This window comes from Vanellus vanellus (genome assembly GCF_965231255.1).
Source record: "Vanellus vanellus genome assembly, chromosome: 4".
NCBI classification, from domain to species: Eukaryota; Metazoa; Chordata; class Aves; order Charadriiformes; family Charadriidae; genus Vanellus; species Vanellus vanellus.
In genome coordinates this window covers 50,678,690-50,750,778 of record NC_138909.1, presented here as the reverse complement: position 1 = coordinate 50,750,778, position 72,089 = coordinate 50,678,690, and the positions used below count along the sequence as shown (strand labels likewise).

The window sequence follows — 72,089 nt, the reverse complement described above, 5'->3', positions numbered from 1 at the left end:
CTGTTGTTATGATGATCTTTTCATGAATAATTTTTTGGCGAGGTTACTGTAAATCTGGATGCTGTTCATGAACTGTTAGTATTGCAAGGTGCAGAGGAAAAATCACTGATTCTGTGAGTAGAGCAAATGGCAATGTGCTGTCCAGGGTAGGTTCTCATCTGCAGGACAAATATTTTGATGAGCTGCACAGCCAGATATCTTGCAAGTCAAGAGCAGCAGAAGGCTATTAAGGAAAACACTGTGTTGAATTTCTGTTCCATGTAGTCCATTATAGATAACTGTGGTGAGAAGACAATTCACACATGTAATATAATAGCTACGCTCTCTTTGGTTTTGGGAACTGAGTCCCTAGAAGCATATCAGTGTAGCTCTGTGTCCAGTCAAACTAAAGCCAAACAGCTATGTCAGGAATTGGAAGTAGTATGGCATTAGGATACTCCTAACCATAGTCTTGCCAGTCTATAGCTTTCTTGAACAAATATGTCTAAAATGGGATGTAGTATACCCACTGAGGCCTTTTCAGAGAGTGGTGAGGCATAGGTTAAATAACATTTTACGTCTATGTGTTCTAACATGATGTTTATTATTCTTTTACAATTCTACATTATTGACTCCAGTATGATTTGTAGTCTGCAATAACTCCTCAGCTTTATTTCTGAAGAGCTGGTACCTAACCAGTTCTTCTCCCTCTTGCATTTCCACAGATTCCTTTTTTGCTTTTTGCTGAATGAAGTACTGTGCTCATATCCTTATTACTTTTTGCAAGCAGAAGTTTCTTCTATTCCCAGTGCTGAAGTTTCTCTCTTCCAATTCTATGTATTAAGACAATTTTTTCCCCATGTGAAAAAAAGTATCTCGAAGAGTGTCAGGCACTCAGTCACTCTTACATGGTAACGTGCAGAATAATGTACCTGGCAGCTCGAGATTTTCAGAGGTTTTGGATCCTTTTTCTTTTGATATGAATTTAAGCAAACTGCACTATTTTCCTCTCTTCTGTGTTGATGTTTCCGAAAAAGAATCTTAAGCAGAATGAGACCTGGAATGTTTCCACTCTTTTTGCTATGCTAAGGATGCATTCAGTTATGCACCAGATGATTCATGAGGTTTCTGGTAGTGGGCACTACCTACCCTCCCCACCTTTTTTAGGGGAATTTGTAAGTATCTGTTTTGGGAGACTACACGGTGTCCAAAATCTAGAATATTTTGGGTTAAATACCATATACTCCATAAAGTTTTGTGTTTCTAGGAAAATCTTCTTTCCATCACCTGTGAGAAGCTTGGGTCTGCTGGCAGTTGCAGGAAGATCCTCCTCTTCCCCTTAGTCTTCAAGGCTACAGTCTCTGAGTTTCCGGAATCTCTCCCTACCTTCATTCTAAAATATTCGCCAGGATCAGTGTGGTCATTTGTTTTCAGGGAAGTAGAAATCTGCTTCTCCTTCCTGGCAGTGCTTTCTGATCCAGTGTGTATAGGCAGGATAAGACAAACAGGTGGTCTCCCTTCCTACTCAGCCACATGGTCTTTAATACTGCATACAATATATTGCACACATAGCAAACTATGGTCAAAGAAACAAATCAGCAGCATTTCTGCCTCAGAGGCTGGTAAAGTACGTGTCTTTAACATGATATTTTGGTGACTCAGAAGTCGGTGGGTTATTTCTCATCCAATCAATAAATTTTGCTTAGAGAGCACTGGTAGCAAGGAAGCAGATACTCTCTATCTGATCTATCTGGATCAAACACCACCTCAAACAACTACTCTACTCTCCAGAGGTTTGCCATCTTTAGGCTCTGTTTTTTATGTTGTCAGGGCTGCCTGACAGGCATGATGAATCAGAAAATGTTTAGGTCATCAGTCCCACCACACTGCAGACACAAGGCAGGTGCAGAGACATTTCAGCTCTCTCGAACTGTGAGCACTTCAGAACAAGGCTGGCAGCTGCAATTCTATTAAAAATCAGAGATGTCTAGGGAATGTCACTGCTCCTAGGGAAAAAAAAAAGACTTAAAAAAGAAGCTGCTAGATGCCCCCATTGACCTTCTGTATATTCTGCTATAGCTTGAAAAAGGTACCTGAGTCAGATCACCTGTCTTACAGCGGTGGGATTTGCAAGTTTCCTAACCTAAATGATTCCTTTTACTAGGTTCTTCCTTCCAGTTACAATTAGGCCAGCTAGCACAGTTATGAAAGTACTAAATTGCATGTGCAATAGCTGCTAAGAAGTGTTTCAATTAATTTTCTGACACTTGAACAAACCCTGATTTTTTTACTTTGTGTTGCAAGGATCTCAGTGATGATGTTATAGCCTATGCAGAAGAGGAACATTCATTGTAATTTCTTTTTTTTCTCTAGAAGCATTTAAGAGTTAATTACGTATGCACAAACTTTGTATTGAGGTGAGCGAACTGTGAATGCAGCTCTTCTCCTGGGGAATAAGTTAAGACTTTAAAATTATGTTGTCATTCAAATGACTTCCCTCCAAATATAAGTAAAAACCTTAATCTTTTAAAACTCTATGTCCAATATTGAGCATATGAATCAAAGTTTTCTGGTGTATTTGATGTTGCTTGTAAAATAAAACTTTAAGGTTAATATCATCCCTCACAGTAATATGTATGGGTTGTGTATTAGGTGCAGTCATTGAAGATGTGAAGTATTTTTAGAATGTATGTATTTTTATGTTTGTTCTTCAGGGCTGATACAGGGTACTGTAAAATGTTTTAGAGTGATGTGCATTACAGAGAAATATCAATTGTCATGAAAAGTGTGTAGGTCGGTGCTTGAAGGCAAAGCTGTGAGGAAAATGTATTTTTCAGGTCACTGGATGCAGTCAATGGCACTGAGTCTCATTTCAAGTGGCTGAGATATTACTTTTAAATCCTGGAGCAGCAGGTATCAGTCTGTTCAATATAAATAAGTTCATTAATGGACTATATCAATGTTTGAGTACACAGAGAATAGAAGGCTTTATTTTGACAGATTTGTGCAGCCAATGATACTTTTGGTGCTCAGCTCAAAGTTTTGGCTCATAGTCTTCTGTTTAGAGCTTACATTTTTAACTCGGGTTAGGAAAAAGAATAGGAAGTGTTTTCAAGGACAAATAAAAGTTTCTATTTGGGTGACTTCCAACACTTAAAGCCTTCCTCTTGCTAACAGCATTTTGCTCTTTCCATTCTTCTATTGCATTATTCCTTTTGAAAAATTGATCTACATCGCCAGGACCTTGAGGACATCAGTCAGGTGTCAATGGCCCTGAGCAACCTCATCTGGGCCCTCCACACATGTCCCATCTATGGACCCAGGACCCCAATTCAACTCAACCCAGGGCCATCAGTCCCTGCCCCAGGGATGCTGAGGAGGCCGGTTCCAAGCTCTGCCAAAGCCCTGCCCTCACCACCTTGGGTCCCACTAAGCTGGGCTGGACCTGTTGGCTGGTGCCCCAGCCTGGTCTTCGCCTGTCCCTGTACTCAGGGAGTTGCCCGATGTATTGGCCTTGGGGATGTCCCCAGCTGCCCCCCAGCCTGCCCTGATCCCTGGCAGTGGGATGACCCCTGCCCTGTGTGCTCCAGTGGGGACTCTCCGCTGCTCTCTGTGCTCAGCCCAAGGGATCTGCTGGCCCGGCTGCAGCCTGGCATCCATTATTTATATTTCATAACTAAAATCTGAGGCAGAGATGTTAATTTTAGCTGTAGACCAAACAAATATTCACCCATCCGTTACACAGTTATGTCCTGCTATGAATCTTAATGTCTGTCTCTGTAAGGAAGGCTTTTGTAAGCTGAATGTTTTAAGATATAAACTATGGAGTAGATTGATAAGAAAAATGTAGCTTTGAAATTGCTTAGCAGTTGGAAAGTAATACTTGAGTAAATAAGTGCTTTACTGTTCTTATATTCAAATGATTTCTACGAGACATTAGCCTGACAATTTTCTAAGAGATTTTGAAAGTAAATCTTATTGTGTATTTGTGATTCAAACAAAAAACATCTCTTTTTTGGCTAGGTGAAAATTTTCCAGTTTATAAAGCCTTTCTGAATATTTACACATGTTTAACTGAATCATCCGGAGCCAACCTTTTTCACAGTAAGATACAGTAAAGTGAATTTCTATTAAACTTATAAAAATCTGTCATTGCTTTCAGAAACCATTTGTGGTATATTTCTGTATTATTGTCACTTTTTAGAGGGTTGTTTCTCTTTAGAGAAAACAACAGATCATTTTATTTACAGTTGCTTCCCAGCCTGGACCTAAATGAAACCCTACCTTTTCAAAAGTCATTGAAAGGGTCCTGAGCACTCCACAATTAATAGCCCTGGCACAAGGAACCCCCCAGGGAGACCAAACATAAGAGGAGGGAATTTCCATTTCCATCCTTCAGAACCTGTCTGTATTTGGATTTATTTCTAGATACCTTCGGAAAGTAGGAATACATAGGATGCTATGGTTTTAGGGGAGGAATATTTAACAGGTAAAGAAATAGCTTTGGTTTTATGCCCATTGACAGCATCAGTATTTCTAGCATTAAGGACTGGTACTAATGCTTTCATTGTTCATTCTGAAGCTATTTTTTGATTGTAAGTCCACCCTTCCAGAGGTGATCGTTGGAGAGTGTGAATCCTGGCATTCAGCATGTACCTATATATAGAATTACCTTCAAGGAAATGAACTCTAATGTTTGGAGCCCAGGATCCAAAATGATCATTGAATCTTCTTAACTGAAAATGAGCAAGTGATATTTGACAAACATCCAACATGATCTTTGATCTAGAAAGATTTTCTTAAGAAGGAAGAAAATATATTTGATGAGACTATTAAAGAAACACTAGGTCTCATTTTGGTATTGATAGCATACAAAGAATTTTTGTAGGTGTTAAAATATTGGTGAATGTTAAAACAGCTACCACTGCCGCTTATTGTCTGCCATGCAGCTTGAACTCCTCAGTTTATTGCACAATTACTACTTGAAAATGTTACTTGAATTTAGTCTGCAGAAGCATATGTCATGCCAGAGTACATATTTGTACGTATATATTTTATCTAAAGGAGGACTACATAACAATATCCAACAGTTGGTAGCTGAGGTCAGTGAAGTTCAAATTTAGGGTGGAAGATACTGTTTTCCAGGTAAGCACGGAACACATAGACATTACCATGCAGAAAGTCAGAGCTCTGTGTGTGCAAATGAGATGAGTAGATGAGTATGACAGTTTCCTGGTAGAGTGGAATAGTTTGCATTGGACTTCACGCCATAATAAAATGGCTCATTAAAGCTAGTATTTAGATATACTGCAAGGAAGATGTATAATGCAATAACATTTTAAAAACAGTTAGGGTGGAATTACTTTCACAGAACTTCAGAATCCAACTGTTAGATGTTTAAGTTTCAGCTAGTTACCTGAAGCTCCCTTTGTAGTCAATAGGGAGAAACAGAGCTGGAGTGTGAGCGAGACTTGCTCTTATATGCCCTACTTAGAATAAAATGAAACAACTTCAGCTTCTCTAAAGAATCAGGGTGGAAGGGATGCTTTTGATGACTAGCTAGGAGTTATGATGCTTACTCTAAAATGATTACATCAGGATGTATGACTAGATCTGTGACTCTCTTGCTTTTTATACACTTTCAAAAATTAGTTCTTATCATTATCTTATTAAAATAGTTTATGCATAGCAAGAAGTGACTTGAAATTTTATTTATAACAATCTTAAACTGCCTTTTTTCTTAGTTCATCAAGTTCTGGTGTTTGGGGTTTGTGTTTGCTCCTTTCTACACAAAAATTAAAAGTCCATACTACATATAAAATTTTACAAATGATTTCTCTTACTGTAGTACCAAATGTCATCACCCATGTCTTACACTTCAGTAATTGGCTGGATATTTGAAAAAAAAAAAAGGTAGAATGTATCTACTAATATTTATAAAATACACTTTATAAATTAGACAGAAGCTATGGGGAATATTAGACATTCGTGTTTTTGTAGCAGGCTTGAGAAGATAGGTATTTGGCAAGCCTTGGAGTGATTTGAGAGGAGGAAATCATACACAGTTATCTTGTTCCTTCCCTTTTCTGGTTTTATACAATCCAGGAGATGAGGCTCCTTTTACAATTGAAACTACAATTACTTGAAATTTAGTCAGTGTTTTGTTATAAAACAAACTTTTAGCTTTGTGGTATAGATTTTTATTTCATTTTCCCCATTCCGTGCTAGTAATATTTGTGTGTGAGCTTCTAAACTGAGCATATTAATTTACACGGTCATTTTGGAAAGCAGAATACCTTGTTTACATCAAATAAAACACATTCATGTATGACTAGAAAATTATACATTGCGCAGCAGGTCTTCATCGGTAACCTAGTTCTAAAATATCTCAATCAGAAATGGGCTTTGGATATGGGATATTTCTCTAGCACTATATAGTTGTGGAAAAAGTACTTATCTGGTGCTGGGAGCAGACCAGAGTTTGGGACTCTTCTGTCCTAAACTTCTGTTTCCTCCTTCCTCCAGGCATGTATGACAGAAAATGATTAATGCTTGATACAATAAATTTGCATCACCCATTAAATTTAAATGACTCATTAAAATAATTCTCTAACCACTAAATAGAGAACCATACTTGCCTTAGCCCCAGTGAATCTTGCATTGAGATTGAGTATCTTTCAACAAGAAAGCCAGAGAATACTAAACTAGCCAGGAGTTTGTGATTATGGCCCTCAGTTAGGAGGTGTGAGTTATGGTTTTGCTTTTCCTTAGGCTTGCAGGGAGATGTGAACTTGTCGCCCCAGCACCATCCCTAATCAATTATTGTAACATTTTATCGCAATTAAATATTTATAGGATTTACACGATGCTGCAGTCACTGTTATCTTACAGCTGCTAGTCCACAACGAGACATGAACGCTACATTTCCATATGAGAAGTTATATACATACATACACAAATATATTTGTATGAATATATGTATATGTGTGGTGTAGATTTATGCAATATGAGTGTCATAATAAATTTTGTATTATTTTCTACATCATTGTGTTTGTAAGTATATGTTTACTCACCATTTTTTGAACGACTGGTAAGTATTAAACAAAAATTGTTGGTACACTGATCACAATAGCACAAGGATCTTCTTCCTGGAATAAAAAATAACATAGACATGGAAAAGGTATATGAAAACTCAAAAGATTTATTTCACTTGATGTCAGTTTGACTATATCAGCAGTTAATTTTCTCTGAAAGAAACTTAACGCTTTCTATATTCTATGTCCCTTTAAAGTCCCTCACGTTACCGTTAGCTTTGATTAACCCAAATTGTTGCACCCCATGTGTGCTTTTTGCCTCCCTGCCTCTCATTCCTCTCCCCTATGATAGATAATTAACATAAAATTAATTCTATTACAGACTGAAAACATTAATAGCCTTTCTGGGCTTTTGCATTAAAAAGAAAAAGCTTTAAAATAAGTTTTTAACACAGAGAACAATACAATAATGAATTCCAATATGCATCATTTGCTTATTCAAAATACTTCTAAGACGTTACTTATAAAATTGTCTTTGTTGTTGTAATGTGAAGCAGTAATCTGCTATGTTGATAAACAGTTAAAAGTCAGTGCACACTACGAAATCCGGGGATAAAATTATATACAGAGGGTCCTTTTTGTTTCTGCATGTGAATATCCTTTCTGTCTAGGAACACTGGGAAGTCTGAAAGGGACATAAATCATAATTCAAGTCTTTGTTGCTTTTCCCATTTTTTCCTCGAAAATCTTATATTCAAATGCTCATCCATTTCACTTCTCTTAGTGAAGCCTTAAGATTGTAAACTTTTCCTAAAGGTCCAATACCTTTCCATCTACTCCATAAATTACAACTCCCTTGTAATGAGTTAGTGTTATAATGAAGACTCGCTGGCAATGCCGTGTATTTTAATAGACAAATTACTCTAAATTAAGCTCTAACCATCTGTTCCATTTTCATTTATGACTCTAAAAAGAACATACTTTAAAATTATATCATTTAAAAATAATGGAAATGATTGAAGTCTGCAGTAAGGCTTCTGCATATTTGTTCATTCAGTGTAGCATACTTATGGTAATAGTGATGTGTCTTCCTTGCTCCAGGCATGTATGAAGGAGAAAGTGGTTAATGCTTGATACAATAAATTTGCAGTTATTATGACGCATTAAGTATGTCAAAAAAGATATTTTACTCCTAGAGAGTTACTCTGAATGTAAATCTCTGTATTGGAGCATCCTGATGGGATACCTGGAGGCAAAGCTTTAGCTAATTCTACAACTTGTAGGGGGTTAAGGATATCAGAGACATTAAATGCTGACAACTGTAGTTTTAATATGCTGGGGAAATGGAGCTATTCCATATCACTTTCTGTATTTGTTAACAGTTATGCCACCACCAGGGATCTCACTAGGATTTATGGAGAAAGAACATGCTGATAGCTATTTAGAGGGAAAACAGTAATTTTTTTTTCTCCTGCAGACTCATTCAGTAGTAAATTGTGGTACAGATTGATAGAGCAGCAAGAAAGAGAATAGAAAAGACATGGTATTCTTAAAGGATGCAACTGAAAGTCCAAGTAAATCTCTTTCCCTCCCACTGCCTCTCTGCTCCGCCTGTGTCCTCCGTCTTTTAAAAATACTTTATTAAATACTTATATTGATTTCATAAGTGAGATAACTTTATTACTGTTGATTTTGACTTCAGAATAAGCATCAGCAGTCTAAAAATGTTTATGACTTCATGTAAAAGACTTGCGTGTTGTAATGACTGTTGCATTTGATTGGGAAGCCACCTGTGGAAGTGACAAGCATTACTTACCATGCAGAGACACCTTTTCTCCCGCAAGATTGGGAGGGTTTCTGATCTCACTGAAACATAAAACAGGATCAGCTGAAACTAAGAACTGAATCTGACCTCCAGTTTGTCACCATATTCAGCTAAAAGATGGCATCAGTCTCACCAATTAGCAGTTTAAAAGGTAGGAATTTCACCTGGGCTAAATAATCAGGCTGCCTATAGCGACAGTGAGGCAGGGTTGTTTGTTCTGTGTGTTTTAAAACAGGGTGAATTTCCTCTTGGAAGCGTTACTGTCTATGGAGACAGCCTGTTTAACTGAGGCAGGCCAGATGCTACGCTGTTAGCTGAAGTTAGACAAGAAGAACGCCAAAGTTAGCATTTACTCATAGCACTCCATTTAATGTCTCCTTTTCAATCATTTATAGAATGACATCAATGATTATAAAGGGAACATCTGCTGATGGCTTTAGGAGGTATTAAGTTTGGAATGACTAATTTAGTCATATAATTAACAGAAATATGGTTTGTTTGGCAGAATAGGAAAAACACACTGCAGAGATACTGATGATAATTGTGAAGGCCAGTAATAGAAATCAAAATGTATCACTTTGGTACATTACATGTCTGAGTCTGTCATTCCAAAGTAAGTGCCTCTTAAAACCAGATGCTCCCTCTGCAATATTTGATGTGTATTTATAATGGATGGACAAAGCAGATATTACATCTTTTGTTATCACTAAGCACCAAGGTCGAATTTGGTAAGTAAGTGACGGTTTCAGAGTTTTAATTATATACAAAATAATTCTGTTTAATGCCTGCAGAAATGTGTCTGCCTTTTGGGGATTTTCTAGAAGGCAGCATTTTAAAATTGGCCATCTTTTTCATGTGTAAGCAGATATAAATTTAAGGTACGTTTTATTTTTAATCTTGTAAATATGAGGAATATAATTCAGATCTCTGGTTTGGCTGAGGGTGTACTGGAAGGATAATAATAGGATGTATCTGGCTAGTTTTCACACTGTAGCATAATGAAACTTTAACAAAGATGTTCCTTCCCTAGAATATTAATCACTGGAATTACAATATATATTAATACAGGACAAAAAGTGACTTTCTTCTATCTAAATAAAACTTATCGACCTTTTGTTATTTAAATTATTAAAAATTTTGTTTCCAGAGTCTTCAGAATTTATTATTTTCCAATTGCTCATTTATTATTTCATATATGGTTTCATTCCATTCCGTTCAAATTTATAAACTAACCTTGTAACACTGAGTGCTTTCCAGTATACAGTTAAGAGCTGTGATTAAGGCTGTTTATCTGTGGTTCATTCTTTTCCATTTCCCCCTCCGTGTTTGTAGTATTTTGTTTTGCCAGGCATTTAAAATTTATTTTATTTCGTGTGATTTATTTAGGAAAAAATGCAAAGAAATGAATCTTGCGTTTAGGAAAAGAAAGGCAGAAACCTTCCCTCCCCTTATTTTTCAGAACTTCCCTATAGATTTTTTTTTTTTTTTTTGCCAGTTATTTTCACTTTGCAAACAACTTTTTGTTCAGTGTCATAGAACTCCCGCTTTTGGCGGCTTTCTGACTGGTACTGTTTCGCTCGTCCCAGGGGGAATGGATTCATGAGCAGAGCAAAGGTGAGGTGTTGAAAGTTCATGATAAACGAATGTTCTTAAATTATTCTGTAATTTATACTGTGAATATTACTGCTATCTAGATGGTATCTTTTGGTATACAAGTGTACATATTGAAAAGAATTACACAGTGGATGTTTTCCTCCATGTGAGCTGAACTTCTGCTCATACAGTTCTTTACCATACAGGCTTTCCTGGTGACAAGGAGACTAATCGGAAAAGCGCATTACAAAGGGAGAAAAAAGAACTCGGACATTTTCAAAATTACTGAAAAGATACTATTTTCTTTTCTAGAATTTGGTTCACTAGCAATGGTTTAACTATATAATTTAATATGTATTTTTTCTTTTGTGAAAGTTTTTTACTAGAAGAGAAACCAAGCATAATTTTTTTCTCTGTATAAATTTTCCATTTGAATTTAGAAGGTGGTAAGTTTGGGGCCACAGTGGCTATTACTGTTCCTTTCTGTGCCCTTTGAGAGCTCAAACTATGAAATGAAGCCAAACTTGCAGCTGCAGCAGAAAATATCCACTTTTTAAAATGAGAAACATGTTGCTGTATTCCCCTTCCCCACAGTAAAATTTTGCATAAGATGAAAAATAACACATCATGTTACAAGTAGGCTCCAGTCTATTAACATTAAATTTTGTAGTGATAAAATAAAGCATGGGTATAACAGATTTTTTCATAGGTTTTGTTTTTGCACATATTATTGAACATGTACCACTGTATGTAGTACTATGCACTTAGAAGGAAAAATTACCTTATTCTGTCTATTTTGTAAGTTAAGTTCTTATTCTTCCATTTTATATGAATATTTTCAATTGATTACAATTTTAGACACAAGTGTCATCCTGGCATAAAATTTTGGTACTATTTCACGTAATACTTTTATATAAACAAAGCTTAGATTCAGTGTGCTATCGTGTCAGCTTCATGTGTTTCTTCAGTTATATTAATTCTAACATTCATCCGTTGAAGTGGTAATGATTTATTGTGTATGGAAATTCCATAATACCCTATTTTACTTTGACAGCTGTATTTATTCCAGTGAGTTAATTAATGGGAATTCCAGTTGTTAAGATGATTTTCTGATGTGTCGACAAAACCCAAAGAAATAGCTCACAACTACACACTCTGGTTTCAGTAAAAAAAATAATGGTTTCTTTCCTTTTGTTCCCCTGCTCCTCAGGTATAGAATACAGGGATTTTCCATTGGAAAGAAGAATCAATCTAGTCAAATCTTTCAGTTTCACTTTAAAATAAATTTTTGTAATAGTTCCTTTTTAAGATTTGTCTATAATATGGCTAAATAAGGCCCACAAACAGTTGAAGCTAAAATAATTCTATTATTTTCTTAGCTGAGTTACATCCCACAGTGAATTAAGCGATGTGATCAAAGTGATGAATTTTCTTTCATAGTCTCCTGTATACAGCAATCTATGATCTGAATTGTAGGAATCTTTAATCTAGCAGTTAAAGGCATAACAAGATATAACTACGGCTAAAAGCAGAAGTCAGAAACATTTAAACTGGCAATTAAATGTAACTTTTAAAAACAGGATGAATCTGACCTTATTTTCAGGCATCTCACTACATTGAGGGCAATTAATAATTTACTTTCCTTGTCATGGAAAGCGACAAATTCATCATCATTTCGAATCTTGAAATCAAAATTAGATGCCTTTGAAAAAATGTTCTGTAGCCCAGACCAAAATTGAGACTGATAATGTTAATTTACAATAAAAAGAAAAAATAATAATTTCCCGATATGAAATAACAAGAAATTCTTTGGCATATGTTATTTAGAAGTTGGATAATAAGATTATAGTGGATTCTTCTGGTCTTAACAGTCTCTAGATATACAAAAGCTGTTCAAATAATATATGATATGAGTACAAGCAGGCGATAGAACATTTTGAAATGAAGGATGACATTAGGGAGGCAGCCTGGTTTAGCAATTAGTGCATGGATTCACTAGTCAGAAATTCTACATTCTATTCCCATATCTGACATTGATTAGCAAGTCACATTAGGACTTATTATCAAAAGTCAGATATGCAGCTGATCATCTAATTAAGACTTCATGCTATTAGCATAACTGCATTTGCAAATCATGCATGCAGAGCTTTAGCCTTTGTTTAACCTTGATCTGTGATATGAAAGCAGACTTCTTATTCCATGATTTGAGCAGCTCACAATTTTTAATGTATTTATCCTCATCAGATTCTATCAAACTGGGTATTATTATTTATCCTCATTTTAAGAAAGTGGAACTGCAGCACAGAGATATAAGGTTCTGATTTCCAAAGATATTTAGGCATTTAAAGATGCAGATAACCAATTAATTAAATTTTTTGTAAGTCCCAAAGAATATCACATCCTTGAGTTCTATATATATTTTAATGACATTTTAAGTGCCTAAATCATTTTACAATTCTGTTCTGCGTCTTGTCTATGAAGTCTAAGTCCAAATAGAAGCTCTGTCCACATTAGCAAGTAGCACAGACCAAAATAAGCAGATTAATAAGATGAAACAGTTTTTACTAAGGATCTGGCATTTGCACATTCAGGGGCTTTAATATTGGGCTAGTTTCAGATATGCTGTGGACCGAATGCTTGTCAAAGCTTACCTCCTATTCACTTTCATTCAAAAATCCAGTTTGTGTGGGGCTCCAAGACCAATTCATAATATGGATGAAAGCATGGTAAATGGCAATGATCAGGAAATTTTCTTAAAAAGATCACATCTGAACTAAAAAGTTGATATAGACTTACTCTGTGAATCTTACAACCAGGCCAATAAGTGTCTATGTAATTGGATTCCCCTCTTCAGAAGTGGAGAATATAGATGTCCTTGCTTGAAAAGTTAATATTAGTCAACCCCCTATACTCGGCACTAGTGAGGACCCACCTCGAGTAGTGTGTTCAGTTTTGAGCCCCTCACTACAAGAAAGGCATTGAGGTGCTGAAGCGTGTCCAGAGAAGGGCAACGAAGCTGGTGAGGGGTCTAGAGGACAAGCCTTATGAGGAGCGGATGAGGGAACTAGGGTTGTTTAGCCTGGAGAAAAAGAGACTGAGGGGAGACCTTCTCGCTGTCTACAACTACCTGAAAGGAGGTTTTATAGAGGTGGGGGTCAACCTCGTCTCGCTAGTAACAGGTGATAGGACAAGAGGAAATAGCCTCAAGTTAGGCCAGGTAAGGTTTAGATTGGATATTAGGAAAAATTTCTTCACAGAAAAGGTTGTCAAGCATTGGAACAGGCTGCCCAGGGAAGCGGTTGAGTCACCATCCCTGGGGGTATTTAAAAGATGAGTAGACGCAGTGCTTGGGGAGATAGTTTAGTGGTGGTTTGGCAGTGTTAGGTTGATGGTTGGACTCAATGACCTGAAAGGTCCATTCCAACCCAGACAATTCTATGATTCTAAACAGATTTTGTCATCTGAAAAGTATGGTAAGATTGTTTTGTAGTAGCTCACTGAAAAGCTGGATAGAAACAGTTAAAAATACTTGATTTATGGAAGGTTAGCCAACTTAACAAAACAAAATACTTAACACCTGTCCAACTTTGAAAATATTGCTGTATTTTGGGATTATTTTAGTAAATATTCCAAAACTCTCTTGGCCAAGTTTATGAGAGAAAGCAATATTTTTCCATCCACTGCATTGCTTTCCACATTTTCATGAATTTTCCATATGATGAGAGAGTGAAGGAAGAAATGCCTCATTTCAATGTTACTAAGTATACGAGTAAAATGAAAAACATTTATGAAACTAAATACACTTCCATACAATACAGTGAAAGAGAGATTAAAATTTCAAAGAACAAATACGATTGAGAGTTTCAGACCAGTAAATATTTCAAAGGTCTCCTGAAATTACTAAATCCACTAACTGCTGTGTCATTCTTTTGAATGAATTAATTTTGTCACTCTTATATTTTCCAGAGCTATATCATGGAAAGATAAGAGCTGCTCTGTGAACTGATATTTCTAACCTAAATATTTTAATTTTTCCAAAATATGAAATGAACTTTCATCACTGCACATATGAAAAAAACCCCAATGCAAACCAGTCCATGTGACAACTGCAGATGCACAAGATTTTCAGCTATCTAGATTTCTTCCCTTTTTTTCTTGTGCTTTGGTAATGCTGACATACTTAAGTAATAAATACACATGAGCATTACTCAAGAGAGATCAGCAAAAAAATGCTGGAGAAAAAATAAAAAGTTTGTTGTTACCCTAATAGCCTTTTCATGCCCTGAAATATTACATCAGAATTAAAAATACAGGATATAAACAACAGATATTGAAAACACCCAAATGAATTGAATAAGGTCAGAGGTTAGTAATGCAAGATGAAAAATCTATATGGATGTTAGATCAAAAAATCTGGATCTGGATTTTATGGTGGATTTGTTGTTTTTGTTTTGTTTTGGTGATTTTTTTTTTGTTTTGGTGATTTTTTTTTTTTTTTTTTTTTTTTTAGGACACCAGTAAAGTAGTAGTAGTAAGTTTCTAGTATTTTCTTGCCGTGTTCCCAAGTCAAAAGATGTCTTAATCCACATCCTTTCCCTATGTTTGTCTCTGAGTGAAAACTTAGAGCCTTGATGACTTGTATCAAATACTGTGGATGACTCAAGAGAGTCTTTTCACTCTAGAAAATTAATATACTTCTAGAGATTTTCCAGATGTTACTGCTAAAAGGATGTGTGATATCCTTGTCCCTTCAGAGTCTGCTAGTCTGATGGATAAATTGAAGGAGGTGGGCTTAGGAAAGCATACTACTTTTCTCCTAGTACTCTATAGGCGGAAAACCTCTACTGCCCTTTTAATATAAGTACTACCATGCGTATAACATATTTCCGTTTACATTATTAGTATAGCTTGGCAGGTAACTTACAAGGTCCAAACCTAATACTCCACATTACCCTGTGTAAGAAAATATTTTTAGCTAAAATATATGTACTTTTCCTGGATGATTGGTAAGAATACAGTTTACTTCTGTTAATTTTACATTATTTCCTAGAAATTATTTTCATGGTGTCTCTTCTTCTCCAGTTTTAAATTTTTGAAGGTTTCCAGATTTGGGGGCAAGATTAATTTTTTTTTTTTTTTTTTTTGAATCACTGTATTTCTATTTGTTAGCCATATTGGCTCTTCTGCTATGTAGATGTGTAGGTCTCTCAACACCTGGGAAACAGAAGGCTACTTATCAACAACAAGGTCTCCTACACTACTTATTTATATACCTGTTATCTTGGATGTAATTAAAAAATTTTAAATTTAAAAGAGCACATATAATTTTTGTGTTCTTCTGCCACAAACTTCCGTTTGCTGTCTCCCTTTTCTTAATACGGAACAGTTGGGTATAAAAGGTGGGACATTTTCTATGTTTTCCACTCTGATCTCTGAAACTTCTGTCTTGGATTTCCCTTGAGAAATGGAAAGACTGGGAAGTGAAATGAAGATGTCTACAGATCTTACAAGCATCTGTTTACGGGGATTTATTTTACTTTTTATTAAATAGTCTTTATCTATTCAGAAACATAGGGACCTGTTGAATGGCTGTTACGATGTAAAACTTGGAGCTGGAAATCTGTCTCATTAAAGGCTGATACAACCTGACATATATCCTAAATACTATCAATGGCTTCATCATGGCAGTACCATAGTGGGTTTTAATGAAAAATCACTATCAATGGCATATGGAAAGTCTCTACAGAAAAATACGGTCATCTTTTACATTCTGGGCATGAACATGAATGACTTAGTGTCTGCCAAGGTATTTGCTACCATGGATAAAAAATAGTAGAGTGGAATGGATTTTCAAGGGAGCTTCAGAAAGAATTTACAGAGTATCTGAAGGAAATATGAGCAAGGAAAAAGCCTTTCTATGAGAAAATGCTGTGAATACATGATGAATCTAATTTGCCTGTTGAGTTTATAGACAATAAGAAACATATGGCAAGATGAAGTAGTAAGCAGTAGGGTATGGACTAAGATACACACAGGCCACGGTGAACGCCAGGAGTGGCAGTGTCTTTCATAATTAAGCAAAAATGAAGCTGTTAAACTGCAGAAAAGAGGGGTTTGAATTCCTCAGTTTTGTGTAGATTATCCTACCAGTGAGAGTTTCTGAAATCTGACAGTCAATGAATGCTGCTGAAAAGAAGAGCTTACAAAAAAGGTGAAGTATGGTTATGGGAGAGCCAATTGTATTACTGAAGGAGTTCACTTCCTATTTATTGTTTATTTTCTCCACTAGGGGCACATCCCAGAGGCTGTCCCTGCTTCAGGTGAGAACTTCATCTCATACTATTGTCACCTTCCTACAAAAACCTACATTCAGTAATAACCACCTCTTTAACTGGGTTTTCCTGAAGTAGAAACTTTCAATTTTATGCTTGGTTTTTCATCTGCACAGATTGGAACTAATGTTGTATTTTATTATTTTAGGATTTTATCTTGGATTTTCTTTTTCTTTCTCGTTTGTTTTGAAAGGGTGTGACAGAACAGCAGTGAGAAAGGCTGCCTCTGCTTTTCCTGGCTCGCTCTGTCTGTCTGTCAGGTGGATGGGGGGAGGGAAAGGAGGAGATCATGCCTGCATGCAGACTGAAAGACTCCTGACAAAGCACATGGCTTGCTTGTTGCAAAGGAGCAGAGATCTACAGCCAAGTCTCAGAGGTCAAGGAGAGGATACATTCCTAGAGACCCAGAGGGAGACTGTGTGAAGGTTGCTGCAACCCAGGAAGGCAGTGCAAATTGCTGGACTCCAGAGCATCTGGAAGGAGAGGCTCATTCTGAAAGGAAATAGAAAAAAGGGAGAAGATTTGTTTTCAAAACTTTTATTTATCTGCATCATGCAGAAGATCCACATTTGCTCTATTTTAAGGGGTTGTCTGAGCCCTAAGAAAACATAGAGATTAGAATTACTTCAGTGTTTTGGAGTATGCCCATTCTACAGATAAGATGGGTTAGTACTACCTCAGGGCTCAGACCTCCTCAGAGTCACATCAAAACCTCATAAAGGCAAATATTTCTATAGGGGCTTTGTGGGATGGAGGGCCTCTTTTCCTTATTTGGAAATGACTACAGAAATATTAGTAAACTATCAGTGGTGTAATTTATTTGGCCAGTCCTGCTGGTAGGAGACAAACAGCTACGATAATGGACTAGAAACCATGGAAAAATAAGCTTGCTGTTTAAAATCCTGAAGTTGATCTAATTAGTGATGACAACTAGTCTCTAGTTAGTAAAAGACATTTAACAGCATATTCTAATACTGTTTTCTGTCTCCCTCAATTTTTGCCTGCTTTTCTGTCTCTGAATGCTAAAATCAAATATTTCAGTTTTCCAAGCGCCTATCATATAATACACACTGCAAACAAAGTATATTTTCCATTCTGTTTAAGACATAATTTTATTACAAATTCATAGGTGTGTGGGTCCCCATACAGTGAGCCAAGTTCTCTGCTGTCCTATATCCTCAAACAATCCTAACAGAATCCAGGAAAATAAATGCATAAGCTATAGGACCAAACCAGCAACAAAAGACATTGATCCCTCTGTAAACTGAGCATAAAGCATGATGCATTTTTGAACCTCCTTCCCTTCCTGTTTTGGGATAATTGACAGTGTTACTGAAGACAATGAACTGCAATCCAGATGCCATATGCTTTGCAGAAGCATTGTAACTTACATCCTACCTGCATGGTCTCTATTGAGCAAAGCTGCACTGTGCTTTGCTTTGTTAGTATTTGTTATGCTACACCGGCTAGCTGAAATGCAAATGGATTGGTGTAAGAGATCAATGGTTGGCAATAAGTTTAATTCTGAATGCCTGATTTGCCATATTTGATGGAACTTTGTTGAGGTGTCCGACAAAGAAAGTACGTAAATAATTTGATACAGTGAAATTATGGGATTCCTGTGATAATGGTTTGGGGGTTGTGATATAACATGTCCAGAGCCACCTTCAAAAATTACTATGTAGTTCACAGTAGATTTCACAAAATGTTCTTTTCAGAAATAGGTTATTTGATTTTATTATGATGGGAAAAAGGTAAAACTGTCACCATTGTAAGCATCTGTAAAGGTGGCTTCTCATGCTAAGACTTGGGAAAGATCTACTTACCTGCAAATGCAAGGATATGACTGTATTTATATCAGCTTTTATAACACAGGGATAATTATTAAAAGAAAAATATTGATATTGTTGCTGGGATGATCCAAAGTTTGCCAGATTGATGCTTCTGAGAATTCTTTCACTGTCAGCACCACAGTATCTAATTTGCCAAAAGTTACTTAGCCAAGAGAAGTGTCAAAATCACTATTAAGATAAAGACATCTGCTTCTGCATTAGAACAGCAGGGGAAGCAAATGATGATGTAGTTTTCAAAATAGTGAACGTGAAAAGTAGGAGATGCAACAGAAAAGAAGTAAACAGACTATTGGTAACTATCAAAGGCTTGTTAAAAAGAGAAGTCCCAGAGAAAGACTTCAGGACTTCCAGAAAAGGGAGAGGATCCACACTTGAGAAAAGGTAAAATCCTTTATATCATACTACAGTGTGTTATAAACATATAGCACTTAATGAAACAGGGTATCCTTAGCAAATTTGATGACAATACTAAATCAGCAGAGTGGCCAACAAGACAAAAAATTAATCTCTCCAGGCAGGCCCTCATAATCTTGAAGAGGCAGCCAACATAAAAAACTTCAACAGGGAGTCCACGGTTCTGCCCCTAGAGCAAAATAACCCCACACGTCAACTCAGGATAGGAACCGACTGGCTGAACAGCAGCAACAGTGAAAAGAACCTGGGGATTACTGTGGATGCCAAGCTGAATGAGAGCAAGCAGTGCGCTCTCATTGTGAATAAAGAAAAACGCACGCTGGGCTGCATCAGGAGTTGCAAGGACAGCAGACTGAGGGAAGTTGTTATGCACTGTACTCGCCATTGGTGAGGCCACACTGAATACTGTATTCAGTCCTGAGATTCCCAAATCAAGAGGGAAGTTGAGAGATTGGAGGGGGTCCAGTGGAGGCCTATTGAGACAAGTTAGACTAAAACACATGACGTATGAGGAGAGCCTGAGGGATCTGAGCTTGTTTAGTCGCGTGAAGAGGAGGTCAAGGACAATCTAATAGCAGCCTGCAATCATTTGAAGCATGCTTCCTGTCAAAGACAGCAAAGCAAAAGCTCTGCTTGGTAATGGCACGTGATGTAGTAAGGGACAACGGCCCCAGATTGCACCTTGGGAGGTTCAACTGGAGGAGGAAAAACTTTCCCACAAGGAGTGTGGTGCAGCACTGGAACTGGTTAGCTATAGAGGTGGAGGCAATCTCCACACTCGGTGCTTTTCGTGACTCAGCGAGACAAAGGCAGAGCCAGCCCGACCTAGCTAGGTGACAGCCCTGCTTTAAATAAGAGGTTGAACAAGAGGTGTCCAGAGGTCCCTCCCAACTGGTGGTTCTATGATTTTATGAAGTAAATTGATTAAATGTTGTTCACAAAGCATTTAGGAATAAATGTTTGTGCTTACCACATAGATTTACTGAGTCAAAATTATCACTAAAGAGCACGTTTTTACGTTCTATATACATCCAAGAGTAGTATTTAGTTTCCATTGCTTTTTTTTGAGTATGTGATTACAGAATACTGGGCCCATTATTTAGATGAGCAAATCAATGCTTTTAAATTTCTGATTTTGACTGTTCTGGCTTTTTCTTTTACAGTGATCCTAGCCACTGTTAGAAATGTGTCATATAATGATCACATAGGGCTACTACTGTTCATCTAGCAAACTCAAGGTGGAGACTGAGAAATAGAAGAATGTAAATCAGCACTGAAGTCTTTCCCCAGTTCTGTGCTTATTTACCCTTAGTTTTAAGGGTAACTCTAATACTTCGATGCAATTTTTTTTTCTTCTAATAGTGCATTGTATTCATAATTATAAAATGTTGTCCAAACAACTGCTAGAACAGTTTCTCAGAACGCATAACTGATAATGTATTCAGTAAACTGCATTGTAACTTTGAAGAACAGGTTAGGACAAGAAGTGAAGAATGTCCTTTCTTAATTGAATCTGCAAACAGAATTCAGGGTTGTTAATTAAAATGCCGTCTGGGTAATGGCTTTTCTATTGATGAAAGAAATTACAATATGAGCTTCACATCTTTTAAAAGAATAGGTCAGATTCTGATTATGTTCATGTTGGCATAACAGTAGAATATTTCTGTTGATGCTAATTCATATTTATACCACTGTTTCAGAATCAAAATTCCATTTAAGCATTTCTAGCAATACAGAGCATCATAGCATGATACTTGACATTGATTTAGTTTTAGAAGTAAAAGAAGTGAAGGAACTGTACAGCTTCCTGTAATATAAATTGATATAAATTTATCCTTATTTTGTAGTTAATGCAGAACATAACGGAGAAAACTTAAATTTGTCATCTTTTTGTTGAGTTAACGTTTTCACTGTAATAATTGATAAATAGAATTAACACTCAGGCACTTATGATTATTAATAATGCAGGGATCTGACACAGCAGTAACAATTTCAAGAAATTATATAACCCATAATTTAAACAGTAGCTTTCTTACAATTTCAAAAGAACAAACTTTTTTTTAAAAATAATTTAAATTTCTGCAATACTGGTAAAACTACTGATTTAGAAAAAAAAAAATCTGTTCTTTCATTTCGCATTCCTCTGAGTTTTGTTGAGAACTAAAGGCTGAATAGAACATTTTATTTCATTAATTATTTCTGGAGAAGAGCAAGTTTTTTGTTGTAGACAAGAGATGACTGGCCTGTGGTCAGAAATAATAATGTCTTATATATAATAGTCTTGTTTCTTCTGCTCTGTACTACTTTTAAGACCTTTTGTGTTCTTGGGTATGTATGTCATGAAAGCTACTTCTTTTTCTGCTATTAGAGTTGGTAATTCTGTTGAAAGTTTCTTTCTGTGCAGTAAGTCATATTTGTAGCCAAGTTATAAAACAATTATTTATATGTGAAGCACAATGTCTTTGTGATACCTTCCCAATTCCGAACATCTTAAATGAGGATGGCTGACTATTTGATTCCTTCAGCATAATAACAGGAGTATTGTTAATTAAAAATATCCATTTGATAGGGGTTGACTTCACATCATTTATAAAATGCTGTAAAAAAGCACCTTGTAATATTACTTATTGTGAGGAGGGTCACAAAAGACTTGAAGTTTCCCATAACAAACTCTGTGAGCATGCTTTTAGTTCTGGACAGTATTATTTGTGTTTCATCCAGAGATCCTCCACAAGCACATGAACACCTCTGTGGAAACTGTTGTCATTAATCAGCGTACAAACATAGCTGCATGGAGCTTTTCTTGGAACTCAAAAGCAAAATAACTGTCTTTGCATGAGACTGTTTCTGAATTAACAGATCGCATCTCTCAGTCAATTAATTAGCTCTATGTTCACCATGTTCATTTAACTTTAGTTTTGGAGAGAGATTGGCTGGTGCTAACTCAGTTCTGCACTGAATTCCACTGTATGTCATAGACGTATTCATGTCATCCATTGAAATCAGGCCTACGTCCCCTCCTTTACAAACCTTAATTTTGCAATTACATGCTCAGTATTACTTATGAAAAACAAATCCCAGATGTGGAGAGAGTATTGGAATAAGATCAGAAGAATTTTTTTTTATAATATCATAAGATCATAGGATAGTTCAGATTATAAGGGATATAAGGGACATCAGGAAGTCTCTAGTCCAATCTCCTACTCATAGCAGGGTCAGCTTGGAGACCAGATAAGGCTGCTCAGGGCTTTATGCATTCTTATCTTAACGCCTCCAAGGAAAGAGACTACACTGCATTTTTGGGCCAACTGCTCCACTGCTTGACTGTTATGATGGTGAAAATGTTTTTCCTTATATCCAGTTTGAACCTCTCTTGCTTCAATTTATACACATTGTCACTTGTACTCTCAACATTCAGCACTGTGAAGAGTCTAGCTCCATCTTCTTGATGATGTCCTTATAGGCACTGGAAGGCTGCTACCAGGTTCCCTTGAAAGCCTTCCCTTCACCAGGCTGAACAAACCTTGGTGGCGATCTGATGAACTGACTCATGTTTATCAGTGTTTTTCTTGTATGGAGGTTAAGGTTAAGGGGGCACAATACTAGATACAACATTCTAGATGAGGTCTAACAAATGCTGAACAAAATCCTGGAAGTGCCTGAGGTCTTTATTGTATCTAAGATCTTCTTATGCTCTCGAATGGCATAACCGTGTTTTTTTTTTTTTTATCAGCAAAAATTCCTAGTTTTTCTTAGTATGACTTGATCATATTTATAACCAAGCTAAGGAATGATGACAATTATATATGTAAACAGGAAAGTTGTACTGATGCTTACATGAGAGCTAGGTCTGTGGTCAATGGAGAGCTTATCTATATATTAGAGTGGAGAAAAGAGAGATACTCATCAGTTATTCGTTTGGTCAAATATAGGTATGGATTAAAGGGAAAGCTGAACAGTTCTCTAGATTCTATCGACTATAAGGGCTAGAATTCCATTATACATAGCAGCAGTTTACATAGCTAGTTCATATGTATACACTCATTTTAGGTACTTTAGTCTGCAAACTAAATTTTTATCCCAAAAGATTAATGGAGTTTAAAGCTGCCTTCACTACTGTTGTGCCATCCAGTATTGGGAATTTTTATTCTCCTATGTAAGTGCTTTATTTTATAAAAGCTTCCAAACAAACACCACAATTTCTCCATGGTAAAATATTCTGCTGCTTGCCACTCTGGTACCGAGATTTTACAACTTAGAGCTCAGAGGGTTTTGACTGAATGTAAACCTTTTGGCGTTGTTGAGTGTCCATAATCATATGTGTATCCATGGTAACTACGGGAGAGAAAGTATGGGTGTATAATCCTTCTTAAGTAGTACAATGTTATGTTTTTCTTGGTAGACAAAGAGATGTTAGCTAGTCATAAGCATATTAAACAGCCTGTGAATATCAAAGTTGCACATACACTGTTTTAGAAAAATTTAGAAAATTGTTTTAGAAAAATTTTAATATGTGGTAATAGTTCAGGAATATAGATACAAAATTTATGGAGCTTCTATTTTGAATAAAGGTGGGTAAACTAACTTCAGATCAATCACTTCAGTTAAATCTCCTTTCTCTTAATCTTACAGTTGAATTGAAAAGTCATAACTAAGAATGCCAATCTTGTTGCTTACCAGAGAAAATGGAATTTACACCCTTTTAATGCTCTATATTCCTGTGTGATAGCCTAAACATGTTCGTATAACCATTTCTGTATGGTGTAAATGATTCAAGAATCAACATGTTATTGACTGTACTCCTGTATTTTTAAGCAGGGCTTTTTCCCTTGTTTTCTTGTTTTAGTAATTATTTTTGGTTAGCAAAAATAGAGAATATGTTAGACGCAGTTATGACTGTTATTTAAAAACCAAAAATATCTGGACACCATTTTTGTTTTATGCTTTCCAGCTTCCATCCTGTGAATCTTGGTAAAGCCTGCAGGAACTGTAATACTGTTGTCTTATTGACACGAAACAGCAGAAGTTGCACACTTCTGCAAGCAAAATTAAACACAAGGCACACTTTGGCAACGATGCTTAAGTAAAAAAAGCTTTGTACACCAACTCCTAAATAAATGTACCTGAAGAGACACAAACTTGAAAAACAAACGCTATTTTGCTGTAAAAAAGAAAGCAAAAAGTCCAATTTTATATACAGTTAAAATGGTTTCTTAATGGAAGATTTTTTTTTCCCAGTTTTCCATGAGTTTTCAGCTGCTTTCTAATGGGACATACAAACTGAAGAAGGAATGCAAGCATAGGTTCTGATCCCACAGCATTTTTTTTCTCCAACTGCTGGCCCACAGAAATTTGGCATCTATGGCTTCTCAGTCATGAAAGTAATCCATTGAATAGAAATCTGGGCTTTTTTTCTGGGCTTTTTTTTTCTTCCCATCTATGAGATGCTAAATTTGGTGTTTTGATGTCCTTCACAATGTCACAGACTGACTATGCTTAGCACAGTTTCTATTTAACGAAATGAGACCGGGAGTCCTCAAGTTAGTGTTTTCTGACATTACTAGGTGTATTTTTCTCTGTTTTCCACCTTCTTCAGCCATAGGGGTGGTGAGAGGAGAGAAGATAATTAAATAAAATTTACAGTTGCTGTATTTTGCCAACAATTTAATTATGGATCCAACAAAGAGAAGAATGAGGCTGTAGGTCCTGAAGATTTTAATCCTTCCTGAGAAATCTGTCACAGTAGAGCCCTCATTGAAAACAGGGAAAGATCCAGTGTAGGAATCATAAGGAAGAAAACCTCCATTCTGGACCAGGATCAGAGAACAAGAATAAGGGCTATAATCCAGTTTCCCTGTAAGTATCTGCAGCCTATGAGAAAAGAATCCATTTTCATTTTTTCAAACAAAAAATGCTTTAAATGAAAAGTCAAAAAAATTTCAAATGCAAATGCTTCAAAGTCTCTCACTCCCATACTGGTAAGGTAGGAAAGTAACAGATCTAGACTCGTTTGTATTCCATTAACCACATATCTGATGTTGAAGAGTAGGATAACCTCAAGAAATGGGAGTAATGAAGCTCTAGAAGAAGGATAACCTGATTACACAGAATTGTAGAACTGGAAAGCCTGCTGGATGCATCATGCATCTTAGTCCAAGGGAGAATCAATTATAACTTTTGTGATTTTGGTATTTGTTTGTCTACTCTGTACTTGGAAACCTCAAATGACTTCCAAAGTTAATGCCTTCCAACGATTCAGTTTCTTTTATCATTTGGTAAGCTTTTCTTATAATAGCTGTGTCAAATTACGCAGCCTGCATGTATTGTCCTGTTCCTGGATACATTCATAACGTGTAGTTGTGGAACCAGAATGATCTAGTCTGGTGATGTGCCTTTTGGCAGTAATTTTTCTTCAAAAGGAAAAGGTTAGCCTGATATATTAAATAATTCTGTGCTGGATCCAGAGTTAATTGCTTTGTTCTCATTTTAAGTGTTGTCCTGGAAGTGTCACAGTATATTTCAATATGTGAAGTTAGCTGGTTCAGTAATTGTGATGATAAATAACAAAACCTACTGAAGTTTAAAGCTACTTAGTAACAAATAAGTAAGCCTTAAGTAATTTTAACAGAGCTCTCAGCAATATGCTTTAAAATGTGTGGAACCATTGTGTAGTTCTTATAGAGGGCTGCATAGGCTGGAAAGACCACCCACTGCCGATGTAAGTAGACTCAGTTCTCTAAGGAACCTATGAATCTGGAATTCTGTGTATAGGAGCGAGTGAGCTGGATGTAATTCAAACATTCAAAGAACTGGTATAAAAGCATCCATGAAACCTCTTTGCTCTTTTTCTTAGTGGAGTCTGTCTCCTGGAACAGAAATAAATTATAGAAAACATCACACTAACATAGGATGGAGGAAGGGGCCTTGGAAATAAAGGGCATATCCATGTAAAGATAGCTTAACCAGCTACAGAATACCCATAATCTATCCATATATACAGGAATTGTGGTTATGGGTGCTGAATGTTGAAATTTGCTATAGATTCCATTTTGCCAGGAGAATAACCAATGGAAATTCCATTCAGACATGCCAGTTTATTCATCTCTGGGCTTTTCTTGTTGATTTACCATGGGGTGCAGGGCAGAAGGCAAGGATGAGTATCCAGTTAAAGTGCCGCAAAGCTCAAACTGATTGGTAACTGCCTGCTGGTGGACAATAGCTTGTCACTTAAGCTATATACCTATGATGGCCTGGGAGTTTCATCTGAAAAATAACCAGTTACTTTTTTTTTTTTTCCATGTGCTGTACCATCATATTAGAGATCTGTGGAAGTACTTAAGTGACATTCCTCATGATTTCAAAAGAAGACTCTATGAAAAACTTTATTCATGGTTCACTGTAAACTTTTGAACTTAATCTCCTTTGCTGATCAGCCACAATAGCATTTTTAACATAGGCATGGCATAAAGCCCTTGTTTTCCCCTCTTTGAAAGAGAGTGGAGAAAATAATTTAAAATACATATTAAACATTATTTCTTAATTGGGTCACTGTAGTATGCATAATTTTCCATAGACAATTTTAATAAGTTTAGTGATGTAAGTATATGTACTGTGCTACTGAGGATGTATGATCTAACTGTAATAATAAGATTTTTATTTGGGGTTTTTACTCTGAAGACAGCTAAGAAAAGTCTCAGAGCTTCCTAAAACCACTCTTTCCAAAGAAACCACAATGTTACAGAGCCCTTTCATCATCCAGCATAGAGTACTGTAGAACACAAAAATATACACTGTACTACTTTAAATTAATTCATATTTGCAGGAGACACAGTCTGTGTGAGTATGTGCAATTATGAAATGTAACTTTTTTTTCCTCTTGATTTTTTTAGCTGCCTCACCCCTTTTATTTGAACACATACATATGGTGTGTGAGAGCGAGCAAGCTTTCTGTAAATGTTTGGAAGGAGCATCTGTCAGACAATAAAACTTACAAGAAAACATGCTTCTCATTTAAAGTGTATTCACCAGAACTATTTCAGTGTTGGAATCAGTTCATTTGTATAGCTTGGAGGCATTAACAAGAGCAGAGGACTGTAAAGGCACCAGAAAACTCGAACTGTTACTAAGAAGCCAAGGTATTTTTTTAAAGCATTTCGTCTATTCGGCATCACAGTCTTCTGATAGGAACCTGAACCGGTTGACAGATAGGAAACCTCGGATTGTCCATCCAAAAAGACTGCAAACAAGAAGATGGCATGCTTTTTGCAAACCTGGAAAGTCTAAAGATTACAATAATTGTTGGACCAAAGGGACCCTCTTCAGGCATAAATAGCAAGACTCCTACTGTCTTCTCTTGCAGACCAACTCAGCTGCCAGCAAAAGCAGGTGCTCTCCCTCTACCAGTGCTCCAGAGGAAATATTTAGTGAGTATTCACAGCTCTTTTTACAAATTAATATATTATTAGTGTTTTAGTTACATTTGTATAGTTTTCTCAAAGGACAAAAGCATTTAAAAAGAATTTTTTAAGGATTTTATTTTAAACAACTGCTGGAGTTCAATAGTCTGATGCAATTACTGTATTAATTGAAAAACAAAATTTGCACAACCTATGACAGCAAAGTTTAAAAAATATTGGTTTTTAACAACTGTGTAGATTAAACAATCTGAAGTAATTACAATGTATTTTTTAATGCAGAAGTTATGACAGAAAGAATTTATATAAATATGAAATGTATTTGACTTTAAATGTTATGCCATAAAACAGCCTTTGTAGAACACAAATTTAAAATAAATCATTTCTTTTGGCAAAGTAACCTGCAATTTAATCTTTAGAAGAATAAATATGCCACTAATGTTTTCCACAGAAACAGTTGCTACTCTAATTAATTCAAGATGTGGCTCTAATAAGATTTCAAAAGAAAATCAGAAACAGATTTTCCTCAGAGGTAGTACAATGGACAAGGTTAAGATATTTTTATTTTCATTAGAAACACTTGTCCCAGGTAGAGTTACAGATTTGTAGTATATAGTACGGAAATATCAAATCTGAAAGCATTATAATAATGTTTTTAGAAGCATAACAATTTTTAGTGTTTCAGATATATGCTTTCTTTTTGGTTATAACTCATGGTACGTTACATTTTATTAGGTAACTGTTATTCAATGTTGAGCTTAGAGTGACTAATATGGTTAACATATTTTTTTCTTTTTGTGTGGAAGGGAATGGAAAACCTGATGGTTGTCTACTGCTCCTGTAAAGTTATCTGGACGTTACTTGCAACGATACTAGGTTATGCCAGCAGCTTGCCTGTGGGTGATGATTCAATTTGCACAGCAGAGGAACTTGCTAAATACAGCATAATCTTCACAGGGAAATGGAGTCAGACTGCTTTCCCTAAGCAGTATCCACTTTATAGGCCCCCAGCACAGTGGTCATCAATGCTAGGTAAGTGACGTATGTAGTGTTTTAAGAGCAGATAAATCTCTTGACCGCTGTGATCTTTTTTTTCCCCTTAATACTCAATTTTAAGATAACTGGTGAAAAAGGAGAAAAATAGCCAAAGTTATTCAAATTGAAATGCAGAAATTGAAGTATCCACAATGCCTTCAAAAATCTGCAAGTGTTTTCAATTGACTTCTGTTTTCAGTTGGCTGCAGCTGAAATAAACAGTGATAAGCCAAATGTTTTAGTGGTCACTCATTTTTATACACTTTTTTAAACCTCAGAAATAAAACAGAGAAATTGAAGAAATAGGGAGAATCTAAACCAGACTTTTATGTCATGCCATGTATTCACTCAAATAGGTGTTACTCATAGTTCTGACTACAGCATGTGGAAAAAAAATGAATATGCCAGCAATGGTGTACGTGATTTTGCTGAAAAGGGTGAAGCATGGGTATTAATGAAAGAAATAGAAGAAGCTGGAGAGAAAATTCAGAGTGTACATGGAATCTTCTCTGCTCCTGCCATTTCCAGTGGTACAGGACAAACCTCCACTGAATTAGAAGTGCATTCAAGACATCCCTTAGTAAGTAAATATACATACTAATTTTAAAAGCTTGTTTTATGTTGCTAGCACCCAAAATTAAATATTTGAGTTCTCACTTGTGGGAACAATATAATGTAAAGAGTTACTAAAAAGCATGTCACATTTCAGGGAGCAATGTACAGGTTCATAAAATAGAAAAGCATCATGATATTTCTTTCAAAAATTTTAAGTTAAAATGATTATGAGCAGGACTGGAGCATTTCAAATTAAGTGATGCAATCCTGATGGATCATTTTGTTTAATTAGGTTTCATTTGTTGTACGAATTGTTCCAAGCCCCGACTGGTTTGTGGGTATTGACAGCCTAAATCTTTGTGATGGAGACCACTGGATGGAAGAGGTAACAGTAGATCTGTTTCCATATGATGCTGGAACTGACAGTGGTTTCACATTTTCCTCCCCGAACTTTGCCACTATTCCACAGGACACAGTTACAGAGGTAGGTGTATATGCATAGCTTAGCACTTCATACCTATATGTTTTGAGTCCTCCCTTGAAAAGATAACTATCCTATGACTACTCGACAGATTCTTGTGAAACTCTTTTCAGTATTTGAAACAGATGATGCTCTCTCTATATAGATTTATTACATAGCTGATAACCCTACTGCTCTTGTTTATATTCTGTATCTTTCAAATTTATTAGGTAAATGCACGTGGTTCATGAATATTTGGCTCTACATTTAAAGTATTTTCTGTAAAAGCTGACTATTTTTAGATTACTTTTAACAATTTTTAAAACACCGGGGGAAAAAAAATATTCGAGAAAGTCCTGGCATTACTAAATACGTACCTAACAGGAAAATTCTTAGTAGTGAATACTGCTGTGGGGAGGAGTTTTCAGTTAAAAGCATTGCTGAAACTTGAAACTTTCATTTGAGGAAAGGAGCGAAGGGAAAGCTTAGTTACCATTGTAACTTCAGTGACCCCACTTTCCATCTCTTATGCTTGCTCAATGCTCTATATGCCTCATACTTCGCTTTTGTCATTTAAGGGTGGTGGGGAACAGAGCATTTTGATTCAAATATTTTGAATACTATAAGCATTCAGTCAGTCCTTTCTTTAAGTTAGTTTTTCTAGAGCCAAATGCTGTATAATGAGAAAGGGAACAGAGCAGCTGGAGAACAATACATTTGGCCTTCTATATCTGTATGACAGCTGCTATAGCATACCTAATATTATTATTTAATACTCTTGTATTCTTCCTTGTAGTAACATCCACTTCTTCCCATCAAAGCATTCCATACGTTACTCTGTTTTCAGTACCTCCCACCACAGTCCTCTATGCAAAGGTTGGGACAATTCATTGTGCCCAGTCTCAAAACATTGTGCATAAAAATTCTGAGATTACCAGCAGTAGTTGCGTGAACTGAGGTTCACAGAAACTGCTTATATGCATTTTACTTGCCAAAAAAGTATTATCATGATGTCTAAATACGATTTTACAGTTATCTTCTTACTAATATGATGTAGTTTCTTTGAGGTTCCCCTTTTTATTTCACAGATCACTTGTTCCTCTCCAAGTCACCCAGCAAACTCATTTTATTATCCCAAACTCAAAATTTTGCCACCTATTGCTCAAGTAACAATGGTGAAATTAAAGAAAAACCAGCTGGGTCTTCCTGCACCTTATCTTAATCTTCCAGCTAAAAGCAATGAAATAATAGACACTGTCTCAGGTAAGTGATTGGTACTTTGATATGCTCAATTCTGTTATATCCATTCCTTCAGAAAATCTGTGGAAATCTGGCAGGTGATGTGGATGAAATAGGTGATTAGGCAGAATATTCTCCTATCTGCATAGGAATAGTTTCCAGACTCACACATGGGAAATAAAACAAGCCAGATGACATAAAAGAGAATCCCTGAAAGAATAAGGAAGAGATTTCGTATTTGAGTTATGGTTCAAAGGTTTGGGTTATATCCACGGTGAGAGTTACTCAAGCCTTAGCATCAGCATAGATCAGTGAGTTTTATAAGCAATAAACAACATTTCACAAGAATCGGAGTTCCCAAATTCTTTTCAACTTTGAAGTAAATGCTCATCCTTAAGTTTTTACATGACAGTGGAGCAAAAGAACTATTATTGTTGCTTCTGTCTGTGTCAGAGGGCTTGATATCTATGTGCAGTAATAATTGATATAATTCAATTGATTTGGACACATTTGTGATAGAAATACGCATCCTGACAACAAAGATAATATTCTCTCTTATTTTTCTTTCCTTAAAAATATTAGCTAATAACCTTGTTTAGGTAGGAAGACATACAAACTGTTTACTCAAGTCAGTCTTAAGGGTAATTTTAAAATCTCCAAATTAACAAATACTATATTCGCTCTAAGGGAAAGATAGCTGTTGGACAGTGTCCACTGAGATTTTATCTTTAGACTTTTCTAGTGGATTTTTACAAAATGTAAGAGGAAGGGTTAAGAATAAGACAACTGTTATCCTAAATACTATTTTAGAGATAGCAATAGGCTAAATCCCTAATGTATTCCTGGAATAGCTGCCATGTTCCAAGAAGAGCTTCTCCAGAACAAGTCTGAAGATTGTATGCCTCTAGCTCTGTGCTAAAGTCACCTCACTTTGCATGATTTATACTTTAATAAATGCATTTCTTTATCAATGTATAGTGTTTTAATGTACTTCTATTAGAAAACAAGACATATGCAAAGTGAGTGCTACATAACTCATTTTCAGTCATATGCCTTTCCCACAACATTTGAAAGGAAGATTTGGCCCTTTTTAGGATATAGATTTAAAACAGTGCATTTAAAGTACAGTATTTAAAAAATCACTTTTAATCACATATCCCCGCTTTATTGTATATTAACCAGTAAATCAGTTTGTTCAAAATACATTCCATAATCAAAAGGATAGATTTAATTACCAGGCTGTGTCCCTCATTCCCGCTATAAATATGGGAATGAGTGATCACAACAGAAGTGGCGAGTTCCACTGTAATACCAGAAATTTATACAAATTTAGTACAGCATATAAAGCTGGTTTTGTGCACACCTATTTTACTCACAAATGTTGTAATACACAGTTTCGATGCAATTTCCTGTGACAAGCAATATTTTTATTTAACCTGCTACGGAATAGTCACCTATATTTTTATGAGAGATATTTTCATTGGAAGTATACATTATGAAAAGTACCTCAGAGTTGCTGACTTCTTCCAGTAAATTAAAACTATGTTGAAAGCCCTTTTAGTATTAAAAAGCTTCTAGTAACAGAATATCTCTATTGGCAAAGGGAACTGTAGTGTGGATACCAAACAATAGCAAGATGATTTAATGATAAAAAATCTGAAACTTTTATTTCTGAAGCAAATTGGAACAAAAGTTAAATAGAATTTGATATGAACAACTATAGGAACTATCTATCAGCAAAGAAATATAAGTGTACCTAAATAACGCAGAGAAAAGCCTTAATCCCAGTGTTTTTAGTAAGCCATGCAAAGGCAGATGTGTTATAAAATTGACAGTAAATGTTTTTTAATGCAATCTTTTGAATGCAGTTATTTTAAGCATAGTTTTCTTTGATAGGAATTCTATATTCTCAATTCAATAAATAATATGTTGCACTACTGATATAGAACCTCAGTCAGTCTCTAGACTGCAATAACAATAATGATAATACCAGTGTTGATGAGCTTAGGAGCTGAAAACAGACATTTTTATTTATGAGACAACATAAGGATTTTATTACTGTCACATGTACTTTTGTATAAGAAATTTGTATGTATTTGTTCATCGTTCCTTAATGCTTTGCCAACTATGTATTTGTCTTAAGCACCAATTTATGTGAAGTTAACTTTCTTTTTGGTGTATATTGCAGAAACACCACTGGACTGTGAGGTTTCACAATGGTCTTCCTGGGGTCTCTGTAGAGGTCTTTGCAGAAAAACAGGGACCAAGATCAGAACTCGTTTTGTACTTCTTCAGCCTGCCAATAATGGAATGCCTTGTCCAAATCTGGATGAAGAAACAGGATGTGAACCAGAGAATTGTGTCTGAAATAAAGAAAAGATAGTAATTTAGATAATTTAAAAGTAGGATAAGTTTAAATAAATCTAAACTACATATCAGTCAATGTTCCTTATAATTTGGGTATGCTGCGTTATTATGCTGAAAAAGTATATTAGACTGGTTTTGAAAGTTGTTGTTTAATATCAAAGTTTGGGGGGATTAAATTCCTAAGGTTTAGTATGACAACAGTACTTGATTATTTACAGAACAAAAACCCCAAATAAATCCTTGTTATAAGTATACTGTAAATTCTTGGAGTACCCTCTAGTGGTAGAAAATAAGACATTTGGAAAGATTGTACTTCATGCATGTAAAAATCTTTCAATCACAAAACCTAACCTAATAACGTTCTTAAATATTGTAATTTGTTGATCTACACCTATTTATACCTAGAAATTAATTTTTTCTCTAAATTATGTTTTTATTATTTATTGGCATTTTTGTCGTCTTTCTAAACATGTATTTCTTCAGAAACTACTTACATAAATCAGAGTTACCAGATGTTTGCAGAGTGGTTAAGACAATAATATAACTGAGTAAACTTGCCTTGAGACTTATGAATACATAAAAATGTCTTTCTTTTTCTTTTTTTTTTTTTTTTTCTCAAAAGTGAGAATATCTGTTATGAGGACACTTGGCCAACAAAATTACTAGAAAAATTCAGAAGTGTGGATACTAGTAGAAAACCTCTGAATTCAATTAAAAATGTTAGCTGAGATTTAAAAACTGACTGATTGTTGCTGTGTGTCCCTCATGAGACAACTATCTCAAAGTTAACACTGTTGACCATAACATAAATTATATCATTGTCTTTATATATGCAGTGAATGTGTCCATGTTTCTTTAAATGTGTTTGCTGCTATTTATGTCAGGGTAACTTTTCTACAGAGAAAACTTACCAATGTTTTAATATTGCATAAAATTGATGTATACACAGATATAACAAAGCACAATATGTCAGAAATTTTTCCTGACTGCATGATTTAATGCTCAAATAACTTTTATAAAATGAATGTAACGTGGCTTATAAAGACTTGTGGCTACCAACTATGAAAAGGATTTTTGAATAATGCTGTTCAATAGAATAAGTTTACAGTCAGCTCACAAAACTTTTACAGCACACCGCAATTTTACAAATACACAGCACAGATATTGAACAGGAGATGAGATGATGATTTGAATAGATTCTTTTTGGAATATGCCAAATATCAGAAAATTTATTATGTACTGAAAGGAGCATACTGTATTCTCTGTAGGGTTGAAGCATTTAAAATATTCTCTATATTTTTTTTTTTTTTTTAGGAGATAAATCTTGCAAAGACCCAAAGATATTTGAAACTTTATCAGGCTGGACGAAGTTGGTCCTGCAAATGCTGATAAATGCAGTTAGAGCTAAGTATAGGAATTTCTAGATCTTGCATTCTTCGGATTCCCACCATTGCTGTTTTTCAAAATTGTTTCACTTACTCTTTTTATTATATCTATTTTTGAATATGTAAAAGGCCAACACATTTCAGGAAACCCCAGTTACTGATAAATATTTTTTCTATTTTAGAGTTTTTAGATGCATGAATATTCACCACAGGTTCCTTCAACCAGAAGTTTCCTATCCAGTCAGTTACTTGGTTATGGGTTATTTTGTAAGCAGTTGCTTCAGGAGACCTTGGTAAATATGGCATCCTTTAAGGATGCCCTCGTGGCAGTATAATGTTTTGGCCATAAATATAGTTCCTGGTATCTATTTTGCAAAGGGATGGAGACATTTCTTGGCAAGACTGTGGATACGGTGAGTTCTAGTGAAGCACATTCTAATGATGGAGCATGTTTCTCATATCTTTATTAAACTGATTAGTGAGGTATGTGATCCCTGTGTGGATATGGTTAGGCCTTTGTAGGTTCTACTTTCAGCACAGTCTTGGATTTGTCTTTAAAATTTTGGGACAGTGAAGAAACATAGAGAAGCTCTTCCTTTTCCCTTACATCCAGTGGCTGGCAGCCACGATGCTGTGGTCCTAAATACATGAGTTTTAGAGAAGGAAATAGGTAAATTAATTTCTAGGTTAAACTAATTTCAGAAAACACTTTGGGAGGAAACTTGAAATGGATTTGTAAAATTTTTTTTAGCACGAATGTTTTGTATGAAGAATCAGCTTTGATGCCTTGGCACATATTCTTGCAGAATGGAAGACACTGTTAAAGGTAAGTGTAGCAGCCAAAAAAGTCACCATAGACTCGAACTCTGATCCTACAATAACCACGAAGACCAAATTCAATTCACATAGTGGAACGTTACTGAGAACAACTTGTCCTTAAGAAATTTAAGGACAGTTAGCTATCAACACATGAAAGGTCTTCCTATTAACTTCCAGTATGTAAAAATGCCAGCTGAAGTTGTGTATATATTTATGCTTTTCTATGGGCTGTGGCTTCTTTGCAGACATCCAATACAGCACCTTGGTGATTAAGGACTATGAAAAAAAACAGGGTACTTTTGCAGATAAGTCAGGATACAGGAAGGATTGATGTGGTCTATGAACTGAACTGAAAAGCTCTCCCTGGTACCATAGCATAAATGTTGGTAGTGTGAGCCTTAAGTGCACTAAGGAGAGGGCAGACATATTATTCCACTAAATACTCCAAAATGTCTAGGATAGATGCCCAGGGGGTGTGTGTGAAACAAACTTACTAACTGCAGTTTGAGGTCCTGTTCCATTTTGCTAAGTAAATATGCCTTCCCACAACTGCAGAGAAGCTATATCAGAGGGCCAACTCTATAAGTGTATTGTACCCAATACTCTAACTGACCAAATCTTGTCCACTGAGCCTGCTATGAAATGTTTCAGACAATTGTCAGAATGGCACAGGGTCTGCTGTTAAAGATCATTTTGGGGAGGAGCAGTCTCAGATTAATTGAAAAATAGCTCTAATATCCTAGTCACTCTGCCTAAGTTAAGCATGGTCACGGAAATTAATGTATGCCTAACTTCTAGAATGGGAGGGAAAGCATGTGCCAGCCTTTCTGATCACTGAATGAGCACTGACCCTATCAAGATATAACTGGAGTGCCAGCAAAAGCCCTGAGGGTACTTGATGCTACAGAAGGCAAAAAGGCCATTTCATGATATTCCCAGTCCCAGGTAATTGAAGTTCATTGGGAATATCTGATCTGTCATGAAGGATTCAACATAATAGAGTAAAGCAGAGTGTTCCATGACAATATTTAATGTGCTCAGAAATTAATCTAACACTTGATACAGCAATTCTGAAGTCAGCCGAATCCTGTTTAATAGGGTGTAGTATATAGAAGTTGTGTCCGTGGTAACCTACAGGTATTGTGAACGCTTGAGACAAAACTTTCTCAATATGCTGCATGACAACCTGATCACCTGGAGGTTGGCTTATTTTTGATTGTTTGAAGTCCAGCAGCCTTACTATGTTAGCATTTGCTAGCCAAAAATATGGAAGTAATGTGTCTGTCCCAACTGGTCTGAGCAGAGTGAAGGGTGAAGCAACATCTCCTTGTACACCTTGTGTTCTACCATTGGAACATGGAATTTTGGAAAACCTCAAGTTGTCAACCAAAAGCTAAAAGGATGATTGCTTACGTAGCTCACGATCTGCAGACAAACCTATATTTCTTGCAGGTATAGTGTGCCGTGAGAATTTATGCAGGTGCATGTCAGCCAGTATCTCCCTCTGGCAGAGGGGTAAGAGTCCAATTATATGATAAGAGTCTGTATAACCTAAAATTATTTTTGATGGATAAATGCTAAAGTAGCAATGGAGTCCTAATGTCACCCTTGAGACTCCTAAAAATTCAATGACCATGAGATGTAATTTGTATCCCTCTATCCTTAACCATATGGAGTCAAAGAAAAAGAGCTAATGTTTAAGGAATCAAGGCTCCTTGTCTTTGACAATTTCTTTATCAGTATAGGGACATTGTATTTTGCTGGAGGTGAACGAATACTTGTGGTAGAACTTCTGTGAAGATACTTCATGCTGTGGAATGAACTGAACTTATGACGGTTGTGAGCCCATGTCAGTGTTAGACAAAGACATTTTTATTGAGACAGCTTTATAAATAGCAGGTGCAATGAAGGGCAATAAACCAGCAGATGTGAAATAATTCAGTAAGAGTTACCACCCTGAAATTTTACATATTTAGGCTACAGACATTGAGGATGAGTTGCTGTCCATCCTTCTTGATACTAGGAAAATACATGTTCTTTTGTTATGATGGAGCCAATTCTATGGCTACCAGCACTAGCAGAATGCACCTCCTGATAGAGCATATTCTGAGAAGGGCTGCTCAGAAATGGATAGAAAGAGCAACAGAGTTTTATTTACCAATAAATAGGTGTCACCAAATAACAGTAAATGCAAATAAGACATTCTATGAGGAAATTGAAAGATGACTTCAGAGGAGGTGTTGAAAAATAAGGGAAAAGGGCTAGTCATGATTCTTCAGTGTGTGCACAGTGTTAAGGGTGCAACTTATGCAGCTAAGCATTTGACAGCTATATAAAACCAGAACATAAAATAAAAATCCAACTACCATATTTTCAAGTGAAATAAATGCTGGTAAAATTCCAACAAGTGGTTTCCCTGTCTATGGCACTGCGTACTGCCTATATGGCATGTGCGTGTGCAGAAGAGGTATCTTATATCCCATACCCCGAAGTCAAGATGTCACAACTCTGAAGTGAACTAAGAATTTCATCAGACGCATTCAAGGACAGGACCGAACAATTTCATCTGCAAATGCCAGGGGCTGCTAAGGAACATGATTGGGTTGGAGAGAGTCAGTGATTGAACTAGAGAGTCTTACAACAGAAGTGTAGCGAGATTCTGAAGGGGAAAATGAGCTCAGAGGAGGTTCCACCATACCAGAAATGATCCCATAGTTAGGTCCTTGCTGCTGCACAGTGACCACACATCCTCTCACACTGAGGCCAACCTTTCAGACATAGCGATCTCGGACAAGGAACACTTGAGTGGTAACTGAGTTCATCATCAGGCATATAGATTGTCTGGTCTATATTAGTACAAAGGGTAATAAGAAAACCGTCTATCATTATTTAATTTACACTATAACCTTCTTTAAAGAATTTATTAGGCAGTACCTGTGAGAAAGACATTCTTATGTAAAAAAGTCTTATTCAGAAAGTGTTAATTTTGTTATTTTTTTCCTGTGGTGTCATATTAATTAGTGTTTCACAGCCTTTTATTGTTTAAGTTCTTTTGACTTCTTTCTTCGTATTTCTTTCAGCCCTTTTATGTAGTCCCTGTGGGTTTTGTATGGGCATATACATATGTCCAATGATTTATGTTGGAAATTACAAGATTATTTAATAAAAGAGGAGTGAAGCTCTGGAATAATCACCCAGAATAAATGTTAAATATAAGTTAACAAGTTCATTTAAGTTGAAAATTGAGCAGTTTATGGAAGGAGATAGCCAATGTGGTTGCTTAGAGTAATCTAAGGAACTGATTTCAAGTACCTGAGAGGTCCTTTCCCTTTTCCTATTTGTCTATGTGTATAAAATAAAACTTTAATCTAGGTTCTGGGAAAGAAGAAAGATTTTACAAGTTATCTTTCTCATGTTATCTTATTCTGCAGAACATACTGTAGTTATTTATAAATACGTAACCACCAGCTGCCTTTTCTCCCAGTTTCTTCTCTCCCTCAGAAATACCCTGATAAGCAGCAAACAAGGAACAACCACAGGACTACATACTTTTGTAAACAGCTATCTTCAAAAGCAATACAGCTGGGATACGTAAAAACCATGAAAAGCCAATTGATAGGATTTCTTATGAACTTTTGGATTTCTTTTTCACTTGCTTTATATTTTCACAGTGGAGAAAGAGAAGAGAAATGTATAATCGAAGACGTTCCCATGGACACATTGGTAATTGGTAGGTACCTATCAATGCTATATGATGATCTAACCTGTACAATAATAAAGATAGTTTGCAATGTAACAGGAAAACCTATGATTGATAAATATGGTAAAACCATGGTGATAAGAAAGAGGGCACACTTAAAATAAATAACAAAGACCCTCACAAGTTATGAGTATTCATCACACAAAGAAATGCAGGTTTCCAGAGTGCTGAATTGACTAGACAAAGCAAAAGAATGTCTTCTAATTCTACAACAGTGAAATTGCTGCTTCAGTGCGTGCTTCTATACGTTCTGACTGATTTACTCATTGATACCAAAATTTCTGTAACATGGTTTTCCCCATAGAATGGGAGAGTTACTTCTTTGATTAACAATGGTCTGGAAAGAAGCAATTCACAATGTACTAAAGTTCCATTTCACCTGGGCTATCACAAGCACATTAAAGTCATCTGCAAGACTGTAAATGTAAGATTGAAAGGGGAAAATAAAATATATATGATATATATTAATCTTTTTTTATAAATAGTAATAAATATGAAGGGCAATCCTAAAAATGTAGTTTGAATATGGCACACTTATGCTCTTGTCTGAGGTCTCAGCATGCCTTCTGTATGTGAATCTTGCCAGAGCATTAGGAGTAATCAGAAAGTATTACTTGTTAATCAACCATTTTTGTAGTATTCTAGAACATTTTCTAGTGTAGTAAAAATTTATTGCATTTCACACTGTTATAAAGTGCCCTCTGAGCAATTTTAATCATAAGCACATTAAATACATATATTGTTTTATTGTTAATCATTTGTCTTTATATTTGTGCTGAAAAAGCAATAAAGATGTTTAATATTAAGCAATGTTTTATTTAGCAGATTTTTATCTATATTTTTATTCAGGGAATTACAAAGTACAACGCTGGGATATACATAAACAAGACTATCTTGAATCTGCTCCTGGTTTGGGAATGTTTGTGACTGTCACAACTCCTTCTGCTGAGGTAAATATGCTTTATAAATGTTTATGTAGGATTTATAAGTTGACTTTTGGCACTTATAGGCAGTAATATATAAAAATAATAAACACTTTTGGGGAAAAAGTAAATCTACAGTCTACTGGCTAGTTCAGTATTTTGACACTGAAAGTATAAGCACCTTGTGATTTCTTTTAAAGTAAATAGAAATGACAACGTTTGGTAATGATGTGTGTTGACAATTTTTGCATTACTGCTGGATTTGGGAAACTGAGTCATTAAGAAGAATGAGTGACAACTGAGAAAACAGATCAGAGTTAAAAAAATATAAATAAATAATAAATAAAAATGGTACAGCATGTACTTGAGCAGCAGAAAGGAAAGCTGGTGGTAAACTAAACTGCAAAAGTCAAGATTACCGTGAGGTTGCATATAGCCATCATGCATGGCAACTTGCCATGAGGCCCTGACCTTTTTTAGCACCTTATTTTGGTGCCTAGACAAGGTTTTAGCTTTCACACTTAAAATGTTTTAGGGAGCATTGTTTTTCGTACATTACAGAAATCTATAGCATTTCAATATTCACTGTGAGCTAAAATTGTTTGTTTTTCTAAGTCTATTCTGAAATTCAGATAAATTTAATGATGTCAGGAGGTTAATTGAGTACTTTTTACATCCAATTCACAGTACTGTTTTTTGATTGTTTTATTGATATTTATAATGTACATACCTAACATATATAATATCTAAATTACAGGTACTGTTGTCAAAACTGTATGGGCCACAAGGAACATTTTCTTTTACATCCAGTCTATCTGGGGAGCATATTATCTGTTTACAGTCTAACTCCACAAGATTTGTAGCATTTGCAGGAAGTAAACTGGTAGGTGTATTTTTTAAATATTCTTTGTTGTAATAGTATCAACCGTTTACAAACTGCAGAGATTACAAATTAGATTAGAAGCTGGTCTAACTTCAAGCAGATAATTCAAGATTTCCTAGTGATTAAAGAAGACAAACCTAGAATTATGAAGATGAAGAGATAAAAAGACTCTGTCCTGATATTTAAGAAGTCAAGATTAAAGAGGCAAGACTAGCGCCTCTAGAGTGATTTAATATTTCTACAATGCTTTGAACGTGAAAGATATTGATCAATAAGAAAAACTATTTGGATCAAAAAGATAAATATGTGAGATTGACTAACACAAACACTTGTCATAAAGATATTCCATATCTTCACTAACTTAGATTGAATTCCTAAAGAAAATTTAACATTTTGATTTTTGAAAGGTATTCAAATTAAGAATGTATTAGCATACCTGATATTGTTTACTACCAACAAAGTTGGCATTAATGCCAATTTTGAAAAAAAAAAAAAAAAGAAGGCATCAGAGGTGATATCATGGCTCTAATCTATTTCAACAAACGATGTCATAAACACCGTTTTGAAAATTTTATCTACATGCCTTGTCTCAAAAGATAGTTGGACAGGTGAGAATTACATGATAGGACAAGGGGTAATGGATTCAAGCTGGAACACAAGAGGTTCCACTTAAATTTGAGAAGAAACTTCTTCTCAGTGAGGGTGACAGAGCACTGGAACAGGCTGCCCAGGGAGGTTGTGGAGTCTCCTTCTCTGGAGACATTCAAAACTCGCCTGGACGCCTTCCTGTGCAACCTCATCTAGGTGTTCCTGCTCCGACAGGGGGATTGGACTAGATGATCTTTTGAGGTCCCTTCCAATCCCTAGCATACTGTGATACTGTGATACATGCTAGGGGTGTTTTTTTTTTTTTCACAGTTGAAAGCAAAAGAGTTATATAACCAGCTAGATACAAACATCTTGTAAATATGTTAAGCGAAGTAGGTCAAATTTCATCCTAGATGTATGCTTTTGGAACACGTAGATGACACAGAACCGAGAAGACTTAACAGCACAGAAGTGGGACTATTACACTGGAATAAGTAGGTGCTCTTATGGATTGATTTATGGAAATAAGTGAAAAACTAGCCATACACATTGCAAAAGCTCTTGGGTTCTAAATATAAAAACAACTGTGGAGCTCATCAACTAGTCAAGATAAGGGGTATAAAGCATTGGTTGGTCATGGTTAACTACACACCATGAATGTGATTCTGAGGATGCACCAGGAGATTTTTATCTGATATAGATGGAGATGCATTAATATCATTTTATATGATGCATGCACCATATACAGTTCTGGTCATCCTATTTAAAAGAAGTGAATAGGTGCAGGGAAGGATAACATTAATAGAACAAATATTAAATAAAGTGGTTTGTTTATCTTAAGAACACAGAAGTAAAAAAGGAAAATATTGCTTCTTATAGTTATATCTGCAGAAATAAAGATCACAAAAGGAAAAAACATTCTTTAGGTAAGTTAAACCTTAAGTGGTATTCTGTATGAACCAGATGCAATGGTGGTTATTTGAACTGCTTCAAACCGAAGTTTAATAAATTAAAGGACAAAGGCTACCATAAGTTTGTGAGATGGATGTCTGGATGTTCAGTTGGCTAACTCTAAGAGAGCTGAAAGGAGATGCGCTCTTAATTTGTGGTTGATGTCTGAGTAGACCAAATTTCTATCATGGTAATGTCAAGATGTAGGATTTCCGCAGATTATCTGTTTGGCTAAAACTTTTATTTTCTCTTAGGTACAAATTGGCTTCTAGGAGAACTTTCTCCTGTTAGCTTTAGTAAAATTATTCATTCATGCCAAAATAAGTTGCATAATATTGCAAGTTGCCTTCTTCCCTGCTCTTTCTATGCGTCTATTGTTGGCAGGTTTGGGGCATTTTTGCTATAGATCATACAACAGTTTATAGGATATTGGGATGTATTTCATACCAGGTAAACCATGTGTGGAGAAAGAAAAAAGATACCTTGTTATGGTTTGGGCAGGATGTACCTTATGAATTGTTCTGCTTTAATACCTATGATGAAATGCAAATAATGATGCAGCTGGTCTCCTTCCAGTCTTATATTCCTAACTGTTAGTGGAGGAAACCTAGAAGTGCATCTATAAAAAGCTTTCTACTATAGTACTGAAGAAAGTAATTTCTGCAGTATCAGGATGGAATGTGAAATACAATGAGCAGTCCTAATGCTGCTCATTTTTTAAACTAGTTTGGACAAAGAACAGAAAACATTTGCATGGTGGTTGAATAAATACTAGCATAAAATAATGACCTAACAGTAGTAAAGATTTTAAATTTGTGTAATTAATTTAAAAATAAAATTAAGAAACATGCTGAATATCCCACCTGACTCTCATCTTAGGAAGGATTTCTATAACCAATTAAAACTGTTTTCCTGTAATGAGCTTAAAGGGAAATTATCTGTTGTTTCTTTTTTCTAAGGAATATTGAAAGCAAAGAAGACACAGTAATGAGAATATTTTTTCTGTTCACAGCGTATCCATTTGGACATTAGAGTTGGAGAACATTTTTTGGATGAATCTGTTGTTCAAGCCAAAGACAAAGTGAATGAAGTTAACTTTAGACTAGAACATCTAATTGAGCAAATTCATCACATATCCAAAGAACAAAACTATGAAAGAGTATGTATGTTCCCTAATGGAACTGATAAAAATATTATACATAGACTTATTGATTTATAAAGTGTTACGAGGTTTATTATTTAATTGCACTGTTATTTTTTAACTAACTCATAAAAATCTGTTGGTATTTAACCAATATAGCCTATATTACCTTGCAAAATATTTTTAAGCTATAACATAAGAACTAATTAATCACTATGAACTCATACTTACAGCAACAGGTGTTATTTTAAAGTAGGAATTTCCAAATACAGTTTTCCTGGTCAGATTCAGTAACAGCAGCTGAGCAGGTGGCAGGTACTATTGCTGGTGATGTTGCCAGCTGTTGTTTCCATGCTGGTCTGTGTGCATAAGCTTTATTGGAGTGGGTAAGGAAATGACTGAGTGTATATTTATATATTTCCATGCAGTTAGAAATAAAGCCCTCCTTCAAACAAGTGTAAGCCCATTGTCTTTACTTTTCTATATGTATGTAGGCAGTCAGACTATGTTTAAAATATATCAACTAGTTACCTAAACAAAGAAATTTCGCTGCAAAAAGGTTCTTGACTGCAATATGGAAGTGTGTCTGCTTCTCAGTTTCAATTTGACATGAAAAAAGTGTTTGTTCACTACTATGCAGAAGAGGGATGCCTGTCCAGTTACCTGGATAGCAGAATGAAACATACAGATGCTAAAAGGTAACGATTTTGTTTTTCCTTTTTTCTTTAGGAGCGTGAAGAAAAATTTCGGAAGACAAGTGAAGAAACTAACAGCAATATTTTGTGGTGGGCTATTGTACAAACACTAATCCTCATCTCCATTGGAATCTGGCAAATGAAATCTCTCCGAGATTTCTTTATATCGAAGAAGCTTGTTTAAGTCTTATAAAGTAAATACACATATTCAAAAATTGCATACCACGTAACACCTAACATCCAAAGAAACCCTGCATCTATGTAAAAATTGCTTGTATATAACTCTCAAGCTTCTCTCGTCTTCTACTCTGATTCTTACTCTAACTCTGGTTTCTTCATCTATATTGCAAACTCTGGCATCCCCTTACATTTTTCTTCTTGAATCCCATCTTTTATGATTTTTTTTCCCTCTACAGATGTAAAGCTAAATCTGGAAGAAGGACTCGGTGACTAAGGCAGCATTGAAGTTCAACTCAGCATTGATAAATCTAAAATAGATATCTAAAAAAAGTTTCCTAATATTTTAAATTTCTCTACTTGCTTACTAATTGTATTTGGTACTACCATGAACAGTACAGCGTTTCAGACTGACTAGGATTCAGATAGTAGGGAGATAAACAACTATATACCCTGCAGTGCTTAATTTGGTGAAAGTGTCTTGAACTCAGACTATGTGTGTGTAGTAATACCTAGCTTTCCCTGAAATAGAATTGTGACTGTTTTCTTTTAAAATATTTGAAGTTTTAAGTGACAGTGGAGACCACCCTTAAAATTATGTTCAGTGGTTGCAGCAATTACCAAGGAAGAGAGAGACCCAGATAAACAATTGGAATTGTACTTACTTTTTACTTCTAGATAAGCCGTAAACATTAAGCTATTGAGTTGAGATCAGACCTCTGCCACAGTTGTTTATGTAAATTATAGTTTTTATGAAGTATGCCAAAGTAAACCAAATTACAGGTTTCTTGGTAAACACTGAATTTTTGCCTATATATTTTATTTTACATTATTCCTACACTGAATTATTTGGTCTGTTTCTGTGTTGCAGAATTATTTTTATTTAATTATTCAGCAAGCGTAAGGCGACTGTCTGAGAAACTTACCAGTTTTTTACTTAATCGTATATTTCCATTTCAATTATTGCAACTTGGTTGAATGTATCTTTATGCCTTCATTTAGTTAGTTTATGTACAACTAGCAGAGAAGCTATGGTATCATGCAATTATAAGTCAAAAGCAGTGGTTAAAAATTCAGGTAATTAGCTTGACAAAGCAGGATTAGCGTAAGAAGGAGTTGGAGGTGGTTTTAACATGATCCATCTTAGCACTTGTATAACATGTAAAAGCATGAAACTTTAAAAAGTTTCTAGAGAGCACTGTGATAGCAGAATATTGTGGTTTCGTTTCCTGCTTGTCTTTCCAGACCCTTTACTAGTCTAAAAGCTAGTGAAAACCAAAATATTTGTAGACCGATTATTGTTTTAAAGGCACTGCTTGCTTTCTTTTTTCTATCTTCTCACCTTTTGTTTTCATTAGCAACGAAATGACATTGCCATTTAAGTTCACTTGCGTTTACAGTATGGGAATGAAAATACAGCTGTGAGTATGTGAGAATCCATAAAGTTGATACAAAGTAGAGACAAAAAGCAATGCTCTAAAGACAAAATCAATCAAAATAAAATCTCATATAAGCTACTCACTGAGGTATGTCCTATATTTTGAAATTCTGAGACTTTAGAATTGTCACTTGAAATCCCCAGTAAACAGGAGTTATTAAATTCCCTTTTATAGAGCACTCACTTACAACATGTCTTGTAATAACATCTTTGGTGGTGGAAAAGAAGGAGAGATATGTTACAACCATATGGTATATGAAGTCTAAGGAGAAAGTTTAATAAAGGTTTGCTACAAGGCTGTGGTTCAGCTTTAGCTGATGTTTAGTGTAAGGCTCCTAACTACATCCCAATGACAAACTTAACTCATATCACTTACAATACACTTAAGCTTTTAAACCAAAAGGGCAGGCACCATGTCAGAATTTATAAAGGAGCAGATTATGCCCCTCATTATTAATTAGGTCTCTGCTCAAACCCGCAGTGAGACTTGGAGCCTTCGCTATAGCTTGAGAGCGCGTCATTCTTTATCTACAATAATAATAATTAAATATCTTTGCTTTGATGAAATGTTTTCAGTCTCCTTCAAGATTTTTAATTAACTGTATAAAGCAGAATCTGAATCATAGCTCTTTTGGGAAGCACTTTGAAGGCAGTAGTCTTAATGAAGTCAAAAGCTGGAGGTTCCTCCTATGCAGTCTGTGGCTCTGTCAGACTCAGAGCTACAGCCGGCACAGCAAGTGGGTCTGTAAGGGAATTTTCCCCTAAAATTCTCGTCAAGGGAAATCAGCAAGCCCTGGGGTTTTTTTTAATGTTAAAAATGAAGGGGAAAAAAAAAAAAGAGGAGTGAAAAGCCACTGCCGTTTTCCACACACCTGCTGTCCCAGCGGCAGCCCCTGCTGCACCTCTGTGAGGGGGATGGGGCTCGTGGTGAAGCACCTACCCGGCGCCCTGGTGGTGGGTCCAGGTCAGTTGCCCACGTGTGGGGAAGGCAGGGGGGAAATCTCTCAGAGAGGGTCCCCTGTGTGGGCGCCCGCTCCAGTTTGGTAGTGAGAGGTCAGAAAGAAGCCCTTTTTTGGGGGTGTGAGGGTCAAACTCTGCTGCCCTCAGGCCCCCCGGGTGGGGGAGGGGGGCTGCGACCCCTCACCTCAGGGCCCGGTGCTGCCTCAGAGCCGAGGAACATGACGGAGGGAGGCCAGTAGGCCTCAGCCTGGGGATGGCAAGGAGAGTCAGTACCTGCCTCAGCCGCTTGCTCCCTGCCGGGCCTTCCTGCCCCTCTGTCCCATGGCTGTCCCGGTCTTTTGCAACGTCTGCTTCTGTGAGCCCCGCAAGCCCACCCCACGGTTCAGCCTCACAAGCTGTGGCCACGTTGTCTGTGAGATCTGCCTCCAGAAAGGTAATGGCTGTGGCAGGCACTGGCGGCTTGGGCCTCTGCTTCAGTGAGACAGGCAGCGCCAGCGTCCACACATTTACTTTAACTGTTAGCATTTCTGAGACATTGTGGAAAAAAGAAAGGCCTAAGTGTTTCTTTGGGTCAACCTAATGTTATTGATAAGCCTTTTCAATTCTTGCTATTGATTTTCTTTGAGTAGTAAAACCGCCTGTGTCTGCCTCCAGATGGATCTGGCTGGAGCAATGTGGCTTTGAGAACAAGCCTTGGATTCAGAAAATTGGAGGCTTTAATAAAAGTTGAGTCCAGATGCTTATGATCCATGATTGCATTGTAAAAAAAAATAAGATGGCATTCTGTTCTGTCTAATTTTGGAAAGGGCATGCTTTTCTTTAGTGAAAGAGCAATTTGCAAAACATAGGAGTTGTTTAGGGCAGGTTTTGCTAACGGTCTTAAGGCATTTTAAATCTCAGTATTGTCGCTGAAATACTAGAACATTTTCCGCAGCATTAGGAGGATTGGAGGTGATGTTTTGAAGCTCTTGTATGTTGTGTGCAATTCCTGATTTGTATTCTGGGACTTGTGCTTAGATGAAGATCTGTGGAAAAGATAGCACAATAAGGAGGTTGCTTTTCAAAAGAAAAAAATAGCAAATATCAATGTTTTTCCCTTTGAGGTCATGCTAAATGACCTGGGTTTTGTAAGAGCACACAGAATGAATGATCAGTCTGTATTTCAGAATTAAAAAGTTTTGACTAAAAGTTTTCACAGGGTTGCTGTTGACAAAAGAGGATCATTAAATGCAGCCTCTAAGTACCTCAATTTGCAGTCTCCTAGAACGTGAAAAACAGCTTTCCTTTCTGCTCTTAATATTGTTTGGCAGAAAAAAAACTGAGACATATTTTTTTTGCAGTGAACTGAATAATAATAATATCCAGTTTAAAATGTATTTACTCTTTAAAGATATAAATATTGAAGCCTTAGAATCCTTAGAAAGAAAGCAGCCGGTCAAATTATCAGTTATAAATATTGTAGTAATTTACTAGAAATATTCGCTAATATGTTTGGAAATAATCAAAGAGACATTTTAAAAAATGATAAAGTTTTAAAAAGTGATGTGATTAATTTTTCACTGGAAAAATTCACAAGGTAAAATAATTAATTCTTTGAAGTTAAGTTTTCATATATTTTATCAGGAGAGCCAGACTGGGCCCCAATCTAAAATGTCGTATATGTGCTTGACTCTAACTCATTAGTGCACTTAAGCACACATTTAATTAAACCAGGCAAGTAGTCTTATTTAAATCAAAGGAACTAAAAGTCACCTGCATTCAGTGACACTAATGATATTCAGAAAACCATTTACATGAATGCTTATTTGCAGGAGTTAGACCTGATGACATTCCCTGTGCAACTGTGTGTAATGGTTATAGAATCAAATTATTTATTCATGTTTATTTGCATTTCTTGTATAACCTTCAGGTTCCTTCCACAAGCTCCAAACAAAGGTGTAGGCATCAAATTCTATTAACAATGTATTCAATATCTATCCAGTTTGATGTATATTTTAAATGTGTCTTTACCTTACAGGCAAAAAAGATGAATGTTTGATCTGTAGAACTCCTTGTCGTACATTATTCCTTTCAAAACAGGTAAATGAAGCTTTAGTATTGTTGTATTGCATTAATCTCTAGTTTGCTTAGCAGCTAAATTATTTACATTACAAAATACTTCCTTTTTGTTTACCAACTGTCACATGAATATTTACTGATGATAGGGTGATAGACTTAGATACTTATGCACTATGCAGCTTTTAGTTTTATGGATTTCTTCAAATAAAAGCCTACAAAGATTCTTTACGTTTTCAGATTCTGCTGGACTGTAAATTGCTCCAACCTTTTCAAGAAACACAACTGGCTACTGTGTAACATCAATGACTACTTTCAAAATGTGGAAAAAAATGTATTGACTTTGGCATTTGTACATCAGAGAAAGTGGACTGTAATGAATTATTTCATGTAAAGGACTGAATCAAAAGTCTGCATGGCAGCGCATCAATGTTTTCAAGAGTATTGGGTTTATTTCCCCATTTTCTCTTAAGCTTAACTATTTTCCTCATGGCCATGTGTTCAAGAGAGGATCTGAAATATTGTTGGGAATTCTTGTTATTCACTGGAGAATGAATAGCTTTTAATTGTCCTTCTTGAGAAATCATTAGAAAGATTTAATTTTCCCATGTCTCCAAGGAACCATCTTCTCCTTAGCTGATTTTATAAATGTGTTGCGAAAACTTTTGTTTTCCTAGACTGATGCCTACCTACAAGATGAGCCTGCCTTACAATGATAGAAGAAAAATACGAAGAGCATTCAATACAGCTAACACATAAAGTCCTACAAGGCTATAAGACAAACATGTATGGGAAATAGAGGACAATTTGGGACTAATTCTGAAGCGGTGACCTTGAAGGAGGGCATGATTTCTCTAGATATGTTTAAAAATGAGCTGAGGTATCTCTAAATACAGAAATCTCTACCTCTACATAATATATTCAAAAAAGTAAAAAACTGTTACACTATATTTCATATTTGTAAGCACAGAATCTTGCAGAATTGAAACAGCATGAAGAAGATAATGCTACCAAAAATAAAAAATTACAAAAAAACAACAGAATGCAAACATAATACAAAGGAACAATGTACATATTAATTAAATAAAAGAACCAAAAGTTCCTCATAAAACTTCTAAAAGAGGTATTTTAATAAGCTTTCAGTATAAGCCTACCCTGGCTGCAAGTTTTATTATTAATTTCAGTCACAGAATTATTTAGGTTGTCAGGGACCTCTGGAGGTCATCTTGTCCAACAGTTTGCTCAAAACAAAGCTAATTTTGAAGTTAGTTGTTCAGTCTTAAATTGCATCATTTCCACAGAATTTGATATTTTGCTTCAAAAATACTGAAGGAACTTAAAAATGCAATGACTGAGATACTAACAAAAATATTATGTATTTCATTAGAACTTGCCACTGCTCAGGAGGACTGGAAGGAAACAAATTACCATATTCTTTTAAAAATACATTAATGTTGATTGCTTAGCCTTGATTAAGAACAGATAAAATGATTGGAATGATAATTAAAGATGCATATAAAAAAGTCATGGCTCTATAATTCAGGAACCTGAGTGGAAATATACCTGATAACCTTTATGAGCTTGCTGCTATGGAAGAATTCCCAATGAGTAGGAGGTCCTATAAATGTGTTAAAACTAGTCATTAATTTGTATATTGGGGCAATCAACATCTACACATTAAATATTCTCATCTTTACAGTAATGCATGCTTGTCACCTTTGTATCTTCCCTCTATGTCTCATGATCCCCACTTGCTTTTTCCCAGAGGATGGTTGTGTTATGATAAATCAGAATCTTGCTGTTCATTATTTCAGAATATCATGGTAAGATCTGCTACTCCTCCATGCAACAGATAAAATATAAACAGAGTTCTACAAACCTTTATTTTAAAGAGTTTTAAAGTTGGCAACAAAGATGGTTGGTTTTTATTTTTCTCAGATCTGATAGGGTCTTAAACCTTTGTTAGGACCCTAAATATGTTTCTAGAACTTTCTCCAATGGATACATTTTAAAGATGCCAAACATATTTTTGTGAATAGATTATTTTTTCTAGATGAAATTTTATTTTCTTGTTTGTATTTTACTTACTTAAACACTGTAGATAGGTTAGACTGTGCTGTCTATCTGCTTTTCTCTTTCTCAGTCTGCCAATTCACCCTGTGGGATTTTTTGAATGCTTTGGCTAATGTCAATCAAATTCGAAAGAGCAGAGGAAGTTTCAAACGCAATTAATTTTCTCCTGTGAGTTCTATAAAAATTAGTAGCTGGGGAAAGCAAGGAAAAGCAGTTCAGTTCCCCTGGCGAGAGACGTGCAAGTGCAGCTCATCAATAACCAGAAATGCATTTGCCAGCCACATGCACAGCTCTATGGTAACCAAATAGTGCATGCCATCATTGCTCAGATGAATTGCTATACAGGGCATCAAAGTAGCTGATGTCAGAATATGGGGAACAGAAGATATAAACCTGTTGCAAATCCAGGTTATTAATTAGCTCCTCACGTAATTATTTTCATACATACAAGACTCAATTCCCTCTTATTACTAAAAATATCTAATATAAGCACACAATGAAAACAGGTTTGGCAAATGCAGCTGTTATTTAGTCTTGGATATTTGACTTTACACTAGTGTTATATAATTTTTGGAATGGGTAAAAATATTGTCTCTCTATATGTTTGTGCATTTCCAAATGGAGCAAAGCCTAGTTCTTTTTGATTTCAATGCACTATTTTTAATTTAAGTGATAGTCCTTATCTTTCTGTTTTCTTAGTAACCTAGAAAACCGTTGCTTCATTCACAGGTGGCCGACTCCTTATTTCTTTCAATAATTCACCTTTCTTTAATTTTTCAATTTTTTAAACTTTTTTGAGATTCTTTACTACTTCTGAGATTAATTTACATTTTGCCTGCAACAGTTTCAGTTCTTTTTGATTGGATTTTGGAAGGTGGTTCCTTACATGAAGGATGCCTTTTTACTGGGATAGTCTTCTTTTATCATCTAAATATGTTTGGATTGTTTTGGGGTTTTTTTGTTGAACTTTTGGCTAGTCATAAACCTACCTTCTATTATACAATCACAATACATGAAAGAAAACCTTCCAGTTTATAAGTAGATTTTTTTTGTTTATTGAAATGTGATCACTGTTAGTTCTTAGTAATGTAACTATTTTAACTTAGTACTATAACTAGAGTAACTAATTTAGGGTTGTATTTTGTTTGTTTTTCTTCTGAATGAATTAGGAATACATGTATTCTGAGTTAAAGTAACACTTAACTGAGTTATCTACATTGCTTTGTAGATTTGGATAGATGTCCAAATGTTACTATCATTCTGAAATTCATTTTATATTTTGTAGCATTTCTTTCTCACTATAAAAAATAAATACATTCCTGAATTAAAATGATAGCTTAGGTACAGGCCATTTACTCAGCAATTTCTAAAAATACAGATGGCCATTTTTGAGGCCACATCACGATCTCTGATTAAAAATCTCAGTCATAAAATACTTGAAAAATTCAACTATCATTTTAAGGCTTTTTCTCTTATGCTAGGATAGCATTCTCATGTCCGAAAGCCAGGAGAGATAAAGGGATCCCAGTCAGCATTGGAACCATTCTGTAAAAGGACTTTGAAACTGTTTATAAGATATATCTGTGTGGCTGGGGATAGTGAGAACCAAAAAGCCTGGAAAGGGATTGCCAGAAACCTGGCTGTTGGTCTGAAGGTCCTCTTCCAGGGGACCACAACATCTTCCTTGAATGTCCTCTGGAAATCGTTATTGTCTTAGTTACAATAAGTACATATGTGCGTAATATATTTAAACAACAGCACAAAGCCATCCAGATGGTTAATAAGGGCATTAAATAAAACTGGGCTTGTTTTCCATTTCTGTATCATCCTAATCTTGATCTGTCCTTTTTTTATTTATATACATAAGTGAATTTAAGGAACACTTCACAAAATGCTTTATTTAATATAGCTTGCAAATAAAAATGCTAACATTGGTATACTTTCTTTTCTTGTTAGACAAATCCTGATATTCAGTCACTGTTCATGGGAATAGATACGTTATGCAAGAAATATTCAAAAGAGATAACACAGGTGAATCTGCCTTATAACTTTCTAACTCTATGAAATAATCAGCAGCTTCTACTGATTTTTATATAAATTGCAAAAATATATGAGTGAATGCTTGAAAACGAAGGTATGCCTGTTACCATCTTTACTTCCTTAATTCCGCGGTTTCAAAGTTCTTAAGAAAGCATAAATTATTCATCACGGTTACTGCTTATGTTTTCAAACTGTCTCTGAGGACCACTAGTCTGGTTATTTTAATGATGTAAAATCACTTTCAATTCCATACAATGAGAAATTAGATCTGCCAGAACCTTAAACCTGCCCAGACAGTGTGCCCTAATTATAGCAATAAAAAGTTACATAGTGAAAATCTGAGCTGGCTAAAGCCCTGACCTGAATGTGTGCGCTCCCTCTCTTTCTCTCTATTTTTTTTTAAATCAAAGTGAGCAAGTTAACAAAGATCCCTGATCTCAAAGGCTAGGCTTTATGAAAAATAAGAACAATCTAATCCCTAAGAAGTAAAAAAACCCAACCCAAAACATGTCTGCTTTTTTTCAGAGAGATGCAATAAAATATTTTAAGGTAAATTTCCTCCCTGCCTTCTGTAAACTCCGGGCAGGATGCCTTCCTTCAGGTTTAGTTTCCAGTCCAGAACTTTAGTAGCTGTCTGGGTTAAATGAATACATAGAAATACCCATTGCCTCCTCGCTTTCTGCATCTCTTCAGCTTGGCTTTGGGTCTTGTCCTTGTCCTTGTCCCTCTTACTGAGCATTTCAGTGGCAGTTTCAACCACCCTAGGTTGAACTGTACATTCTCCCTGAACCCACCTGCAAGCTTCATTGTGTATTCTTATCTGCCTTGGGCTGGTACTTGTTTGATCTTGTGGTGAACCTGCTGATCTAGCAGAAAAGTAACACAGGCAACATCACCTGTTTTCTTCAATGGTGATTATGGATTCACCTTTGCTCTACTCTATGCTTCACAAACTTTTTCAAAGCTGAGTGTGGTCTCTTTCCTCAGCACTCCTCCTCCTGAGATGCATAGGTGACACACGGTAAACAAGAAGCCTTCCTCTTCTATAAATGCTTTTTAACATCATGTATGATGATCAGCAGTTATTCTGTAAACTGAACAAATCCAGCTATACCACCGATCACACATGAATACAAATTTCTGTAATGTGTCAAAGAAAGGGAAAAGAGGACACGATCTGAAAACACTAAAGTGGGTTTTCTGTAACCTGACATAACCCATGGGAAACACACTAAATTATAATTAAGTCATTAAGGTGTGTATGTTGAGAACTTCTACCAGCAACAAAAGAGCAGCTTGTGCTCTGTTAGAGCAAAGGTTTATCTAATCTAATATCCTGTCACAACAGTGGGTGCTCAGGAAAGCATTTGAGAGCAAGGCTGGCATGTAGTCATACATCTTCAGAACAGCCTCCTAGCTTTCAACAGTTTGTGGCACAGGGATTTCTCAAGGTGGGGTTGGTGCCTTTGCATTCGAAAGCTTGTTGGATATTTTTTCCCATATAATTGTCAAGATGTTTTCTAAATATTTAGCATCTATCACATCCTATGGTAAAGAGGTCCACAGGTTATACACGGTGTGATCATGTTTTCCTTTTTCAGGTTTTAGCCTGCTACCTGCTAGTTTCATTTGATACTCTTGAATCCCATTCTAGAGGAAAAAGTAATGTTTCCCATGCACTCCATCTGTGCTAATCATTAGTTTTAGACTGCTAACATGTTCCTTCTTCAACCATCCATGAAGACTCATACTCTATGTGGTCATGCTTTTACTGAAGCTCTTACACACCTCTGATTAATCAGAACTATTTCCAGATCTACTATATCCTTTCTGAGATGTTAAGCAGACTTAGGATATAGTAACATACATTTTTTAAATTGGAATAATGATGTTGCCTATTCCATTCCTTTTTTTAACCACTTCTAAGATCTGATTTGCCTTTTTTTGACTGGTACTGAGCACCGAAGTGACATTTTCACAGATTTCTCCTTTATAGACCCAAGATCTCATTTCTGAGTGGTGGGAGGCAGCTTGGAGCCATTACTTTCTGAGTGGCTGTTTCTTCCATCAGTTCGTCTGAAGATACTTCTGATCCCTTGATGTGTATGCAATGGGAACACCCCAGGCTGTTCTACAGTGAATAAAAAGTAACCATTTCAATTAGATACTCCACTACGGATTTATCTTCTCTGAGTGTTTCTCCTTGTTTGTCTCTATGCCTACGCATTTTCTGGAAGTGTTCTTACACATAAGAAGGAAAATGTATTAGTAAGTTATTGCCTATTTTAATTTGTTCCTCAAGCTCTTGTCTTGCCTACCTTGTATCTTTTTACGTTTGACCTGTCATGGTTTATGATCCTCATTTGGACACAAGAAGTGCTTACACACCACCAGACAGTGTGTCTTACAATTATTTTTTAATTAACAGGATATTTTTACAAGGCAAGTTAGAATTGCCAGTAAGACACATTACTTTTTACATTGCCATTAATTTTATGTATTTGCTTAGCACTAATGAAAGAACACCGCAGCTAAAGTGGCTTTCTAATGTCTTTACCTTGTTATTGGCCATAGTGTTAAAATATAAATTCAGTGAAATAAATCTACCAGCTTTAGGGTAGGTCATACTAGATTAAATGAACTTTATAAGACTTTGTCTATCAGTGATAATAACTTAGAATGATTTCTTAGAGAGTATTTAAAGAAGATATGTAAAATACTTATAAAATATAGAAAAAATTGAATACTTGGAAGCAGATCTCCATTTTTTTGCTGAGGTTGCATAAATATAATTAGGTAAAGCTTAATATAACTGTATTTATTTTTAGATTTCAGAATTTCAAGAAAAACATCGTAAACATTTACTAGCATACCACAGACAAAAGGTAACTGTGATTTCCTTATTGTAGCTTATGTTTGCCTTGTTACTTTGATTTATTTTTAGAAAATATGCTCACCTTTTACTGGAATACTTAAATAGTTTATCAGGATTGCATCATTTCTGTCATTATAAATACTAGTTTTTAATTGTTTAAAACCTGTGAGGACTTTATTAATTGTAGTTCATATTATTTAATAAAACAGATTTTAGTTGTGGGGTGAGCAAGATTAAATGGAGAGTCAAAGGACAGGGAGAGGAGAAACCATTTCACTATATGGAGGAGAAAGTGGAACAGGTGGGGAGAAACTGGTACTCAGATGATAAGTCTACAGGAAAAGAAGACTGGAGCTGACAAACTAAATGAGAAGCTTGAGCAATGGAGAGCAAGACTAAGGGCTAGTACCCTGAATTAGGGATAGCTCAATGGGTAGAGGAATATAATTAATCATTCTGTGGAGAACAGGTACTGAATTTGTGACTTTGCCTTCCTCTGTAGGTTGGAAGGAAAATTTATTTTTCATCTCCCAGCTAATTCTAAATATTTGACAAAATAGTTGGCTGTTTCATTCATTTCTAAGGACATGGCCAAGTACATTCCTTAAAGCTACTTGGCAATACTTAGTGAATCAACCCATTGGTTGGTGCCCTTTGTATGAAATGACAGGGGCAAACTCATATAGCTGGCCAGTTGGCCATTTCATGTGTGAGGAGAGCATCTGATATGGTTCTTATGGATAAAACAGCTTGGAAAATTAAATGCCTTGTGGCCAATTCTCCCCTGTTTTCCGTTACTGCATTTCGGGATCAGTCCTAGTGTAATGTGAAGTGGGTAGTTCTTTCAAGGTCCTGTCCTTCTGCGTTCAAAGCCAGATTCCGTGGAGGAATCCTGATTTTATGCCCCCTTCCAATCTGTTGTACTGACTCTGGATGGTAAAATTGCAAACTGTAGGCAAACTAAAATAAAGCAGAATTTTGCATAAATAGAAATGTTATCTCCAAAGAAACTGTGCAGACTTTTGATACTTTTTGATGGTAAGCTTGTAAGTCATTTACTGTTGAGATATTTGTTTAACAGTGGTTGTAAAGTACTCAGGGATGCTGCTTGACCTAAGGAAGCTGTTTAGGTGACTGTACAGAAACAGCTGAAGATTTAGTTGGTTGCTATTTCAATGGCACACTGTTTTGGGTGTTTTTCTCATTGTTTTGTCCATTCTATTTATTTGTTAGTATTTTAAAACTGTTTGCATTGTTCAGGGTTGGAAGAGGCTGGTTGTCTTGAACACCCTATGTGCAGCTACGGCTAGCACTGGTGAGGCTGTTTTGGTGGAGAAATGGTTTGACAGAGAGGCTGAGGTGAGCAAGGAAGAGAAGAGTTTGCCTGTGTAATGATATACCCATCTCCTTCCTGTGAATTTCAGTTAGCAATGCTCACTCTTTCAGGGCTACTGGGAGGGAGTCTGAAGGAGCTGGGGAAGGCTAGATCACAGCTAGCAGAGGCACACAGGATGAGAGAGTGGGAGTAGATGCTCACACTCAGGGTTATAATCTCTGCGTAAGTCTTCCTGCCACTAGCTTTGAGATGAAGGTGAGTGAGGAAAGGATGGAGCAAGAATGATTTCCAGTATAAATACTTTGGCAAATGGCAATGACCCCCAGGGAGGTGAGGAAGCACAAATTTACTCTTTGACAGAAGTGTTTCTTCCTGCCACCCTCTACTCTGCAGGGCTTGGCCTTTGCAAAAGGCAGAGTACATAAGGAAATTCACAACCTCATGCTTGGCTATCTTGCTTGTGGTCCCCTTCCTTATTTCTAGTATGTTATCCTTGTCCCTGTCAACCAATGGCTCTTGTGACCTTGATAGAATCTTCTTTGTTGCAGTTTCTCTGAGTTGTACGGATACTGGAAATGATGGTGTGTGGTGTGGGCACTTGATATCTATATTCCTGGCATGTCTGGACCCCATGTTGTTTTAAGACCCAAAGATATTGAAAACCAAACAGTTATTTACCTTCTTTAAGACATTTTGGCCTTAAAATGATCCAGTCGTACAGAGTGACAGGGTAAAGTACATTGTTCCTGACACCTGTACTGGTCACTTTCTTAATCAAACCTAGCTCTCATTAGGAAAAAGATAATAGAAGAATACAAAAAATCAGATCTTATGTAAATTAGATTTTGTCTTTAATCTCTTTTGCAGAGTTTCACATCTGCAAGAAGAGCATAATATCTCCCACAAACAATATGATTTTATAAAGATGTATTAGGTAATGTTATTAAAGAATTCTAATAATATTGTGAGGAGAAGCATTAAAGGTTAACAAGAAAATTCATATTTTTTCCTCAAATCAAAATATGAATAGTATGAAGTAGAGAAGGACTAAGGGCACACAATGGAATTAAGGATAAAATACAGACACAGTATTAAGGCTATTGAGTAAATTTTTAAGTTCTCCATAAAATATAATGTATGATCATGTAATGAAAGACGGTAAAAAATACACATACTAGGGAGCTGACCTAATGTTCTTGACCTTAGTGTTCTTCAGTTTTGCAAGCTCATAAGATTCTTTAATGGAGGTGGTTTTTATTGTGTCTATAACATAATAGGACATACTTTTCACACAAGCTTTTTACAAATAGATACTGCAAAGACCTCAATAAATTTTGAATTGGAAATGAGAACTATAGGAACATGGTATTTGGTATTTTGTACAGTTATTGCTATCTTTTCCAGATAATTCCATATTAAATGCACCATAACTTTTATATCAGATATGGAAAAGAGGAAGAAAAATAGAAGTAAACTATTTTTAAGCACTTTTCTTAGTATTATTTGTCCAATATTACCAGCACACTTCTTAACAAAAGGCAATCAAAGTAAGCCTGTAACTGCCAAAAAGAAGCATAACTTTTCCAAACTGACTGTTTACTGGATCAATATAACAGCTATAGTCTTGCCCCAGTAAGTCTGGAATAGCAATGATACCTAAGATTATAACCAATAGAAAACAGCCTTTCAAAACTTTAGAATACTAGTTGTATGAAAATGAAGTTGTGTATCACAGAAGTAGATTTTGTTTAAATCTTTGATTATCTCACAGACAGTAAAATTGGAAGAATCTCTCAAGAAAGTAACACAACAAATGCCTCAGATACAATGGTAAGAGGTTTAATGCAGCAAAAGTAAATAAGCAAGTCTTTGTAATCAGACAACAGTAAGTTCAATTGATAAAACAATGAAAAATTGCGCTTTGTTTGCCTTTCTCATATATTTTGTTGAATAGATAGAAGAAGCATATTTTTAAGAAATGAACGGTGTTTTCTGTCGTCAGGTCCATTTTCTTCACGTTAATCAAGCCTGTCAGGAAGGAATCCATTTTATTTTTAAATTCAAGTCAGTAGTTACTCTGAAAATGAACTTTTAGCAGTCTATTTTTGTGATGAATTAAACATCATACAGATTTCATTTTAAATTTTTTTTATTTGCACTTACATGAACATGTTTTTTTCAATAGGCTTTTCAGCATCAGCCTGGAAAGTACTATGATATCTTTCCTAGTATCTAGCCCATTTGCAAAATTACCAGAGTTTTGTAAAATTATTATCATCTTCTCTGTTTCTAGTAAAAATCAACTTCTTAACTCAAATGAGTCTTTTTCCACAAATGTATCAAAGACATAGGCAAGAAGTAGCTCATCGTTATCCCTCTGTCTATTGACTGATACGTCTTAATCTTTTACTCTTCTTTATTTCCAACTTCAAGACAAAGATCTTATTGATCCTTAAGTGTACTTTGTGCTATTACTTTTCATTTAATTAAATTTTATTTCAATTATTTCTTTGAAAAGATCACATTTTTTAAATCATTCTGTAGTTCTCCTCAATATTGATGTAACTTTCTATCTTTGGAACTTTCTGTCTTCAGATTTCACAAACTGCGGGTATCCTTGAGTCATTGGAGAATATCTTACAGAGGATCAGTTGCAAGACTAAACTGAAGGGGACATCACTAATAACGTTTCTGCACTCTATTCATGCCTCTTTGTTGTTGTTTCCCTTTTAATATTATTTATGATATACTTATCTGAATTAATTGCTCTTATCTCTGCTTTAAAGTCCGTGTGGCCTATACAGCAGTCTAATGTTCAAATTGAATTAACACAGAAAACTCTATTATCTTGCTACTGTTTAAAAGAATCTGCTTACCAGAACATAGAACAAATCAAAAAAGATATCAGATTGATCTACTGTGATCCACCTATGGTGAAATTATTACATTTTTCCATATAACCTTTATTTCCATGTTCTATTTTATCCTTCCCATTTTCTAGGATTTCAAAAACTACTGGGAAAAAGACCTAAAAGGCTTGGTCTTCTTTTCCCTTTTAGTGAATAAGGGTATTAAGAGTATTTAGCATATAGTTACAATGCACTACTTAGATAGATCCATCTTCTTGAGAGAAGCCCTTCATGAATGCCACTTTATGAATACCCGTGATCAAGAATGCAGAAATCTCCTTAATAAGTCAGTTCAAGAAGCCAGCAATTTAATTGCAAAACTTTCTTGATCTTCATTTCTTTTCTGTGCTTTTTCAATATAGACTTTCTTTTGACTCTGGTGTGCACATAATACTGTGTTGTGCTCTGTTATGGTTCTTGGTGTAATAAAACTGAAAGAAAAGCAGTATGTAGGAAACTAGGTATGTCGTGGATTATCATAGTTTATATATTTTTATCTACTGCCTCCTTTTCCTTGTCTGCATCTCAAATAAATAACATCTTGGTTATATCAAATACTGATTTTTCAGAGCTCTACCAAGAGAGTGTGACCTAGGGCTTCTCCTTGCATGCCCAGTAGTCATATTCCTCCTATTTATGGTCATTGGCAAAGGTGTCACTTTAGTAGCTGTTGGTGAATGGTATAAATATGCCAATATTTCTTTTGATAACTAGATTTTTTTAAAGTTTGGGAAATTTATACATCAAAATGAAGATTTTGGGCTCAACTATACTTCATAGTTGTATTTTAACATCTGTTGTTCCATAAAGTACTTTGCTATAATGTTACCCTGAATTGATATTGTTGGGCATGTAATGACTGATACAGACATTATGATATAAAGAAATTAATAGTTTATCAAATAGATTGTTATTTTGCTTCATGGCAAATAGTATCATGTTAAAACCAGCTATTGATGGATAAAATGCTTTGATGTTATGCTTTATTGACCAGCTAGACAAATGAACAAACCAAACACGCTTTCAATTTATATCTGCTGTTTCTTCTGTTTTGCCTTTAGTATGAAACCTCCTGAACAAACTACACAACTACCATTTTCCAGTACAAGTAGAAATCCACTTTCCAGTAAGAATTGTTGGTTTAAGATACTAACTATGGAATACATATCACTGGATGTAATTATGTTCTAATATTAAACTTATTAATGACTTTAGTTCCTTCAAGAAAACAGAATGATTATTCTTCATGCTCTCTTCATCCTGGTCATCCTTCCACTTCTGAAATGTAGGTACAAATCCGTTAATGTTCAATGAAAATCTTAACAGTGACAACATACTGATATTTTATACACAAAGCCATTTTTTGTAGTGAGTTTAAAATAAGTATATTTTATGATTCTGTGTTTTGTTTCTGCAGACTGTGTAAGTATGAAAGAACTGGGGAGAATCTTATCTGTCCAAGTGTACATAATAACTACTTGTATACATTGCCTTTGTACTCACTGGAAAAAGGTCTAAGGCATGATGCACCTTATTCTAAATATACTCTTTGTGGATAGATAGGTTGATTAATTAGTGAGGAACTCTTTCCATTGACTGTAGGGAAAACCAAAATGACTTGCACAGACACCTATATGTACATATATATATATATATATATATGTGTACACCGTAGTTGTCTAACATTAGATGGGATGAACTCCAGTAAGGTTTATTAAATTTTAAATAAATTGAACATAGAGCTTACTCAAGTGAAAAGCTTTCCATACCTGTGACTGTGACTTTATTTAAAAAAAAAAAAAAATAAAATTTCAAATGCCCTTGTTGTGGAGATAAGTAACAAGTATATAAATATGCATATTTATTCTGACTTAAATACAAGAGTAACGGTGCTAATCATAAAATAACTTTCTCTGTAAATTAAACGAAAGCTCAGAATCAATTAATAGATTTTTCTTACTGCTAGTGGGTTTTGAAACAAGTCCTAAATACTCATGTGTGTTATGCATGATGTATTATGCTTTTCCATTATTGGTCAAATTTAACATGAGAATTTATCATAACTTTAGTCATTATAGTGAATGTGTTATTTTTATTACAATGTCATACTTATTTTGATTTTTCTTGTAAGAATGGAGTCAATGGAGATTGATCCTGTACCTTCACCAATGAGGAAGGTGAGTGTGGTTTTTTTTTATATATATCTTTATATATATATATATAAATATAAAAATAAATAAAATATAAATGTATAAAAATAAATATATATATTTTATAAATATAAGAATAAATATATATATTTTATGAGGAAAGACTGAGGGAGCTGGGTCTCTTTAGTTTGGAGAAGAGGAGACTGAGGGGTGATCTTATTAGCGTTTATAAATATATAAAGGGGGAATGTCATGAGGATGGAGCCAGGCTCTTCTCAGTAGCAACCAATGATAGGACAAGGGGTAATGGATTCAAGCTGGAACACAAGAGGTTCCACTTAAATTTGAGAAGAAACTTCTTCTCAGTGAGGGTGACAGAGCACTGGAACAGGCTGCCCAGGGAGGTTGTGGAGTCTCCTTCTCTGGAGACATTCAAAACTCGCCTGGACGCCTTCCTGTGCAACCTCATCTAGGTGTTCCTGCTCCGACAGGGGGATTGGACTAGATGATCTTTTGAGGTCCCTTCCAATCCCTAGCATACTGTGATACTGTGATACTGTGATATGTACAGATTCATACATATGCTTTTGATTTCTTCTACTCAGGGGGATCCTCCCACTGTTCAAAACAATTCTTAGGTACATGCTTGTTTCACCTATGTTTGATGCTTAGTAGAGGTCAGATGCTCCCTAAAAGGGAACCAAAAGGAAATAAATCACAACATTGATTTCTGGAATTATACTCTCCACATGCCATATACAGGCTTTTAAACTTCTGATGTTACATCGAATGGCATATTCTTGAAATCTCAGCATGTTTATATTATAAAAATACTGTTACTCTTTCAAAAATAAATGTTGCTAATGCGTGAAACTGAGTTACAATTAAATTTAAGTTCTAATTTATTAAGGAATGGAAATTTATGCAAGATTTCCACCTGCACCAGACCTCATGTAGATGTCTGCAGCGCCGATCTATGTTAGCATCTTAGGGTTTCCTTTATAACCAATGGATTGGTTATATCCATAGGCAGACCTATATCCATAGTTATAACCTATGTATTAGTATGTGTTATTCATCTCATTCTAAAGGACGCTTACTAGTCTCATTCCTGTTTCTTTTCCTTGACCATAAAGGGAATTTGGGGGGATCAGGCTGGATGTAAATCTTGTAATTGCAGAGTTAAAAGAAGTGACTTCACACCACACTGATTTTCAAAACATTCCTGAAATTTCATTTGTGATGGATAAAATATTTTTTTTTTAAGCCACAAATGTAGCTAGTCATTATCTTTCGCCTTTCGTAAACAATTTTGTTTGCTGCTTGACCAGGTGATCTTGCTTCTGTCTATGCTGAGGGACATAAACATGTATATAATATCTTCATGTTAAGAAAAAGCTAGGGTAGAAGTCAATGGTCTGAAAGCAGTGTTAGAACCTGATATTTCAGTAGGGAATTACAAGCTTTGAGTGACATCTCTAAGAGAGAATGAGGGCAGGAGCTTTTCACTGTATTAGTATTCTGATTAGGAGAGGTAACATTCAGGAACAGATGCTAGCTTAAGCATGGAATCTCAGCGCAGAAAATGATGTAAGTGTCCGATATTTTTATTATCTGAATGTGACAGAGAGTGCTTCTTGGAATAAAACTAAAATACATGTGCTTTTTTCCCCCTTTAGATGTCTAAAAAATAGTAACTTAATTCTAAATTTTTGCATTTTAGTGCTATGAACAAAACTGGCAGTGGAGAGCACCAGAAATCTGCAGGTTTTATAAACCTCAAAAATGTACCACTGTTGCTTAAAATAGCTTAATAATTAACATACTTATTACACTGTAATTAATACCTTGCCATTCATTTAGCCTGAGACACCAACCGGTCCAACAAGACTGTCATTAATAACTCCACCACAAGATGGACGTATGGGTGAGTAAGAATAAAGGTTGTAACTCAATAACATTTGTATTATGTTAAGAGGATAAATAAATAAAAATCCATACATTAGTGATTTACTGAGCAACTTCGAGGTATAAGGAACTTATCATATAGACGTTAATCCAGTAGATGGGAAATGGTTATAAATGAAGAATGAAATAAGTCTTCCTAGTACTGATGTACTCTGTTCTGTGAATAATTACTTGTAACCAAAATGATTTTTGCTGAGCAATTGTAGTCAACAGTTGCAAAGAAAATACTGTGATGACATGTATGGTTGAAGGGAACAGGCATACTTGCAATATATATTGTCTGCCCTCTATTAACCTTCATAATTATATTTGTTTATAGTTACCAGAGATTAACATTTTTCATAATATCATGTTAAAAATCACATGAGGAAAAGGGGGGAAATTAAATGGAAGTTACAAAAATATTTCATAACAAAAGCGAGGTAATTGAGTTTAGATCAAGAATTTCTACAGAAAGGGGATTTTTTTTTTTTCACCATATCAGCGTAATAAGGCATAAGACACTTTACCTGCCTGTACTTCCTTTCATTCCTGGGCTGTTTCAGAGCTTGGGTAACACTCTGATATAAATAAGACATGAAAAACAGACTACTGAAATTAGTGCAGTCTCCCCGAGTACTGTTTATTCGTGAGGATGTTCCCAGAATTCCTCATGCTCTGCATCTCTACCGTGCATGTCTCCCTCCCAGTCTTGGTTTTACATCTGGCATGTTTCTGTAACAACCCAGGCAGTCTTTCAGCTGTCTTCAGCAGTTGATACAATCCATCTCTAGCCACATAAGGAGCTTCTCTTGTGTTTTACATGGTGTAAACATCTCAAAACAAAGATAAATGCAATTGTAATGCAATTGTAATGAAGGAGCAAAAGTTGCTTCTTCTATGCTATGTCTGATTTGTGTTCAGATCCTAAATGCATGCTTGCCTATAAATTTATGGATAACATGATAGCAAGAGTTGATGTTAACTGTTTTTTTTATTGTGTCTAAATATAAATAGATATTTAATTAGATGGTAAAATTAGATGGAGAACAGTTACTTGTTCAGAACATTTCAGAATCAACCGATGAAGTTTGGCAGTAGACAAAGCTGAATGAATCAAAGCATACTTTCAAAACTAAGGGGAAGTAGACACAATGATTTAATGGTGCACTAAAGAAATGGGCACAAGTTAGAACACAGGAAGTTCCGTTCAAATACACGGAAACAGTTCTTTACGGTGAGGGTGACAGAGCACTGGAACAGGCTGCCCAGGGAGGTTGTGGAGTCCCCTTCCCTGGAGATTTTCAAGACCCGCCTGGATGCAGTCCTGAGTAATGTGCTCTAGGCAATCCTGCTTTAGCAGGGGAGTTGGACTAGATGATCTCTAGAGGTCCCTTCCAACTCTGATGATTCTGTGATTCTGTGATTCTCGGAGATGTATGAGGCAAAAAAGAATAGCTGAAGAACTGGAGCACCTCAGCAGAACTATCTTGATAGTCTAATAATAGTCTAACAAATGAGAGAAGGTGAAAGAAACCAACATATGTGTTTAACTTGAAGATTTGCAGGAATGGTGCAATATGATGTTTTTATGAGAGCTAAGCTCTGTGTAGGATTAATCTATTGAGACAAAGACATTTTTTCACCTTTACCCTTTATTGGAGTACTGCTGAGGACTTTTGACAACTTTCATTTTTGCTGAGTCTTCTTCCAGCAAGAGATACTGGAAGACAACTTATGCCTCAGCAAATGTCTTGTCTCTGCTAAATGTAAAACACATTATTAATTTTTAGGGCTATTTTAATCCTTTTTCAGGTGACATGGTGACTTTGTTTTGTCAGCCAGTTCCTTATCTTTCATTGTCTATTGTAATTGTGCACCATTTTTAATTCTTGAATAAACCAATCATGAATTTCTCCCACATAATGCAATTAAAGTACTAATCTTTGATTCCAAAGTTATCTCTTAAGTTAAATAGGTAATTCATGTTCAGTTTTCAAATATTTGATTCTTACAGGTAGCATATCCTACAGAAGTTCTCAGTCATCTGGAATAATGTCAAGTCAAAATAGTAGAGCAGGATCTGCAAGGTAATTAAATAACTTTTCAAGATGTTACCATCTCTTATGAGAGTGTGAAGTTTCTATTGTCTGGCCTTTATTAATCTGTATGTTTAAAGTTTATATTATATATCTGAAGAAATGTTATTGTGTAGGCTTGCTGTCACCTATATGAGTGTGTGTGTTATTGTTGGAAATTTTTATTTTGAAATCACTTTCTTCAAAAATGTGCAGAGACAATCTGAGCTCCTGTAGCTGTGGACATCTACAGTCATGTCACTTCTATACAAAGGGTAGTAATTTTATAGTAAGAAAGTGCAACAATGTGTCTGCTTTATAATTCTTCTAAAAATCAGAGATGACAACACAATATCTACCCAAGAGCTATTCTCTGAATAACCTGATCATCTTCATGCAGCATGTAGCAGGTGTTTCAGGTTTTTCATTTAAACATTGAAAATGTCTCAAACCTTGAGAATTACTCACATCAAGAAAAAACTTAAAAGGGTTCCAGAAAAAGTAAACCCTTGTTCTCTGTAATCATGAAGCCAAATATGTCTTCCTAGCACAAATTTAAAATATATATAAAAAAATATTTCTTTTATTTCCATCTCTGATTCTCATATCATTTTGTCCTGGTTTTTAAAATCTGTAAAAATCCTAACGAAGTAAAAATTTACTAAGAAATACATAGAACACAATAATTTATTGCATTTTCTATTAAAATATTAGCACTAGGAATTTAAGTGGTTTTGAAATCTCTTGTACTATGAAAGTAGCCTCAAATCATATCTATGAATTAATTTTATTAACAGATCCACACCTATAAGACTACCACATAGTGGATGTTCACTTACATCATCATCTGGATCACAAAGTAGTAGAAGGGGGTCATGGGCTACTTCTGATTTCAGAACCCCTCAGTTGTATCCATTTACATCACCTTCCCCACAGTCATCTGTAACAAGGCAACCAATCACCATCTCTGGACTTCTGCAAAGGCAACATTTAGGCAAGTATATTTTATAAAATAACAACATTTAACACTTCCTGAAAAATTTTCAGCATATACTGGAGAACAGTAATTAAGAAACAAATCAAACAACACAAAGATGGTATTTCAAAATTGGAAGTAGCCTATCAGCAAAATATGAAAAATGTTGATCTTTATGATCAGTATTTTGCCCTAGTCTTCTGTGCAGTAGAATATCTGCTGTGAAAATGCGTTCGTGTTTCACTCCAGAATATTTAAATCTGATAATGACCGTAATTGTTTTCTAGAAAAAATACCAGTTATAAATAATGGAAAGCATATAATGATTTGACAAAAACTAATCTTGCAACAAATCTCAAGTAAGGAGTAGAGAAAAGAAAAACAATCGTGGAGGAAGTGCAGTGAACTCCGTGGGATTCATAGCAAGACAGATATTTAACAGGATTCCTTTAATAAAGCAGAATAGTTGAGATGACACATGGGAAAGAAGGAAACAAATGTCTATAATAAAAATAATGAATGGGAGACAGTTCCTGTATGACTGAATGGTGTGTTGTAGAAAGTGGGTGACAGTTGACATCTCGCTATGTCCAGCAGAGAAAAAACAAACATAAACGAAACTGCAGTATTCTGAGATTAAGAAGTGAAGTATGTCACCTGGTTATTAGGAACTGCGGAATATTAATGGAAATGAACAAATGGGTGAACTCTTTCTGAAAATGAACAATCGATAGGGAATGAGCAGATGATGAGACAGAGAAGAGGAAGGAAGATGTGTTAAGTAATAGAAAAAAAGGCGGGGATATTAAAAGGGTTGGGAGTAGAAAAGAGCCCAGAACAGTTCATGGGACAGAACAAAGGCTATAGTGTAAGCAGATTAAAAAATTTACAAAGAATGGAGATAAGAATGCAGAATATTAGTGTGAAAGAGGAAGCAGGATGGACCAAAGGAAAAAGATGAGGGGACAGTAAAGGCTATTTTTTCTGCAAAGCATGAAAACTAGAAAAGAGATGCTCTGGATAGCTACAACAAACAGACCAAACACAAAAGCAAAGAATAAGGAAATTATGGGAAGAAAGTTAAGGGAGGCAAAAGCATTATGTAATCTTTTATTTTTATGTTTTATAAAAATTATTATTTTTTGTTGTACTTTGTCATAGTTCTGTATCTTCCCTGTTTGGGAGGAAAGGCTTAGATGATAATTACGATCATTTGTTGTTGGCAATTTTTCCCATATTCTGTACAATATTATCATTGTTTCTTTTATAATTACCTGTTATCCCATCACAGACCCAATAGTAACCTTCTCAATCCCATGATTTTTTCAGTCCTAGTACTGTTCTCTCATTTGCCAAATTTTCTGTCTCAACTTCATGTTTCTTACAGATATAGCTGTCGAGACATCCACACAAATATCTGCAAGTGACATTAAAAAGGGAGACAGTCTGGGGTATTATTTGTAGAGTGCAGCATAAAACTAGATGAAGGAGCTGCATAGAGAGCAGGCCAAGAGTAGGTAGGAATTGCACTGGGGCAGATTAATTAATAAAATCATAGAATCGTAGAGTCATAGAATCGTAGAACAGCCCAGGTTGGAAGGCACCTTGAAAGATTATCTGGTCCAACCTTTTGTGGGAAAAGGAGCCTGGATGACACTATTTAGCACCCTGACCCTGACGTCTTGGAAATCTAATTCTTCATATTGCAGAGTTTACATCACAAGTGAAATCTTTATTATTTACATTAAAAGAATAATTCAGCTATAAAGCACTTTTCAGTCCATGTTAATAAATGTGACCTTTCTATTCCATGAGTAACAAATCCTAAGCCGTTTTGAATTCATGAAACTTCATGAAACCAAAATAAAGATATTTTAGGAAATTCACTCATGCTCAAGTTATGAATGCTTATAGCTTGTGGAAGCTTACATTGTAATTGTTTTTCTTGTGGAATTTCTGGACGGTGATACAGCATGTGAAGTAATGCATGAACCTGATAGAATCTGTAAATAATGTAGGAGAAATCAAAGTTTTTAAAAAAGCACCTACATTGAACTTAAATACCAGCTGTCTTTGAGCTACACGTTTACACATTAATTGCAGTTCATATGCAGAACAATGCTTTGGACATTCACTTGTGTAGCTGAAATTGGAATATGGCAAAAATGCTTTTACAGAAAGAGAAATCTAATTCTTCTATATAAATACATAGGAACATATTTAGATTCATAAAAAGAGCTATACAAAAGTTCTCATCAAAATGTGTGGATTTTATTTTTAATTTTTAATAGTTCTCATTTTCTGTCTTCCTCAAATAACTTCTGAAAATAATTTATGTGAATAAAGTTTTTCTATAGTCTTACTAATTTTTTTTCCATTTGTACTTGTATTCTTATTCTAGGATGAACTCATTTTGGAGGACATTCAACAGAAAGATAAGCAAACATCTGTGAATTGTTTTGGTCAATAAGCATCTGGAGAAGCCCTACACAGTCTTTGGATATCAAAGTATTTGTAATTTCTATAAAATGCCAAATTGGCATAAACCACCTAATTATTCAGCATGAATAATGTATTTAAAACATCACTGATCTTGCTGATTAACATGTACAGTAGTTTTAAACAAGAGTATAAAATCCTTTTGCTGTTTTTAGAAATTTTTGGTTTAAAATATATTGTATAAATAAACAGCCTGTATTAACTAAGTGTTAAGACAAAACATGATTATATATTCAATGAGCATTTCTTGCTGTGAATGCATTGAGCTGCAGCAGAACTCTGTTTTTAAACGGTCACACCTGTACAGTATTACAGATGAGCCCCAGTCCTAAAAAAATGTTAATTTATGGATTCTTGATTCCAGAATTCCAAATATTGGTTCTTACTCAATAGTCACTTTTTGTTTGCACTGTTGAAAGGGGTAAGGTTTGAGGGATGTTACATTCTAGCAGGTTATGCCAAGCTCATAATACAGGATTTATTCCACACTCCAAGAAGTTTACCATTTGATTTAGGTAGCAATGATTTCTTCCCAAAATTGAATTAAATGGGGAACTGGGAAGAAGAGACAAAACACAGTGGAGACTACCTTTATTCTTACACAGGAATAGCAACTGGAGACTGAGTGAAGGGTGCTAGAATGCAACCTTCTTCTTTTGAGAATGTTAAGTTGAAATTCCCACCATTACTATGTATGTCTGGCAAAATTTTGGTATGACTAAGTCATCAAATATGCACCTTTGTTTTGTTTTGGCCCTAACTTTACCTGGACTATTTAAAAGAGAAATAAAACTAAAAGCTGTTTTTTTGAGATAAAGTCAGATGAGTACATGATAAATTCCTTTTGGGTTGAAATGTTTCACTTGACCTAAAAGAAAAGTGAGAACAGAAAGGGGAGTATAAAGGAGGTTTTCTGTGATGCTGAGACAAACTGTTAATTCACCCAAAAAACCAGAAGAGTGAATGGTTGTTCTTACTGTCTCTGAATTGGATTTCATTGTTCTTACATCATCTCCCTAGCTACCTACTACAATGAGTTTTAGTTAGCAAGTGTGCCCCTTGAATGACAGTATAATAGATGGAGAAACACCTGTTTTCTGAACATCTCTGGAACAGGGGTTTCCATAACAAAATTTTAAGCTTCGCATTTCCCTTATTTCAATGTAATACTGCTTTTACTTTTTTACCACGGGAAAGTTTGTGTGTTTTCTCCTCCTCAACATTCTTATACTTCCAATTTTAGATGAGATTTCTAAGTCAATTACCTTTCAAGCAAACTTCCCTTTGAAAGGTTTAGTTTTACAATACCACAGATATATACAAGTAAAAGAGTGCGGTGTAACTTTTTAAAATTCCTACTCTCCTTTAGTTCCAGATAAGCTAGAATAGCTTGAAAAATGAGGCTAGTAAAATATGATTGCTGGCTTCCACATTAATTATACCCCAATGGTTTTCTGTTTGTTTGGATCACAAGGGGGTATTCTTTCTAATTTCTGTTTTATCACACTGCAGAGTCATCATCCAAGTTTGCAAAATCATACTATAGCTTTTATAATTGCTTAAAGTTACATTCTACAATCAGGTGAAATATCTGGGTTTCATTAGTTTTTTGTTCCCCCACTCACTCCCCCCCAGTCAGTTGAACGGTTGTAAATAGAGGCAGAATTTGAGGTTGATAAAGTTGCAAAGTTGTGTCTATTAATGGGACTTGTCTGAAGGATCCCTGGAAGGAATCATACAGGAAGGAGTCATATTTGCTAGTTCTACAGAACTAACAATAACAAAAAATACACATTCAAAGATGTGAAGAAGTATAGCCAGAGAGCTGAATGATTTCTGTATTGCTGCTCACTGTAGTGGTTTCCGCACAAATTCAGTAACAATCTTTATGGCTCTGGTAATCTTCACCAGTTCCCCTTTTCTGTGGTAAAAGCTCAGCACAGTCAGAGCGTGTTTTATGGCTGTAGGTTGAAAAGAGAACTTGGAATATCACATCAATAAAGAAAAGAAGTATAGTACAAAAATGGGTATTTATATAATTTTACCTCTGCTTTGAACTACTTAGCAGTATCTAGTAGTGTCTTCTACTTAACAGGTACTACCTAATCTATTTGAGCCCATGGTCCAATCCTGAAGGAAAAAAAAAACATTCACCTTTGGAGGTGTTACATCTTTGAAATGCATTTTGAAGAGAAAACAGAATGTAATTTGAGTAAAAAAATGCACAAGAGGTATATGTGCTGAGTGAAAATACCTTTGAATGACACTCTCTTCCTTCCCAATTCAGACAAAAGGAAAATTTTGAAAACATAAAGAACTGACTATAATGTG

General features: G+C 35.5%; 2 protein-coding genes across 2 annotated transcripts; both read left to right on the top strand.

Moving 5' to 3' along the window:
• The first annotated feature begins 27,067 nt into the window (after positions 1 to 27,067).
• SPON2 (spondin 2) lies at positions 27,068 to 34,147 on the top strand. The gene is made up of 6 exons (XM_082482243.1): positions 27,068 to 27,453; positions 28,251 to 28,476; positions 28,836 to 29,059; positions 29,327 to 29,518; positions 30,583 to 30,757; positions 32,922 to 34,147. The coding sequence occupies exons 1-6, from the start codon at positions 27,286 to 27,288 to the stop codon at positions 33,098 to 33,100; spliced, it is 1,164 nt and encodes a 387-aa protein (XP_082338369.1). The 5' UTR covers positions 27,068 to 27,285; the 3' UTR covers positions 33,101 to 34,147.
• Positions 34,148 to 38,904: 4,757 nt separating this feature from the next.
• Positions 38,905 to 49,153, top strand: LOC309671027 (transmembrane emp24 domain-containing protein 11-like; the record flags this gene model as incomplete). Its single annotated transcript, XM_082482193.1, has 7 exons — positions 38,905 to 39,034; positions 39,914 to 40,014; positions 40,745 to 40,870; positions 43,422 to 43,568; positions 44,280 to 44,439; positions 48,838 to 48,899; positions 49,116 to 49,153. The coding sequence occupies 5 exons, from the start codon at positions 38,905 to 38,907 to the stop codon at positions 44,427 to 44,429; spliced, it is 654 nt and encodes a 217-aa protein (XP_082338319.1). The 3' UTR covers positions 44,430 to 44,439; positions 48,838 to 48,899; positions 49,116 to 49,153.
• Positions 49,154 to 72,089: the final 22,936 nt, after the last annotated feature.

Excerpts from the sequence above, each read along its gene's own strand:
- SPON2 (XM_082482243.1), top strand. The coding sequence starts at position 27,286 with ATGCTTTTTGCAAACCTGGAAAGTCTAAAGATTACAATAATTGTTGGA. Across the intron at positions 29,060-29,326 it reads TGCATTCAAGACATCCCTTA|GTTTCATTTGTTGTACGAAT; the intron begins GTAAGTAAATAT and ends TTGTTTAATTAG. Across the intron at positions 30,758-32,921 it reads AATAATAGACACTGTCTCAG|AAACACCACTGGACTGTGAG; the intron begins GTAAGTGATTGG and ends TGTATATTGCAG.